Source organism: Pleurodeles waltl, chromosome 1_1 (genome assembly GCF_031143425.1).
Source record: "Pleurodeles waltl isolate 20211129_DDA chromosome 1_1, aPleWal1.hap1.20221129, whole genome shotgun sequence".
Taxonomy (NCBI): Eukaryota; Metazoa; Chordata; class Amphibia; order Caudata; family Salamandridae; genus Pleurodeles; species Pleurodeles waltl.
The window spans coordinates 924,142,064-924,214,152 of NC_090436.1; positions in this window are offsets into that span (position 1 = coordinate 924,142,064).

Sequence of the window (72,089 nt, forward strand, 5' to 3'; positions counted from 1 at the left end):
GTAATACATTCATCTATCACAAATATGTTGTCTGCTTGCTTAATTTCCACTAATTGCTATGTAAACTATGTAGACCATATGATGAGGACACAAGCTACTTGTGCAAGAAGGATATGTCACAGGTACACAGTGTCCAGCTCAGGACCATAATCATTACACAGCAACACATTAGCACAAATGTCTGGTCACACAAATACAATTCAGAGTAAAACTCATAGGCTGTCCACATGTCTGGACTTTTGGAAACAAGATTGTGTAACTCATACTGAGTCATTGTACAGATCCCAAGATACAGCCCCCCAGACTGCGGAGGAAAGATATTTGACAGACATCCACCCTTAGAATAGGCAAACAGCAAAGTGAATAATCTCACCAGCTTAAGCCTTATCACATTCCATACAAAAGTTTTCCATCACCACATTGTCAAAAAGATTCAGACAGATGGCAGTGCAGCAGTCCCCAGTCACAGGCCCATCATGATCCAGTTACCATGTATCTGGTGGTATGACTCACACATATGTCAGTGTTGCGACACAGGCATTGTGGCCTGCAATGATGAAACACATCGACAGTTACATATCGGTCGTGCAAATAGTGTTTAGCCAATGACAAGGAAAAATGATCTGTTTTCAATCTATGACTACATGTGTCATGCCCATATGATGACACACATGATGCAAGTGTCTCAACCAAAGCACATACTACAAGTCCAATAGGCACTTCTGACCTTCCACCAAGACACTATGAAAGCCATCTTGGCACAACTCTCCTACACCCACACTCTGTGACCTACATTACCTGGAACAATCCATGTACATTTCAGCTGTCCTAAAAGCTTCACAAACCTGCGAATGTCACAACTCTGAAATGCCCTCATGAGGATGTCATAGTGAAGGTACCTCTACAAAGACACAGCTAGGAGTATAGGCTTGGAATCATAGCCATGACACAAATCATATTTCAAGCAACTTGGAAAACAGTTGCTTCGCAGAGAAACAAACACTGACATAGCAACATCTTCAAGGTACAGATGTGTCAAACACAGATTAATCAAACGGCCTTTGGCAGTTTGAACTTCCAGTAAGACACCCCCTTACTCTTTACCACCATCATCCTTACTTGGCATTTCAGGAGTCTCACCCAGTGGCACCGCAGGCTCCCGCTCCTCTGGGATGTATTGGAGGTTCCTAACCAGGGTGAGGTTGTGAAGCATGCTTCATGCCACAGTGATCTTACACACTTTCTAGGGTGAATGGAGGAGGGCTCCACCTGTCTGACCAAGGCATCAAAATCTGGCATTCAGGATCCGAAAAGCCTGCTCCATGATCCGCCTTGTTCTTCCATGGGCCTCACTGAAGTGGACTTCTCCTGGTGTAGTTGGATTCCATAGTGGTGTCAACAACCAAGGACAGTTGGGATAGTCTAAGTCTCCTGCCAAGGAATGGGCTATATTTGCATCAATGAGTCCCACACTTCATGATTGTAACACCTGATATTGTACACACGGAGCCAGTAGAGACGTGTCTTACCAAATAGCCAGACCCTCTCTGGTGGCAGTTGTGTCATCAGCTGGGGTATGGTGCTGTTCTGCATAATGAAGGAGTCATGAACTGAACTCTTATAATGGACAAGAAAGATTTGTAGTATCAGTGTGTCCGTAGCAACATACATGATGCATGCCAAGTTTATCATGTGACATAGCATTTCAGACTGCATAGATATGGCATCCAGTACACATCCCAGCTGGCAGCTACACAAGAGTCACATGTGATTCACATGTTTTCATGCATGTGTCCACAACATGGTATTGGACCAGACTAGGACTTTGTGTGATACAATTGTCCCTCAAAATGTGACTGCCTCCCCCAAGTGCAAAAAAGACCGTTGGTAGGGGTGTAACACGCACTGCTGTTTTATGCTATCTCTGCCCTACCACATGCCAAAATGTTGTTTGATGAGAAGGACCTACTTGAAAATACAACATAAGGATGCATGTGAGCTGAAATATACATGTTTTAGAGCTGATAGTCCAGTACAGCATTTCATGCCACCAAAATGGAGGCTGCCCGACCTACTCTACTGGACATTGTGAACTGCCCACGACCGCATGGCGGTAGGTGGTTGCAATCGCGGCAGAAACCAGCCATGGGTTTATGTTATTGCCAGTGGCAGTCGCAGGCCAATGGTTGTGTCCACCATAGGCCTGGTCAGACTTTTCAAAGTCCTCCTATGCAGAACTACGCAAAGTGCAGAAAAAATACCGCCACGCTACACAGAGTTCCGCAAGCTGTGAGTTTGTCCCACGATGTGAAATCAGTGTGGGGGCAAAATGCATAGCGCAATAGGGTGCTGCTTCTTTTTGACACTCAAGTAGATGTTCTACTTGAATGGCAGCTTCTTCAAAGTGAGCAGCAGGTTTCTCAATGAGAGTGGTAGCGACCTGCCACTACCACTCATGCTGATAAATGTCACCAGGAGGTGGTCTATAATTTGAGTTTTTTCCTTTGCACTCGCCAACCTTCAGCTGGCAAGAGGTAGCAAGAAGAAAAACTATGCTCTGAGCCATTCCACTAAGTTTTGGGGAACTCTGTGCTCTGTGCCGAGTGGGCAAAACTCCACGATCTCCACCAATGGGACCGGAATTTATTGCCCACCTCTAGTCCGCCGACAGTGATGACTGCATATGTGGTGGACGTGACCATCATGTTTTGCAGATTCACTCACTTGACTCCTAACACTTCTGCCAGCAAGACCTCCAATATCGGAGCTGCTGTCTACCACCTCTGGTAGCAATCATGTCATGTCCAGCATGTGCTAGGGCCCCTGCCTTCTCTCCACAGGGGCTGGAGAGGCTAGTGGACGAGGTCCTACCCCTGTATGGACAGCTCTATTGTGCACAAGAAGAGCAGGTAAGTACCTCATGTGCACAGTTTTCTCTGTACTTCACCATCCTTTCCCTTCTCATAGGCTAGAATGTGGCCATGTGTGACAGGCTGACTACTCTTGTGCCTGTTAATGCAGTCAGTGTGGCATCAATGGGATGGAGAATGTGCAGGTAGTGGTGGCCAGTGCCATATGTAAAGTTCTTTCACATTGTGTTGTGTGGCTTTTTTGGGTTCCAAGATCCTCCTTCTGTTGGATGTACATAACTGGGTGAGAAGACATTACTACCATCCACTGACATCTCTTTCCTCATAATTGTTGTAAATGTCAGACAAAATGTATGTGCCTGATAGCATAAGCTGAGTAGGAATGTTGCATGAGTCAGTTGTGGGTAATGTGAGCAATGTGTATGGTGCCACAGAGATTCGTTAATACAGCTGCCCTTGCTAAACTGTTGTTTGGAATGCATATCATGACTTACTCTGACTGTCAGGATTCCACACACACAACATGCCAATTTGCTGTTGTAGGAAGCTGGCCCTCTATGTAGTGTGTAGAGCTAGGCACACTGTGCAGGGGGTCCAGGCAATCACACGTTGGTTAGAAACTAGATCACCTAATGCTCCAATTTTTAAGGTAGCTTTGTTGAGCATTTAGGCCAATCTTGGAGAAATGCAACACATTTGTCTTACTCACAGTATCAAACTTGCATACTCAAAGGAATTACTCAAGATCAGTTTATAAAAATACTTCAGATTATTATATAATTTTTAGGACCAAGATAATCAAAATTGGTTAAGTACTTTTTGAGATATTAATTTTTGAAGTTTAACGACACACCATAGGAATCAATGGGAAATTACCTTTAAAAATATATATAAAATTGTACAGTTGGTTTACCAAGTTCTTCTTTTGCAGTTTGGCCGAGGTCATCGGTGGGCACACTGTGCCAGCTGCAGAAGTTTGGGTGACTCCCGGTTCCCGTGGGAGTAGTGGTGAAAGGTCTCTGAAGCTGGTGCAGGGCCCCCGAGAGGGACTACTTGGGAAAGGACTGCACATGTAAATTCAGAGGTGGTTCCTTTGGGTCCCCTTGGGGTGTTGAGGTCGCAAGGGGTGATGGACCCTTAGGGCAAAGAAGGTTCTTTGTTGAAGGGCTCAGGGCAGCCAGGGGCAGAGCCAATCAGTGTGCCAGGAGCTCTGTGCAAAGATGCCCTTTGGAGCTGAAGTCAGTTCAATGGTCATTTGCAGGACAATGGGGGTACTATGGTGGGAGGGCCAGGATGTTCCTGAAGTCCCTCAATGGGGGCTTCCTCCTGGTGTACGATGTTAGCTGATTAATACCCAGGGTATTAGTACGGATTGACCACAGGAGGGTTAAGTACCACCAAACTTGGCACACTTTCAGGTTTAGTCCTTGTGGTAGTTGCTGTGTCGTTGGATCCAGCTGCAACATCTGGTTCAGAAATTAGCAGTTGGTCAGTGAACTGATCCTTACTGGGTTGCTGGTTTCTTCTTGTTGCAGAGTGGTACCTCCACTCTGGAGGTAGTTCCTGTGTGATTTTCAAATCATGAAGGTCCTCTGGAGTTCTTCTGAGTTTTTCAGTGTCCAGCAGCTCCTCAGCACCAATTGTTGGGTCCTGGGTGCAGCAGTCAGTGTTTGGCAGATTTTCCTTGTTTGCAGCAGGTCCACAGTTCTCGTGCCTTAGAGCTTCTTGTTGCTGGTCTTCTTTTGTCCATCAAATTTGATTACCTGGTCTTGGGGTGTCCACTGAATACTGAGTTTAGTGGGTGTTTTAGGGGGAACCTGGTAGTGTCCAATGGGTCACTTACCTTTGGGTGGCTACACCCAGTACAGTGACCACTTCCTGTGGGAGGAATCTCTTCACTATTCCTGATTGGCTATTTTCCTTTCATCTAAGATGGAAGAAAATGGAATGGACTGTCCGCATTGTAGGCAACACATTAGGTGTGGTGCATGTCAGGTGGTTATACTCCTCCTACTCTTTGTGTTGTTTCCCGCCTTTGCTCCAGTCAAAAGTGGGGATTCGCAAAGGGGTTGACCATCTGCTGCTAGCAGCAACTCTGGGGGGTCAAGTTTGAAAGGCGGTAAGCCCTTTGAAGCTCGCTGCACGGCCAGTGCACCCTCCCAGGGAGGCGATGTTAGCAACTCCACCACGGGAAAAGCATTGTTCTACAAACCAGAGACAAAGACCTCTTCCGCATGGTTTGTAGATTGGGTGTCTGGAGGGAGCAGGCTGGATAGGACCAGCCAGCAACCATGCCGGGGTAGTTAGCTTTTGCAGCGGGCATCTCTAAGGTGACCCCTGGATATATTTAGGCGTTATTCCAATACTGGTACCAGTTTGGATTTATCATTCTGAGTTGTTTGATACCAAACAACTCAGGGTTCAGAGTGGTCATCATGTAGCTGGGACGCTCGTGTTGACCAGTGTCCAGCACAAGTATCAAAATGACTGCTCTTTTCACTCACCATGTCCCAAGTTTGGCAAGGACACAGTGGGGGCATGTTGCTCATGCATCTATACCCTCACATATGATATGGTGCACCCTGCCTTAGGGCTGTAAGGCCTGCCAGAGGGGTGTCATACCCGTAGTATATGCAGTGTACGATGGGCAGGGCACAGAGGCAGTGTGCCATGTTGAGTTTGTGTTTTAGGTTTGCACCAGTACACCCAGCCTACAATGGCAGTGCTGGGGGCATCTATAGATATAGCCTCAGAGGGTGGCATAATCAGTGCTGCTTCCTTCAAGGGCCTTCCTATAGTACCCCATGCCCTTGGTCCCTAAGTATCTTTTACTAGGGACTTATAGTGGTAGCTAATGGTGTATCCAATTGTTCCAATACATCAACACAGTTTTAGGGAAAGAAATCTGGCCCAGGGTACCTGGTTAGCAGGGGCCCTGGGCAATACAATTTCTACGCTACATCCTACATCAGGTCAAAAGTAGGGACTAATCATATAAAAAAGAGGCCCTTTCTCACAGCTTTTGTCTACATGATGTACTACCATGTATGGAAGTGATGGAAATTGAGTGTCATGTTGATTCTGTCTGCTCAGCCTGCAGAGTGCAGGGCCTGGCAAATGTTTCACTCAGTATGGGACCCAGTGTCGTCTGGGTTATGGTCACTGTGGCTATGCAACTATGGCACTGTGCCCACTCCCTGTACCCTAGCAGATCCTGCCATGTGATCAATATGAGTCTCTGGTGGCAAATGTCTTTGATTAGATTAGGAATGGGTACAGAGGTAATTTTTTAATCTAAGCCATTTGTGCACTTGGCATCATTGTCAATGTGTGTCCTTGGCTCTTTACAGGTTCCCTACTGCCACAGCTTTGTTATCATCCTCACCCAGGTCACACTTATCCTGCGCAGGCTTATTGCATGAATGACAAACTCACAGTGCAGACAGTGCATTGGTTCCAGGGAGGCCATGATATGTGACTCAGTAGCTTTGTCACACAACAGAAACTGTACAGCACATGCCTTTGTTGAATGCAATTTTTGTGGGATGGATACATATATTCAAAGGACTTTGTTATGGTACATGTCCACACATGGATGGTAAAGTCATTTTCTGTACCCACCATGTCAGTCCCTTCATTGTTACCCATGTGTAATGATTGAGTCCGTACTCTGGCAGTTAACTATAGAGACTGTATACCGAGAGTCAATCTCACATACTGTAAATCTGTTGGTCCATTCATGCCTAAGGAGTTTACCCTTCAGAGACCCCATAGGTGTGATGCATTTCATAGTGGCTTATATCTCAGTCAGGTTGCTAGAGCGTGGGCTACATGATGTTAGTAGGCTTGCTTAGTCATTGTAGGCCCTGAGCAGGGTTGTGTGTTACTCTGCAAATGGAGAATTGTGTGTCTGTAGTCATGTCCCTGTACTTATTGGCTTGTATGTGTCACACTTGGGAGTACTGACAAATCCTAGTTTGATGTTCCTTTCATGTATGTGACTCAACCTTTTGTGAGGAAAATTGTGATAATTATCTGTCGTTTACATCCATGCAGGTCAATGCTCATCAAAAGAAGGGATTATGGAGAGACATTGCCAAGAGGGTGTGGGCCCTGGGAGTCCACAGCCTGCGGAGGTCCCACTACAGTTAAAGGTGGGAGGACCTGAGACACTGCGCCCGGAATATCTCAGAGGCCAGGCTGGGGCTGTCCTCCCAAAATGGGCGGGGTGCCCATCTGACCATGACCCCCTTAATGGCCCACATTCTGGTGATGGCTTATGCGGAGCTTGATGGGCATTTGAGGCAGTACAGCAGCCACGAGGGGGTGAGTACAAGGCATATTTCTGCCTTTCACATTGTCAAGTGAATGAGTTTGGTTCTGACAGCTCCCCTTGACTATTAGGGATGAGCCATGTGTCACACAGTAGATAAGTGATGGTTTGTGTAGACATGTCATGTGGTGCCTACTGATGTGTCTTGCATATTGGCCAAGAGACCTAGGGCACAACTGGGTAGAATTCACAAACCATTTGCTCTCCAGGGACGACATATGGCTGGGTACATTGATCATACAACTACTTTTTGTTGTAGTGTGTGCAGTTTCTATTCAACAAACCACTACTCCTAAATGTTACAGTCCAAAGGTAAGTAAGTGATGGATCACTGTCCTCTGCTATGTGTCTGGGTAAATGTGTATGTAGGCATCTGCCAGCCAGAGGCCAGTTGTCTACATGGCATGATGGGTGCTGCTGCCTCACCGCAGTCTGTAATGTGAAGATGTCCAATATGCATGTGACAGAGCCTACATTGCTCTTTGGATGCAGCTTTAGGTCACTACTTTCCCTTGGTAAGTGGGGAATGTTCATTGACACGATTTATGTGCCATTACTTTTGCCAACACTCCTTGTGCCTACATGTCAGCATGTGTCTCATTCTCTTTTGTAAAGCATTTGTATGCTGCTGTCTCATGCATGGTCTACCTATGTTGGTGGGATGAAGTCAGTATTCCCTCACACATATGTGCATTGCAAAGTGTTTGTGAAATAGTACATTTACAATGGGGGTAGATTTCATGTTGTGCACAGACAGGAGTGGGTCACAAATGTTTTTTGTCTGACACATACCCTCATCCATCATAGCATATCATTTGTCATGTACAACTGCAGGGGGAATGAGGGACATGAAAGGTAGGCCAAGATTTAGAGCCACAATCTGAATACCTTTGGCCTTGATGTGACATAATGTGGAAAAGTGCACTGCACATGTGTAATGGGTAACGTATGTGCCCTGACTGTTGGCCAGCATCATGGAGTGACTTGCAGTTATGTTGGAATCACATGTGGTTGGGTATAACCATTCAATCACAGGCATCTGGGTCTACATGATCATAGTGGAGACAATGATGTAGCTTCCAATTGGGCAACATTTTGAGTGCCTTTAACAAGTGCGTGCAAATCGTAGGGCCTCTCCAACATCCAAGTGACTAGTGGCATCTACTAAAGCACTCAGAATATGGAACTGTAAGGGGTGCCAAAAGTTAGTGGTGATTAGACTGGGGCTTGCTGCTTCATTGTGTTGTGGATTTTGGGGACTTCTCTCCTGACATATTGAACATGATGTCTACAGTGTCCATTTCAATGAGCAACATTTATACTACCTCTATGACCCTGTTGGTATAAATGTCACTTGGTGAAGTGTGCACTGTTGATGTTTCTGATGTGACATTGGAACTTCCATGTCTTGTTCCCCAGGTTATTGTGCTTTTGTCATCTCCATGGCAGGATTTTGTATCTTCATTTATCAGCGTAGGTTCATTAAATATGTGACAAATGAATGTGTGCATTACCTTGTGTGGGTTCTGTGGGAATGCATTTGGCATTAGCCTACTATTGTATGCCAACAGGCAACTGGGGTCTGCTCCATGGGGCAAAGGCTTGAGGGTGATGGTGCCTCCTATTAGTTGAAAGGTTATTATGATTGCACAACTTCAGCCATGCAATTGTAGTCGTCTGAGATCCTGATTTACCTGTGGGCAACTGTTGGTATTTCAGATGGCATGCATGCATATGGTGTGGTACATGTGTAGACCACGTAGGTGGAGTTTATTTCTCAGTCCTACTTGATAGCCTGATAATGTTTTCTGATCAGAGCTGTTGTTCATGTTTGATCATGGACATGTGATGACCCTATTTCTCTCTGTATTTGCAGCATCAGCACCGGCAAGTGAAGGAGACGGGGCACAGCCGAGTGGGTAAGCATCTAGCCATGGGATCTTAGGTCAAGACACCACTGACACAGAGGGACCCAGTCACCTGGAGGGCAAGGGAGGTGCCACCAGGGAGACTGGAACATCTACTTCATCATAAGATTCTTCCTCTATTGGACACTCCCTAGTGGTAGCAGACCCATAGGCCATCCCCCGTTCCATCCTTGCCCATCACACCCTGTTCTATCACCACCCTCCCTGTTGCTCCCCACCCAGTTGGCCATGCCCAATCCAAGAGGGTGGGTGTCTTCTTTGCCTCCGGCACCTGTTACCCCTGCTGCCCTGAGTGATGAGGCTGCAGACCTCCTGAGAAATATCTCTGTGGGTCAGACTGCCATTGTAAATGTCATCTAGAGATTGATAAGTCAGCTACAACAGACCAATGCATTTCTGGAAGGCATTCATGGTGCAATGTCTGGCCTTTCAGGCTCTGACCTCCACACTGACTGCAGCCAGTCACACCCCTCCTTCGATCCACCCTCCACGTCCCTCTTCCCACTCCAAACCCCCTTCCTCTATCTTTCCAAAGCACACAGATAGATATGCTTACATTCACATCAACACATAATAGCAGCACACGCAAACACAAGCACCACAAAACACACCTGCACGTACACAAACAACATCCACCCACAGACACAACAACAGTCACCACTTCACCCTATCACCCCCAGTATTGCACACACCACATTCAGCATACCCACAGGTACCACACCAACAGTCAATGATACACCTACCACACCCATCATACCCACAGACACCACCCCAACAGGCCCTCAGCCATCAACCACAAGCACCGTACCCGCAGATAGCACAACAATAGACAGGGACTGGCACACATAAATCACCCACATCCATCATACCCGCAGACACCATCCCAACAGCCACACACACATGTACCACTCCATTCCCCAGCCGCTCCACCTCCCAGCCCCCCAAGACATACAAACACACTCACTCACTCACCCAACAGGCATCCACTAAACATAAGCATACCTCCCAGAAGCACGCACCCACAACATCCACACCTGCACAGCAGACAACCGCTCTCTCAACCTCCAAATACCGACCCCTTTCTGCTCACCATCTCCATGTCCCTAAGAAAGTTTTATGTTTGACCTTGGCCTTTCCCCTGTTCCTTCTACCCCGTTCCAGACTGAAGACGCATCCACCCATCTCCCAGCCCCTCCTTTCCACCTCCACGGCCTCCCCTGCCCCCCTGCAAGTACCCATACCCGTTCCCCAAGAAAAAGCCCACCCCTCCCAAAAAGCTGACCATCCTTCCTAAACCCAAGACAAAACCCCCTCCAAAATCCGATCCCCCAAAGGATAATCACTGAGGTGCCTGCCTGCCCACTTGATGCCCCTTCCTGTGGAGGTTCCATGGCAGTTAGGAGTCAAGATGTGGCACAATCCTGGGCTTTTATGGGGGGGAAAATGGACTGGCCAATGGCTTTTATTCTGATTTATTTAGTTTAAATAAACCCAAACAGTTGTTGTTTTATTTGGTACATATTTGTCCTGCAACTTCTTTGTTACCATAATGTTTTTCCTGAGTATTTTGAGTTGTCTGACAACTGTTGTGTATGTTTTAGCCTGCTTGCTGTTCCTTTTGCTGTTGATTACAATATGTAACTTCGTGGTCAGTGCTGGTGTCCCCCAAGTCAAGGGTGTATGTTGACTCTCTGGATATGTGGGTGTAAATGCAATTGTGATATCGTAGCATTGAGTACAGTTGTTAATGGTAAGTATTTAAACGTGTGTTGTCCAATGTGAGCATGTATGGTGTTAGACTTGTCCCCCTGATATGGATCATGCATTCATCTGATATGTGTCAGCTTGAGTTTTGTTTGTGCACACATGGAATGTGTTGAGTTGTGCTACCTTTGTTTGCAATTGACTGTGCATGTGTCCATTTTGCTGTGTTTACCTTGCAGCCAGTTCCTGTAGGTGTATGTCCCATGCAGTTTGAGTTGTATGTGCTTTGTTGACTTGCCCTTTCATATTGTGCAGATAGGCGTGCCATTTGGCTCTAGTATTGTCTGTCCCTGACATGCAGGGACATATCCTGTGAAGATGTTGTTTAAGGGGCATGTCCACAGTGATATGTCCCATTGCAGCCTCCTTCACTGAGTGCTCCAGATGGCCCCATCCCAATTGAACAGGTATGGCTTGCATAGTGATCTTGGGACATTTCTGTCTCTGATTATTGAGCATGCCAGGGTCCTTCCATTGTGCTGTAATGTGTGTGATGTGTGTGCCATTCCAGGGCTGTTTAATGGGAGTGTTGTTTGTATTCCATGTCATATCCATACATATGTTTGTTGGATGTGATGACATACCATGGCATGTGTGCAATGTGAGTGTGGGAGGTCTATTTGTATATGTAATGTCGGTGTGCTGTTAGCGTTTTGTGAGACATTTTTGTATACCCTTCACTGTCACTGTGCCTGAGATGGTCAGATGTGTGTTTTTGTGTAGTGTTGCAGTGCAGTGTGAGTGACCTCCCAAAAGGGGACATGGTGTGCCTGTGAATGTGTCCATCATTAATTATGATTCTGACTGTATACACAATGAGAGGTGTACTAGATGTCTGTAGCGTGAGCCCCATTCATCTGGACGAGAGAGCAACAATCTGTTGTAATGATTGATTAGACAAATAGGTGTGTCTTACTTTCAGTTGTGCCCATGAAAGTGTGGATTTTGGTCTCCTTTAAGGATCATTAGCAACGTCAGGTTATGTGTGATAGGCTCCATGGCAGCAGAGGACGTGTAAGGCTGCCTGTAGATGAGTGTCTCCCTTTATAGGCCATGTTTCCACCTGCTGGGACATGGTGGTTGGACCGCCATGGTCACAATGGTTGTGTGAACCTTGTAATGTGTCCAGCGACAACACAAACTCTGCCGGCCTGTTTGTGCTGCCTCATGACTGTGGTGGTCTGTGCTGCCTGGTGGTGGCATCAGAACCATGGCAGTCTTTCCTCCATAGGCCTGCATGACATGTAATACGGTGGTCGGACTGCTAACACAACGACATTCAGACTGCCACCACAGCCTTGGCAGTCAATGGACCACCAAACTTGTAATGAGGCTGTAAATCTTAAATTAGAGATGTATTAGAATTGCCCAAAATGATTTTTTATAAATGAATATTAATTACAATAAACAAAATTCCTTAAATACCCCAACATAGCACACAGCCATAAAAGAAAAATAATAAAAAAAAAAATTTTAAATACAACTTTTTATTTAGGTGGTACAATAGTCAAACAATTGCTTCTCCACAACAGATTACAAATAGGCAATGCAAAAAGTATTTAGCACAGATAAATATTTCATAAAGACAGAAAAACACAGCATAGAGAAAATGAATCTGTCATAATCCCCCAATAATACAATAAAAAGACATGCAAATGGATTTTATTTGCAATCCAGAGTGACAATGACTAGGACTAAACATCATGCAAAAAAGAATGTTAGCACTCTAACCATATTATTTAAAAAAAACATCATACAAAGCTAATACCCCTACCCCAATCTACTATTTTAATAAAATCCACAAAAAGGTTCAATCCATGTGCAAACATGCATTTCAAAACATAAAGGCCTATATTTCTACTTTTTTTGCGCTGCATTTGCATCATTTTTTGACACAAAAATGGCGCAAACTTTCAAAATTCGATTATACTTTGTAAGTTTGCACTGCTTTTGTGTCAAAAAGTGAGACAAATGAGGTGGTGAAAAAGTATAAATATGGGCCAAAGTGTGATAAAAAAATAGTGCATAAAGTAAATAAAGTGCAATGATTCCTGTGTAATTTAGCAATACTTAAAGTGCAGGAAGTCAAAAGTAAAAGTGCATAGCCCCACATCTTTCCTAAACTATTTCATGTTACCTTAAGAAGCAGGAAAGAAGCACCACAACTGCGTAATCTTTTCAGTTGGTTATTACTTTTGATGTAAGCATACTCCTGCTGTCTTACCCTTGACATTTCAGCTTGTCATTGACAAAAGATGGACACCTAGAAATGTAAAAACATTGTAGAATGAGTGATCATGCTGTTGAAACAACTAAAAATTGCTGCACAGCAATCCAAAAAGGACTACTAATTAATTTAGTAACAGCCTTTTTCAATATATATAATATCTAATTAGATATTTGATCCCACAATGGCTGCTGAATTGGGGAAGTAAAAACATATGGACCCAATCACTCTGTGCAATTTAAAACATTTATCAGGAACATTAGGAAAGCATCTGTTCAACAATTGAGAAGTATAAGTGTTGTTCTATCAAACAATTATTTTAAAATGTGCTGCTCTGAACAGTTTATGCCCAAAAGAAAAGACATCTAGCCACTGTTGCAGGAAAATAGCACACCCTCTTACTGATCGTACCTTATGAATATGTTTTGGGAAAATGTGTTCCTGAATTTTCTGACGTAACACCTTATAAAAACTACTGAGCCTTCTACCATGTTCTTAAAGAGTAGTTTTAAAAATTACAAAATGAAATGCCATGGGGAAACATCCCTAAAAATGCTAAACTTTTGTGCAAGACTAAGGCATAAAACTGAGGTGTTCACATGATCCTGGTAGATTTAGCTGTTGCCAGGTCTTCTACCTATTGTTTATTCTAAAATCTGATAATATACACAACCCAATTTATATTCCAGAATTTAATTTGGTATTCCATAACTTTTAACCCCAATATAACTACAATTCTGCAAGGGAAAAAATGCATGGCAATCAAGTGTAATATATTTAGACCAATTTCCTTCTTGTGCAGAATCATTTCCTTTAGGATTTTGTGTCTAGGTTTCTTGGGACATTCACTGCAACCCTAACTCTTTAACCAGTGCCCTAAAAAAATTGTGAGTGTGCAGATTGGCATACAAATGAGAATAAGAATCAATAAAGGCAGCCTGACAACATAAATAAAAATCGGGTAGGGGCAACCCCTCTGCTCTTTGCTTAGTTTGATGGTGGTCATATTTACACTCCGATGCCAATGTTTCTATATACACTTTCTAACTAAGCAATTAGAGCCCTGATTAATACTTTTTGGTGCAAAACTGCACTAACACAGTTTTCCACCAAAACGTTTAGCACCGGCTTGCACCATTTCTGAGCACCAGCCAGGCACCATATTTATGGAATGATGCAAGCCGGTGCAAAAAAAATATGACATTAGCCAGGTGGGGCTGGCAGTATGGAAGAATGGGGTTTTGCACCAAAAAATTACGTTAGGCAGGTTAGAGTAAAAAAAATGACTCTAACCAGCCTAGCGTCATTTTCTGACGCAAAAACATCCATACCACATGACTACTGTCTTAGAAAAGACAGGATTCATGCCCACCAACCCAATGGCCAGCACAGGGGACCAGGGTCCCTTGGGCATGACTTTTGCACCCACTGCCATGTAGGGGGCCCCACTTCAGGGCCTCCAATGGCACTTAAAAAAAAAAGACTTGCATGTACTTACCTATACTTACCTGGGTTGGTATCCCCCATCCTCGGCTGTCCTTCTAGTGTGGGTGGGGGTGTCCCTGGGACCCGGGGAGGGCACCTGTGGGTTTATTCCATGGTGTTCCATCATGGAAATAGGCCCACAGGTCCCCTAATGCCTGCCCTGACCCTGGTGTTAAATAATGGTGCAAAGCAAGCTTTGCACCATTATTTTACACCTCCTCCCCCTTGCGTGATTTCAGCACAGGGATAAATATGGCGCTAAGGCCATAGAGTCATTTTTTGCATGGGACCACCTACTTTGCATCTCATTGATGCAAAGTAGGTTTCCACGTCCAAACAAATCACTTAAACTCTATAAATTTGGCACTAGACAGGTCTAGCACCAAAATATAAATATGGAGTTAGTTTTACACTGAATTTGCATTAAAAAAATGATGCAAATTCGGTGCAAAACAAGAATAAATATGCCCCTAATATTCTTACTGAGATTAATGGAAACATTAGAGAATAAAAATTGGAATAGTGGTTGAGTAAACATTTTTATTAAGGCAACTGATCCTATAATTAATAAAGTTGAAAGATGCCAACTTCTTAAACTTTAGTTAGTGTTACACAATAGTTTAGCTCATAGAGATATAAAATATTAAAAGTAACAAATACTCAAATATGTATATTAGGATGAGTGAGAAGACCCTGGCCCCTAATTTGCTCCATACCTGCCCTCCGTTTTCCATGTGCACTTCCCTATCCCCTCTCTCCTGCCTTGTTTGCTCTGTTGGTGTGCCCCTCCCCCTCCTTCCTTCCTTTATGGTCTGTGATGCTGCAACTGTCCCTCCTATCTGCCCTTGCCTCTTTCCCCTCTGCTCTCTGATATCCATGTGTATAGCCCTGTCCATCCTGCTTGCCCTCTGTGATGTATTGTGCTGCTACAACCACTGATGCCTGCCCTGTAAGGTCAGTTTGGTGCACCTGCCCATCTCCCTCCTGCCCTCTGTTATCTGAGTCCATGTCCCTACACCACCCCATTCCTCCTGCCCTCCATGATCCAATGTACTATACTTGCCAACATTTTGAACTTGGTAAGAAGGAGATTTTGAAAACAAAAACTGGGGGATTGATTCCCCATTGACATTGAAAAAGAGGAGATTGCAGGCAGAAGACAGATAAAATAAAGCCTATTTAGACTTAAAAACACAGTGCATCTCCTGCCGGAATCAGGTCTGTTGGCTTGTATTGTTGTATCATCACTGCATCTTCCTTCTGCCCTCAATGATCTACTGTATGATATTTCCACAGCTTCCCTTGCCTGTGCTGCATGGTTTGTTTGTTGCCCCTACCCCCCTTTACTCTCCCTCCATGGTCCGATGTGCTGGCCACTGCCCCTCATGCCTGCCCAGTGTGGTCAACATGTAATTTGAGATGTCATCAGTGATGTCACTGACCATGTCATCAGTGATGTAATATGTGAGGTCATAAGCAGTGCATTGCGACGGTGTCAGTTATAGTTAACTGCTGAATTTCACTGGTTTGGTACATGTGAAATGTGTACCTAACTATAATGTCCCTGTAATATTTGTTTTTTTTTCAGTTTATTTTTAAGGTTTTCCTAATTCTATTTCTTAACTATAATGTCCCTGTAACCTTTGTTTTTTTTAGAGAATTTCTATGGTTTGTTTACGTAAAATAATTTTAATTACAATATGTTAATCTAACCACCGCTATGCATGGCCTTTGGCTGTGCATGATGGGGGTTGGCTGTACAGCCTAGCTTTCGTCTGGTCCCTGGGGCCATCCCCTCTAGCCACTCTTGGTTGGATGTGTTGTGGCAGGAATTGGCTGCTGCACCTGTCTCTCTGGGCGTGACAATAGGTGTGAGAAGGTGTCTCTGGGTGTGACAGTAGGTGTGAGAGTGTCTGTCTGGGTACGAGAGTGGGTATGAGAGGGTCTATGTGGGTGTGAGAGTGGGAGTAAGAAGTAGCACTTTCTACTTGTTAGTTAACTTTTTGGGTAAATGCCCAGTGTGAGGGCGGAGGGCCCACGTGATCTCCCTCCCCACACTGATCTCGGCCATGGGGTTCCCATCCTCCAAGGCCCTTCACTAAATGGAGTAGGTGTCCATATTGACCCCCAACCCTGGCTGATTTTGGCCCTGAGGACACCATCCCCAGGGGCCCAACCTTTCAAGTTTGTTTTGGGTTGGGACCTGCAACCCTCCTTCCTGGGTCGACCTCAATGTGCAATGGGACCGTGGGGGAGCCTGAAGGTACCTGCGCTCCCAGTCAGCTTCTCGCCTCCTCTAGCATTGATGCTAAAGATGCAGGTTCCTCTCTGTGAAAGCAATTGTTTCCTGTTTCCCTGCTCGAATCTCTGTTCAACAGCTCTCACTTGCTGTGAGAGGAGTGTTTGCTCTGACTTGGTGGGAGCTGTCAAAGGTCCCGCCAAGTCAGAGCAACAGCTATGTCCCTGAGACATAGCAGAAGCCAGCCCTGAGGGAGGTGGCGACCCTCAAACATTGTATTTGCCCACCTATAACTCAAACTTTGCCCTGGGGAGGCTGCAATTATTTGTGGCAGTTCCCAAGGATGCTGGGGGGGGTGTGTGGCCCCCTCATATATTTCAATATTTGTCATGGGGAGGTGATGGGCCCCAGCACTGCAGAGTGGCTGCGTGCCCCCGCATGCAATTCAATATTTGCTCTAGGGAGATGGATGTCCCTGGGTAGGTGGGGGGCTGCATACCCCTGCATGTAATTAAATGGTTGCCCCTGGGAGATGGAAGTCCCTGGGGCTGCCGTGGGGCCATGCATTCCCCCCTGTATTCATTCTTTTTTATACCCCGGGCAGGAAGTGGTATCCCAGGGCTGCGGGGGGGAGCGACCCTCCTGAATATATTCACAACAGCCTCAGGGAGGTATCTGTAGATATAGCTATAGATATATAGCATATATAACATAATAAATAATGTTACTTGCGATAACTCTAACTATAGCAGTGGAAATACTGAACCTAAATATTGTATCTAAGGTATTTTTAAAATTCTATGTCCTAACCATAATGTCCCTGTAACCTTTGTTTTTTTCTGTGAATTTCTACAGTTTTTTAATGTTATGTAATATTTAATTACCATATCTTAATTTAACTGCCACCACACACTGCCTTTGGCTAGTGATGTTGTTTGTGTTGTTTCTGCTGGTGCTGCAGGTGTTGATTGCTGTGAAACAACAGCACTGTCCCCTCTGAAGGTTGAAGGCTGAACCTCTGCCTGGGGATCCACCTTCCTGAGATTCTTCTTCCAGGTTTCTCACTTGCTCAACAATCCATGTCTTGTATAGGGAAACACCCCCTTCTGAAAAAGGAATGAAAGTGGTATTTTTTTATTTTGTTACCATGGATCAAGTATTGTTGCACAGATGCACTCTTTGGAGGACACGACCTCTCTTTGTATCGTCTGGAATAACAGCCAAGTGAAGGATTAAGCTCTGAACCAGCTCATACGCTTCTTCGTTTACACAGTCAAACCTTTGTGACACCTTTTTTACTGTTCTTGTATCAAATGCAACAATGGTATTGCTAAGCTCATCATACTGTCCTCCTTGATGGCTTCACATGTAAAAACCTCAAAAGAAAGTAGCATTTGCTTTAGGCATTTGACTAGGCCTCATTTGTCCATCTCCATGGCCATGCTTCTCTTACTTGCATCCCCTCCTCTTTGAATAACATAGCCAGTGATCGGTCTGTACTTCTCAAACAGATGTTGCACCATGTAGTAGGTCGAGGTCCAACATGTTGGCACCTCCTGTATGAGGGCTACAACTGGTACTCTGTCAGCTCGCTGAATGATCCTCAACTGCTACCGGGCTTTAAAATGATTGCAGATTCTTGTGCAGGTGGCCAGTATGGTGCTGACAATGTCTTCTTTTTTTAGAAAGCCCTTCACAATCAGGTTGATGCAGTACACCAAACGTAGGACACTGATATATCCACCATTTGCCATGGCCTTGCCTCTATTACTGCCATTTATCCATGGCAACAAGTCTAATTTTGAGACCTCTGGGTCACAGCCATTCAAACACCTTGCTGTTAAAGTCTTTCAAGAGCTGTATGAGATTTCTTCATGGCAACCATCTCTAATGTTGCATGCTGCAAATTCTGTAAAAAGGTTCTTCAGCACTGAGCTGTTGCCTAACCTCCACAAAGGAGACACTGAGTGCAGTGATACACATGTAATCAGTTGCTTGACAACTGGTCCACATGTCTGTCGCCCGGTGGATAGTGTGAACAGAACTCTGCTACAAAGCTTGTCCAACAAATTGCAGCACATTGTGATTGAGCGCTGGAACAGCAACTTTGGAAAAATAGGTCCAGCTGGGAACCTTCTATTTTGGGCAGATGGAGGCCACAAATTCTAAAAACCCTACTCCTTTCACAAAAGTAAAAAGGAGGAGGCCCAGCTCTAACATTTTAGCCAGCTTCCCGTTGTGTAAAAGTGGCATTGAGTGGTTGTGCTTATAGGGCCCCTCCTTCTTAAACATGCATGTAGTAGTAGCTCAGATTGTTTTCTTTTGTAGTGCCACTGATACAAGTAACTTCCGTAGAGAACCAGGAGATGGTAAATTCAGTGAGCTCCTCAGGGGAAATCATCACTCTATGTGGCGGTGTCTGCATTTGAGTCTTGCGCCATTTAGAGGTCTCTGATGTAGGTGATGCTGGTACACTGCTGAAGACAAGGCTGCTTTGTGTAAAACTGTCACCCTTTTCTTCCTCATCACCTCCAATCACTGTGTTCAGGGCTGATTCCCCTCTCTTATCATCACACAGCTATTTTTTTAAGGTGCTCCTCCCACCAAATTGCATGATTTTTTTTTCGTTCTGGGGCTTTTGGCCTCTGGTACCACAGTGTGATCCAAGCTTACCCCGATGAACACTAGCGTGGCAAATGAAGCATATTGCAACGTTATGTTCCTGCTTTCAACTCATAATGAAGACCTAAACTAAGGAGGAGAACTTTTTTGATGTGCCACTGCTGCCTACACAAAATTTTCAAACACCAACAAGCAAGGAGGCATGGGCAAGATAGAACACATTCAGGCCTATGGCAAAAGCACCCTGACTGTCCACACAAAATGGCCACCCCTCCACATGGTCACACAGTAACAATCAAGGAGGCATGTACAACAAAGAACACATGCAGGCCTATGGCAAAAGCACACTAGCTGACTACACAAAATGGCTGCCAGGCACATGGCCACACAAAAAGAAGCAAGAAGGCATGGACAGTAAAGAACACATCAAGGCCAATTGCAAAAGCACAATAGCTGACTACAAAAAATGGCCAATGGCTACATCGTCAAACAGCAACAAGTATGGAGTCATGGACAACAAAGAACACATGAAGGTCTTGGGACACTGACTACACAAAATGTCTGCTGGTCCGTTGGCAGGGAGAAGACAAAATGATGGCCTATGGCAGACACACATGCGCACACACATACACACACTTTCACTGGGCAGACAATAATAATAATGCACTGTCGTATAGTTTGCAGTAAGGAAAACATGATGTTCTACAAGGGGTTGTGGTTTTCCTTTGCATCTACCAGATATTATTAGTGCAGTTCAGTTTGATCTGTATAAATCCATCTTTCTTTTAGAAATATACTTTTGGTAATAGATGTGAGGCATGCCAAATAAGAGAAGATGCCTTCTTATTGTATAGAGTCTAGGAAAAGTAAGAGTTAAGGGGGTGATGTCAAGATTACTTTCCTGTAACCTTCACAACTTGGATTACCCTTCCTTTTCCCTCTACCCACATTTCCACCCTTTTGCTCCTTTATTCAATTTTGATACCTGGTGCTTGGAGACAAAATACTACTAAAGGGATCAAAGACTATTATGAGCGTGCCCAGAGGACTCTTCTGAGGAAGAGGGGCCATTTTTGTATTTTGCTAGGTCACTTGGTGTCTATGAGGATGTCTCACAACTCATTCTATAAGTAGTAGTGAGGCAGGAAAGGGCAGTTAGAGTAATGAAGATTACTGGTGAGCAATTAAGGCTTCCCACGGCTGAGTGGTTCTTTGAAAGAGCGTGAGGTTTGACACATGTTAACACTCAAGGCTATGTATCTCAGATGAACTTTAGTCATTGCTCTAAACGTATGCGTTTACCCTTATAGTTTTGTAACATATTCCTTTTTTGGACTTTCTTGGGAATTACATGTAGTGGAATTAATACGACGTATTGAATGCTCTATAGTCTTTCGAGAACCTGAACTAGATTTATGTTTTTAAACTCCGCTGGCCTTAGAAGGTTATTTAGGAAAACCTTATTGTAGGCTTATTGCACACTACCGTTGGCTCACAATTTACTTGTATCTAAGTTTGCATATTATTGGTAAGTAATGAAACATAACACTTTCACTGGAAGGGATTCTTTGAAGGTTTAGAAGTTATACAGTCAGAACAATGGGGTCTCTGAAAAGACACGGGGTTTCACTATGACCAGATTACACATACTGGAAGCAGCAGAACTGAAATGAAAAATTGCACCAAAAGAAGGATTCTATATGCCAATATGACTTATTGGAATAGAGAAGCTTTGTGTCACAGCTTGATCTTCTGGAATTGCTGTGAAAAACTGAGGAGAAAACAAGCTGCGAGTTGAGGAAAGAACCATGCAATCGAAAGGAGGAGAGGAATGTTCATCTTTTCTGGACAGGTTGTACACCGGAAAACATATTTTCATGTAGAAAGAATACCGCCTCAGAAAAGAGGAAGGAAACATGGACACTTCTGCCCAGATGTCCTAAGGCTATACAACGGTGTGACCGCAACACAAGGTAGCAGCTACCATTTACTGTTCCAGCGAAAACGGTGTTTTGAAACAACGCCCAGTCTACTGTGTTACCTGTTGTAATCTTAATATATGATTTATACTCTATATGAAACTATATTTTATTTATAGCATTTCTTTCATTTCATATGGCTGCAGATGGTACAATTCATTTCATGTTCTCCCCCTAATCTTCCCACAGTAGAAAGTTCTATGTCTGACAGTTTTTTAACGATCGTGAAGTTTTTTCTTTCATATGTGGGGAGAGCTGATGGAAAAATAAAAAAGAACTTCTAAGCATTCTATTATTTATTCCATTTTAAGGTTTTAAGAAGGCATGACAAAATATTGCGCGAGAATTTTCGAGGCCCATAAATATTGTGTCAAAGATGGTGTTAACCTTAATATTCTTTTATTATACTTCTGAAAGGAATGCTAAAATTAGCCTGTCAAGCTATCCCGGAAGAGAATATCGTCCAAAACAAGGTAAGAATATTATTTTTTAAATTAAATGTAGACTGTAAAATAACATATTTAAAATATTATTATACTTACATTTAATATAATGTAAACTACATAATTGTATTCAATTATTTTGGTATTCATACATGTAATATATATAGTGTAGCGCTATTGTACTTGGACACGGATATGAAGATATATTAGATATGGGTAGTTCAGCTAGGGCTGTGACTGCATTTCTCCTAGTGACATTAAAGATTAGATACATCCAATCCAATCCAAAATACTTTATTCGATTGTTTAACACAAAAATATACACGTAGCATCATAGATACATGATACTAATCCATAGAGTAAATGCATACAACATTGGACATTATTGAGGGCATTTTAAATGTTGGTTTAAACATATTTATAAGAGTAGGTGGTATCAAGTAGAGAGATGTAGGGGCAGATTTAAGAAACGTGGCGCTGCACTGGGTGCAGCTCCACGTTTCTTGCACCCATTAGGGCCCCCTACTGCCCCCATGTGTGTGCCATATTTAATATACAGTACACCATGGCGCAGGGTAGGGGGCAATAGCATCAACATTTTTGACACTACTGATGTACTGTTCAGGGTTATCACCAAAAGTTTTCTTAAATCTGGGCCGTTGTCATTGAGGTCATAGTTCTCTCTCGTGTGCATGGGTCAGTGACAGAAGGAAGCTCTGAGAATAGTCATAGTGTGTCATTTTTTGCTCACACCTTGGTGATGATACAAGTGAAGCGTGATCATGGGTACTATATCCATGGGCTCAGTCAATGTGTGAGGTCTCAGTTAATACACCAGTACAAGGCTACAGCCGACAATAAATGGGGTCAGACCCATGCCGTATGGGGACAAGAGGCATTACCACACCCTGATTAAAAGCCTGCAATGCTGGAGTAAGCTGGGTTGGCGAGCCAGTCCTTGTGAAACAGTATGTGGAACAGGTCTGGAATTGAGTGATAATATATCAAAGAGAATAGGTACAGACATTCCAGTCATTCTCTGCCAACTGATATGTGGCGTACAGAGTATACGGCATACATTAGCATTTATGCATGAAAATGTAAATCAGATGATCTAAGTAGGGTATTATACCCGACATGACCACGAAAGATAGTTGAGTTTTGTAACACTGACCAGCATGCATGTTTATACATATGTATAACAGAATCACACAGATCACAACAACATTGTGGGGTAGCATGTGTGTGATGTGAGGCCATATTTGTACAATTGAACATATGTGAGATAACCAACTATTCTTACAGCATTATGTGCTATTAGTTATAATGTTGAGAATTATGAATCCCAAATGTATTGTCTGCAAACTTACATTAGCCTTTTGATGTGCTTTGCATCAAATTGTAAAGTTGGTTACACAGTTGTTTTTAAGCAGTTTCAAGTGCTTACTCTTAAGTGGTAGCAAGGTGACACTATAAATAGTGGAGATACTAGATGCTCTCATTAACTGTGAACAAGACATGTTAGTCAAAACATGTCGGTGGTGGATGTGGAGTGAACAAATGCAAAAATCTAATCTCCTGGAGTAGAGTGTGATGTATAGCATTGTGGGAATTGTAGTAGCACTTGAAACAGCTTAATGGCAACTATACATATATATCTATACATATATATATGACCTACTGGCGGTCCCATGTAGGTAGTTATAGTTAGGTCCATTTTTCCATAGACAGAGGTTTTTTTTGTTTTGCCAATAACTTTGGAGGCACTTGACAAACCGTCATGAAATTTTCAAAACTTTTACTTTGGTCAACTCAGCTGCTGTGTTGTAAGTTTAGAGATGATCCATCAAGTGGGGGGGTGAGAAAAATGGGGAGTCCAAGTCACTTTTTGCCAATTCTACTTCAATGGGATTTTTAATGTTTTTGAACACAGCTACTGCCCGAACCGCTGAACGGAATTGCACCAAATTTGGCAGAAATCTAGCTCTTGGTCCAGAAAGCATGCTTTCTGTGATTTGTTGTGAATCACTTTAGTAGTTTTTTTGAGAAATTAAAAAATATAGATATCTAGGAATGTGGATCCTCAATGGATTCAACTGTCCCTTTGATGATATCTGATAGGCTGACAACACTTCAAACAGGAAGTATTGGCAGCCATTTTGGAACTCGGCTTCAGCAGAGTCCCACATGAAAAGTGAAAAAAAAGAAAAGGGACCAGTGTATGGACTCGCTGAGCCACTAGCATTGGTCTAGGGGTCCCCCAGGGCCCTGTCCAATGCTAAAAAGCATGTTTTTAAAACGTTTGGCTAAATCTACGGATCTGAATTTACAGATTTTTCCAACATTCGAAAGAAAAAATGTAATGACCCCCCGGATGCATTGGGACCCTTAGAAAGGAGGGGGCACATGGGGCCCCCCTCCTAGAGCTGCTATAAGCCCCAGGGACCGGCACCTCCCGGGGCAATCATAATGTAAAATTCAGAGGGGACACGCAGCCCCCCGCATTCCCAGGACACCACCTCCCAAAGGCAAAATAATTATTTAGTGTGAGAGTCCTGAGGACTACCACCTCCCAAGGGAAAATATTCCATTGTGTGCAGGGGGGCACCACCTCCCTGGGGCTCCAAACTAAATTACTGCCACATCCCCAAGGCACCACCACAGGACTAAGTAATGATTTAATGCGGGAGAGGCCCTATGGCCTCCCCCAGAGCCCCAGGGAGCGCAACCTCCCCAGGGCAAATATTCAATTGTGCGCAGGGGCTCGCAGCCCCCCTGCAGCCCTAGGGACCACTACCTATCCTGGGCTTTAAACAAAATGAGTGCAAGGGGCTGCATGGGCTGTCAGCTCCCCAGGGCTAAATAGTTTATGAATGCGAGGTGCATGGGGACCCCCACAGCCCCAGGGACCTCCACCTCCTGAGAGCTATAATAAAAGAATGAAAGGAGTCTGTTGCAGACCCCAGGACCCAGGGACCACAACCTCCTGAGGGATATTTTACATTTGAGGGGAGGCCATGCGACCCCCCTCAAGCAGCCTTAGATGTCCCTGGGGACTGTCACGTTCTCGCTATGTCCCAGGGTGCCAAACTCCAGAACATAGCTGTTTTCTCTGACCTGGTGGAAGCTTTGACAGCTCCCACCAAGTTAGAGCAAACACTACTTTCTACAAGTGAATGCTGTCAAACAGCTCTCACTTGAAGAAAGCAGAGTTTTCATCTTTTTCTTGGCCTGCTAATATGCGTGCAGGGAAACAGATGAAAAATTTCTCCCACAAGCAGGGAGCTCCTACTTAAAGCAGTTTCTTGCTTGTTGGAGTAATGCCAGCTCCTGCAGGATGTGGGGAGTTGGCTATGAGATTGAGGACCTTAAGGCTCCTCCTGTGGTCCTGTCCATGCAAGGACTTCAAGGCATCACTCTAGCACAATGTTTTGCTAGAATGACATATTTATGCTTTGAGGTACAGACGAACATGGTCACTTCTGGCCTAATGGTGAAACACTTGGACTGTCAGTAGGCCGAAGGTTCACATCATTGTATTTCATGGCAGTGTGTCTGTTTATTTTCCAATGTTTGACTATTAAACATTTTTAGTGATGTAACATTTTTCGTGTTGTAACATTTAAGTCTTTGTGTTCAATGTCCTAGCTAAGTCTGGACACATGCTTAGGAGTCACTTTTGGCACAGTGGTTGAGGTCTCTGGCCCATGCACTGAAGGTTGAGAGTTCACCTGTATGTGTGTTTGTGGTCATTTCCCTGGGTCCCTGGGGCTGAAATCAGCTGGGCTAGGTGGTCCATACAAGTGGTTGGGGGGTTGGACGCAGGGTCTGGTTGGAGGCCAGGCATGGTGGTAGCTGGATTAATGTTTAGTAATTAAAATTACTTTACATAAAAAAGAGAAATTCACTGAAAAAAAACAAAGGTTACAGGGACCTTGTAGTTAGGAAATAGCGTTTTGAAAAACATTATAATTCACTTAAAAAAACAAAGGTTACAGGGATGTCATAGTTCTGAATTTACTAGCACAAAACCATAGAAAATCAGCAGTTATAGTTCTAGTTATAGGTAAAAACGGGGCCAAATAAAGTGTGTCTCCCATGTCAATACCCACAGACCAATTAGACATGAATACAGCCCAAAGTGCTGGACGGAATTACACCAAATTTGGCAGAAAGGTAGCTTTTGGTCGTCAGATTGCCCTTTTTGTTATTCAGTGTAAATCCGTTCAGTAGTTTTTCAGATATTAAAGTGAAAATACATTTGTTTATCTAGGGCTGCAAACCAAGGGAGATCTTGTGCTGAGATCTCATTGGCTAGTAACACTTCAATCAGGAAGAGTTGGCAGCCATTTTGGGACCTGGCTTCTGACAGGCAGCAGATGTGGACAAAACTGGGCTGAGCACAAGGAGAAAACAGTGAGAAGGAGGGAAAGGATGGCAGCAGGTATGCACAAAACTGGGCTGAGCGCACGTAGAAAGCAGTGTGAAGAAAATAGAGGCAGGCAGAAGGCAAGCAAAGACCTGGGCTCAATGCAAGGAGAAAGCAGTGAGAAGGAGTGAGAGGTGGGCAGCAGGCATGCCCAAAACCAGTCTGAGAGTAAGTAGAAAGCAGTGAGAAGGAGGGAAAGGCAGGCAGTAGTCACACATGACAGAGGGCTGAGCGTACAGAGAAAGCAATGAGAAGAAGAAAAAGGTAGACAGGAGGCACAGACAAAACTGGGCTGGGTGAAAAGAGAAAACAGTGAGAAGGGGGAAGTCAATGAGAAGACACGTAAAAAACCAGAGCGGGGCAAGGAGGAAGCAGTGAGAATGGGAGAAAGGCAAGCAACAGCCTGCACAATGGGCTGAGAGCAAGAAGTAAGCAATGGGAAGGAAGGAAAGTCATAGAGCAGGCGGGCAAAAAAAATGGGTGCGGGGAGCAAGGAGAGGGCAGTGAGAGTAAGGGAAAGACAAGCAACAGGCAGCACAAAACGGGTCTGAGAGCAAGATCAAAGCAATAAGGAGGAATAATCAAGGAGCAGGCATGCCCAAAACGGGGCTAAGAGCATGGAGAAAGCAATGAGGAGGGAAAGGCAAGCAGTAGGCATGGAAGAAACCAGGCTGAGAGCAAGGAGAAAGCAGTGAGAAGGAGGGAGAGGTGGCTTCAGGCATGCACAAAACCAGGCTCAGTGCAAGGAGAAAGCTGTGAGAAGAAGGGGAAGTGAGCAGCAAGCATGCACAAAACTAAGCTGAACAAAAGGAGAAAGCAGTGAGAAGGAGGGAAAGATGGGCAGCAGGCACGCACAAAACTGTGCTGAGTACAAGGAGAAGGCAATAAGAAGGAGGAAAAGGCAGGCAGCAGGCATGCAGAAAAACAGTCTGAGAGTGAGGAGAAAGCATTGCGAGGGAAAGAAAGGAGGACAGCAAACATGCACAAAACCAGGTTGAGCACAAGGAGAAACCAGTGAGAAGGAGAGTAAGGCAAGCAGCATCCCTGTAGAAAACCAGGCTGAGTGCAAAAAGAAAGCTGAGAGAAGGAGGGAAAGTCAAAGAGCAGGCACGCCTAAAATTGGGCGATTTGCAAGGAGAAAGCAGTGAGAAGGAAGGAGAGGTGGGCAGCAGGCATGCACAAAACTGGGCTAGGCGCAAGGAGAAAGTAGTGAGAAGGAGGGAAAGTTGGGCTGCAGGCATGCACAAAACGGAGTTAAGTGCGCGGGGAAAGCAGTGAGAAGAAGAGAGAGGCAGGCAACAGTCATGTGCAAATCAGGGTTGAGCGCACGGAGAAAGCAGTGAGAAGGAGGGACAGGCAGGGAGTAGACATGCACAAATCCAGGCTGAGAGCATGGTCAAAACAATAAGCAGAGGGGAAAGGCAAGCGGTAAGCACAGACAAAACGGTACTGAGTGAACAGCACAAACAATGAGAAGGAGGGAAAGTCAAGAAGCAGGCACGTACAAAAATGGGGGGGACAAGGAGTAAGCAGTGAGAATGAGAGAAAGGCAAACATCAGGCAGCACAGTGGGACTGAGAGCAAGCAGTAAGCAGTGAGAAGGAAGGAAATTCATAGAGCAGGTATGAAAAAAACAGGCGGGGACAAGGACAAAGCAGTGAAAACAAGAGAAAGGCAAGCAACAGGCAACACAAAATGGGGTTGAGAGTACGAAGAATGCAAGGAGAAAGAGAAAAAATCAAGGAGCAGTTATGCACAAAATGGAACTGAGAGCAAGGAGAAAGCAGCGAGAAGATGGGAAAGGTAAGCAGCAGGCACGGACAAAACTGGGCTGAGAGCAAGGAAAAAGGAGTGAGAAGGAGGGAGAGGCGGCCAGCAGACACACACAAAACCAGTCTAAGCGCACAGAGAAGGCAGTGAAAAAGAGGGAGAGGCAGGCAACTGTATGCACAAAATTAGGCAAAGCACAAGGAGAAAGCAGTGTGAAGGAGGCAGAAGCAGGCAGCAGGCATGCACAAAACCGGGTTGAGTGCAAGGAGAAAGCAGTGAGAAAGAGGCAGAGGTGGGCAGAAAGCACTCACAAAAATTGGGCTGAGCACAAGGAAACAGCAGTGAAGGAGGGAGAAGAGGGTAGCAGGCATGCACAAAACCAGATTGAGCACAAGGAGAAACCAATGAGAAGTAGAGAAAGGTAGGCAGGATGCACAGACAAAACCAGACTGAATTCAAGGAGAAAGCAATGTGAAGGAGGCAGAGGGAGGCAACAGGCACATAGAAAACTTAGCTAGTGCAATGAGAAAGCAGTAAGAAGGAGGGAAAGGCAGAAAGCAGGCTCACACAAAAACAAAGTGAGTGCAGGGAAAAAACAGTCCGAAAGAGGGAAAGGCAGGCATTCAGAAAACCAGACTGAGCAAAAAGAAAGCAGTGAGAAGGGTGAAAGTCAAGGAGCAGGCATGCAAAACAAGAGGATGGGGAGGCAAGGAAAAAGCAGCAAGAGAAAGGTAAGCAGCAGGCACCACAAAACAGGGGTGAGAGTAAGAAGAAAGCAGTGAGGAGAAGGGAACATCAAGGAGCAGGCATGCACAAAGCAGGGCTGAGAGCATAAAGGAAAGCATTGAGAAGGAAGGAAAGGCGGTAAGCAGGCATGCACAAAACTAGACAGAGTGCAAGGAGAAAGCAGTGAGAAGGAGGCAAAGGCAGGCAGCAGGCAGCAGGCAAACATAAAACTGGACTAAGAGCAAGGAGAAAGCAGTGAAAGAGGGAAAGTCAAGGAGGAGGCATGTAAAAACCAGGGGGAAGTCATGGAAAAAGCAGTGAGAACGAGAGAAAGGCAAGCAACATGCACCACAACATGGGGGTAAGAGTAAGAAGAAAGCAGCGAGAAGGAGGAAAAGTCAAGGAGCATGCACGCACACAATGGTGGCTGAGAGCAAGGAGAAAGTAGTGAGAAGAAGGAAAAGACAGGCAAGCGCAAAAGACAGGCAGTCTGAGAGCAAGGAAAAAGAAGTGAGAATTAGAGAAAGGCAGTCAGCAGGCATGCATAAAACCAGATTGAGAGAAAGCATTGAAAAGGAGAACAAGGCAGGCAGCAGGGAGGCATAAAACCTGGCTGAGTTCACATAAAAAGCAAAGAGGAGGGAGAGGGAGGCACCAGGCATGCACAACACCAGCTTGAGAGCATGGTGAAAGCAGTGAGAAGGAGGGAAAAGTTGCTGCAAGCATGCACAAAAGCGGGTGAGCCCAAGGAGAAAGCAATGAGAAGGAGGGAAAGGCGGGCAGGAGGCATGGACAAAACAGGACTGAGTGCAAGGAGAAAGCAATGAGAAGGAGGGAGAGGCAGGCAAACACAAAAACAGGCTGAGTACAAGGAAAAAGCAGTGAAAAGAAGGAGAAGGCAGGCAGCAGGTATGCAGAAAACTGGGCTGTCATCAAGGAGAAAACAGTGAGAAAGAAGGAAAGTCAAGGAGCAGCCATGCAAAAACCAAGAGGGGGGCAAGGAAAAAGCGGTGAGAATGAGGGAAAGGCAAGCTACAGGCACTACAAAACGGAAGTGAGAGTAAGAAGAAAACAGTGAGAAGGAGGGATAGTCAAGGAGCAGGCATGCACAAAGCGGGGCAGAGAGCAAGGAGAAAGCAATGAGAAGAAGGGGAAGGAGGCAAAAGGCACGCACAAAAGTGCACTGAGCACAAGGAGAAAGCAGTGAGAAGAAGGGAAAGGTGGGTACGAGGCACGCACAAAACCAGCCTGAGCACAAGGAGAAAGCAGTGAGAAGGAGTAAAAGATGGGCACCAGGCATGCACAAATTGGGCCGAGTGCAAGGAGAAAGCAATGACAATGAGGGAAAGGCAGGCAGGAGGCACAGATAAAACCAGGCTGAACAAAAGGAGGAAGTAGTGAGAAGGAGGGGGCAGTCAACAGGCATGTAGAAAAATTTCTGACAGCAAGGAAAAAGCAGGGATAAGGAGCGAAAGGCACAAAACTGGGTGCATTAAAGGGACCTTAGAAATTCAGTGGAAAAAACAAAGACTACAGGGATGTTATTGTTAAGAAATAGAATAATCAAACCCTTAGCAATTCACTGAAAACCCAAAGGTTACAGGGACGTTACAGTTAGAAAAAGAATTTTAAAAAACTTTGAAATTCATTGAAAAAAAGGATTACACAGAAAAAAGAATATAAAAAATCCTTAGAAATTCACTAAAAAAACAAAGGCTGCAGGGACGTTTTAGTTAGAAAATAGAATTTAAAAAATAGAAATTCACTAAAAAAACAAAGGGTACAGGGATGTTATAGTTAGCAAATAGAATAAATAAAAACCTTTGAAATTCACTGAAAATACCAAAGGCTTCAGGACGTTTTAGTTAAGTACTGAATTCACTCGCTCGAGCCATAGAAATTAAGCAGTCCTATCTACAACTTATGCCCCACAATGCACTGCTCATGACCTCATATATTACATCACTCATGACATGGTCAGTGACATCACTGATGAACCACTCTCATGTCCAGTGTCTCATGCACACAAACACTCACACTCCCAGTGACACAGCCACATGTTCACTTGCACAACCGCATACACACTCATACACCTGCTTACAAACCTGCGGACAACCCCCTATAAGCAACCAATCCTGAGCCATGCAGGGCCTTTGGCCATACGCAGGGATGGTTGGCCATAGGGCTTGGCCTGTGTCCGGACACTGCGACCAACCCCCTATAACCACCCAACCCCTTGCCATGCACTGCCTTCAGCCTTGTGCAGCAAGGATTTGGACCCAAGACTGGCCACTAATGAAGTGTTTTTAGTTTGGTGGAGATGTGATCATATTCCTGTGCATCAAGATTGCATTTCCAAACTCAGTGGGAAACACACTCATGGGGTCCTTTTAGTAAGCTTTCCATCATCCTGGGAAAATATGCGGAAATAAGTTGCATACTATTAGTTTGTATGGGGTGGGGATAAAAGGGCGAGGCTTTTAGGCCATTTCACATACTTGTATATTTTAAAAGGGATAACACAATCTCTGGTCTCAGCAGCAGATTACAAGAAAGAATCCATTCATCACAGTCACTACATGAGATATTGCAGTTCACATAAACAAGGATACAAAACACCTACATCAAGGTTTACAGATAATATTTTCAAGATGGAAATACAGAGAAAAAACACTTGCTTTGCCTTGACCATGTGCCAGAACTTGGGTTGATTAGTACTTCACAGAAGTTAAGCTACAACTTGGGAACCTGCTTTGCTTATATCTGTAAGTGTTTTCCATTCAGGTTTATTTTTCTGTAAAATCATTATTGTTCCTCAATGAATCCTGCCCTCCATATTTATCTTGAATAAATACTCAGGACAAGATTTTTTTTTAAAAAAATAACTATGTATAGATATCAATATATATATATATAACCTACTGGCAGTTGCCAGTAGGTGCTTATAGTTAGGACCTATAGTCTATAGAAAAAGCTGTTTTTTGCTTGCCTATGTCTTTGGTGCTGCTTTGACGAATCTTCATTAAATTTTCCCCACAAATTTGACAATCACATGAGCTGCTGCATGGAAATGTTTTGGGGTGATTCAGCCCAGCTAACGGAGGAATGTCCCCTTGCATATATTATGCCTGGCTCAGTCATAATGTGACACAAGGGGTTACAAAGTAGCACAATGCATGCATTATGCCACTTTGTAAACATTGGGCTGCATTTTTGGCTATCTAATACTACATTAGTATAAAAAATTATGCTAATGTGTCGTTAGATGGCTCTAGGCCCTTTTAAATCTGGGCCGTAGTTTTCTCTACACTATGGTTTACCCAAATATCTAAAGGCTAATCATGCGTTTCCGGAAATGTAAAATGAAATGAAGTCTAAATTAATGTTCCTGTAACTAAACTCAACATACAAAACACAAGACCAAAAAGAAAAACTTCAGATTGTTGTGACTTCATTCTGGAAAAACGGTCTTATTTGTCAGTAATGTAAAACCAAGGAGTTGCCTTTATTGCTGATGAAATGGTGGAATTTTAACACCAACTGGGAGCTGGACCTAAACCAGACGAGAAGTAGTTTTGCAGCCCCAAATCCCTTAATGCAGAGCATGTGCTCAACAGTCATGGCCATTTGTGTGACGGCTGCAACAACATTATCAGCTCTGACCAAAAGTAGGTGAGCACCTATCTCAATTAATTAGCATAATTCTAAACTTGGGGACAGATTTAAGAAAAGTGGCGCAACACCGATTGCAGCGCCACTTTTCTTGCGCCCCTTAGCGCTACCCTTTCGCCACCATGTGTGCGTCATATTTATAATACGATGCACTATGGTGCAGGGTAGGGGTCAATTGCATCAACATTATTTACGCTATTGATGTACTGTTCAGGGCTAGTGGCAAGACTTTGGTGCTAACCCTGAACAATATGTAGGGGCCCATTTTAACAAAAGGTGGGCCCCCTTTTAATGCCGGCTTTGAGGAGGAGTTAAAAGTAGCCAGAAAAAATGACACAGTGGAATCTCTTAGGTTCCACTGAACCATGTTTGCGGTCCCCCTAACGGGGTATGCAAATCACCCTTTGCATACATTATGGCACATGCATAATGTGGTGCAAACGGTTGCAAAGTGGCACAATGCATGCATTGTGCCACGTTGTAAATATTGTGTGGCGATTTTTGAAGCCTAACGCCACATGAGCATAAAAAGATGACCCTAATGTGGCGTTAGTGCTTCTTAAATCTGAGCCATGGTGTGTGAGGATGATGTCAGCTGCCACCCTCTCCTATAAGCTAAAGGAGTCTCATGACATTCCTTTAGCTCAGTGGAAAGTGGGATGGCTGTCATCCAACATCCACCCAAAGGCACATTGCTAATGTCTAGGATTTCTTTCACATAGATGTAGAAACATCATCAGACCAAAGGGGAACCTTGCGTCATTTTTACCTGGTATTCTGATATAATGTCCCTGACAAGGAAATCACAGGGATTTCCAATGTCCTCCTTGTTCTGGGATTGCTTGTGCATCCCAAGGAAGGTCAATCTTTTCCAATCTCCTTATTTTGGTTCATTGCCCTTCTATACCACAAGTGTCTCTTAACTACCTATCCCTTTACATTTTCCACTCTCTTTATCATCTCCTTACACAGTTACTTTTAGCCCTGCACACTCTTCCCGATCTGCTATCATATAACAAACAAAATCCAGCAGATCCTCATACATGCCTGCTTTTGCATGCACAAATCTGTTTGTATCACTCTGTTTGACATGGCCGTTTCCTCAGGGTTATCCCCAAACGTTTTGCCCTGCTCCACCTATTTTTCTGACCCTCTTTTTGTTGGCTTTGGGAGTCTGAGCACTTTACCACTGCTAATCAGTGCTAAAGTGCATTTCCTCTGTCCTCTACAACTTAGTGAAATTGATTTACACCGGTTTGATTTATTTAATTCACCTGTACGTCACTTGTAAAATAGTATACCATATACCTAGGGCCTGTAAATTAAATGCTACAATTGGGCCTGCGGTACAGATTGCACCTCCCACAGGAGTAATCTTTCAAACTTGTCTCTGGCCTGCCACTGCAGGGCCAACGTGCACAGTTTACTGCCACATTGACTTGGCAAGTTAAACTAATTGCCAAGGCCTAAACTCCCCTTCTACTACACCTAGGTACCCCTAAGGTAAGACTTAGATAGCCCGATGGGCAGGGTGATGTGTATGTAAATGGTAGGACATATATTTTTATGTACTACATGTCCTAGTAGTGACAAACAGCCTATTTCATTATTCACAGCTCTGGGTGCTTATAAGTTTGCACTGGGAATTCCATTATATATGTTTAAGTGCTAATTTCTGATCTATATGAAGTAGCGTGGGCATGTTTAGTATGTTTGGGATCGAAGTGAGATATTCTACTTAATGGTGTAGGGAGATTTTTTTCTTACTAGTTTAGAAAGCCACTGTTAGAAAGTGGACATTTCTCTGCGGTTATAACTCTAGTGCTTTTTTAAACTGACTCCAATCAATGTCTGAGTCAGAGTATCAGCTCTACTTGGTGTTTACTTTCCAGGCAGCCATAACACATTAAGCGCTGGGTGTGATAGAAGAGGCATCTGTATATTGATAGTCATCCTGGGCTCGGGAGAGGGGGGGTTCAGTCACACCTTACATGTCAATAGGCAGTGTTCTGCCCTCACACAATCGAATGATTACCCCCTACTGATGTCTGGAGAAAGGGCTGGGTTGAAAGGGAATTGTGCATCACTTCAAAGGGTCCGTTTGAAACTACCCGATGAACAAACGCATTTTTTAAGTATAAGTAGAAGGGCTGTTGCCCCCTGATTTTAGAGCAGTTTTGGCACTGCGGCTGTAACTTGGTCAGAAGGACTGCTGAATTGCACATAGGACTCACCTGTACTGCTCTTCTTTTGCTGTCCTGCTGCCTGGTGTCTGCTAGGTGACATAAAGGACTCTTCTGGATTGCTTTTCTGCTTGTTGCCTTGTTGCCAGCTGCTCCCTGACTCCGCACTGCCCAGACACTGCACAGACCTGGAACCAGAGGTCACTGGAGGGGTCTGCTATGTTCAGAGGAACCACCATTAGGACTGATCTGCGGCCTGCTGAGTCATAGGAGGGACTGCCACTTTAGTCAAGGTCCCTGATGTGCTGGCCTGCTGCTGACCCACTGTTTCTGTGGTCCCCAGTTGTTCTCCAAGGGCGGATTGGTTTCTCTCCTTCCCCCCACCCCTGTTTCCGTTGGGGAAACCTACAGTCCTTCATGGCCCCCAAACCCACAGTTTCTCTTCACTTAAGAACATGTCCTCCAGTTCAGCTCATGCAGAGCACTTCATGTTTCCCCTCCCTATTGCCTTACCAGAGAGGAGGTTGTGTGGGTTGACTTGGTCCTTATGAGCAGGACTGATCGTGGGGTATGCTTGGAGGACAGTGGGGGGAAAAGTGTTCTGTGTTCCCTTAAGTGCATGGTGAGGGCCGAGATCCTGTGTGCCCCCCCACAAGTAAGGAGAGGCCTGAGATTAAAACAGAGAGCAACAAAAACTACACTGTGATACGCAGACGAAGCACCCACTGACTAGTGCCCCTGGGCAGGCACCCATACCTGGAATGGAGATGCACTGCCCTGTACAATGACTTTGCAGTAGAAGAGAAGTCCCCCACCATTGAGGATGTGCCCAGGAATGAATCAGGAGCAGGAGGACGGGTTGGAGTCCCCTGCGCGGCCCTGTGTTGTATGCTCCCCCCCTCAGAGCAGGAGGAGGCACTCACTGGGGGAGACGAGAATTGTCATGTTCAACCTGCAGTGGCTGGACCATGCACTCATTGGTAGCCACACTACTTACGCTGTACACAGTGAGATCAGGAAAGGTCTCCCTACCAGTACTGGTGAGAGGGGGTAGCCCCCTTATTACCAACTACAGGGTCATTCTTCTGTTCAGTGGGATGGGACAAAGACATTGATGGAGGCTGCCTCCCCTCTAAAAGAGAAAGTACCACATTTATCACTAGGGGAGAGCAGTAGCTCCTGCCCCTCCAGTGATGGGTGTGTATCTACTGTACATTCTAGGAAAGGAGCACCACACACAGTTCCCATCATATAGAAATCATTGGGGTTGATATTGGTGCTTTTGGAAGATTCCCCATATCGTGTAATTCATAATAGGAAGCACAGACATGTGGCCACCTCCGTGTGGAAGATGTTGTTGGTGAATCCTGTAGTAGTTACGTTGTACCATATGAGTTTTGTCCTCATTGTGTATGCTGCATTTCTCATAACCTGACTACCTTATATGTTGTACTTGCCATGTCGGGTGACATACATACTTACAGGATCTGCCCTGTATGCAATGGGTGTGTTTTCTGACATATACACTATGGGAAACTTTCTTGTATTTTGCATACATGATGATGATGGCTTGACCAGAGCCTGTTTGGCACAGTATTACTGATTCATGTCATTTTGGTTTATGATGTTCATGCATTACAGTGTATTTTATATAACTTGTTATGGAGTCTCTTTTGTAGTGTATTTATTGTGTCACTGGTGTGAGTGTGTTGCACAAACGCTTTACACATTACCCCTGGGGGTAAGCCTGACTGCTCTGTGCCAAGCTACTGGGGGTTAGCACAGGTTATCTTTGGTGTGTAACGTATGCGCCCAGACTACAGTGGTGGGTTATGCCTGGCTTAAGTGAACATTCTAGCCAACTGGAAACCCCATTTCTAACACACTCATATACAGAGGAATGTACAAAGATGGGCGAATACTGTTCTTTACTATGGGAGTCCTGCCCTGGTCCAGAAATCAGTATAATGCCTGCTGGACATCAACAACACATATATAAAATATCTTACAAGCTGTCTGTGCTTATGATCAGCTTGGAATGTAAAACATTACGGGGCATATTCATGAAAAGTGGCGCCCCTCTAATGCCGCTATGTGTGTACCGTATTTAATATACGGTGCACCATGACAGTAGTTAGGGAACTAGAATCAAATGTTTTTACACTAGTTCCGCGCTTTGCAGGATTAGCATTAAAAAATGTAGACGCTAATCCTGCAAAGCACCCAGAGGACCATTGCAACCAATGGAAGCCTCCGTTTAATGTCTGCTCAGAGCAGGAGTTAAAATGCTGGAAAAAATTACCCAAAGAAATCTCTTAGGTTTCTTTGCATCATTTTTTTTGGCTCCCATACTGGGGGAACACCCCCTTTCCATACATTATGCACGGCACAGGCATAATATAGTGCAAAGGGTTACAAAGTGGTGCAATCCATGCACTTTGTAAATATGGCACAGCAATTTTGGCTTCATTGGGCCACATTAGCGTTAAAAAAAATGAGGCTAATGTGACGCAATGGGTGCTAGAGGCTCTTAAACATGCCCTTACATTTCCTCACATTGGCTCATTAACATCTATCTGGGGATACAAGCTCATGACCAATTTGGGTGGCAAGGAAAATGCCATTCTCATGTCAGTAAGTCGCTGTCTGTCCACCCAAGGGAGATTATGACTACATAGAAGAAGAGCATCATACCAATTACACTATCAGTATGGACTTCTTTGACGTGCAGTCCCATTTGTGAATAAGGAAATGCAGTTAGAGGAAATGAATCCAGATATCTTCAATGAGTAAAATACACCGAGTAAAATATTCATTGATTTTTGTGAATCTTTTCATAGTTTTTTGGATTCCTATACCTTGCTGAATGATCAAGGCCAATGCTCTGTCTGTCTACCAGAGGTAGAGCCAAGTTCAATTTAAAGAAAATTGATGAAACACTGTCTTTGATTAGGTTGGCAGGGTGCTACAGTATTTGGGTCTGTTAGGCCCTGTCCTACATCAAGGCCCTACGCCCAACTCACCAGGATTAGACAACAACCACGCACCCTATCTTCAGCTGTGCATGGCAGGCGTTGGGTGTTCAATCTCTGCTGTGAATAAGGGTGGTCTATAGTGCTTGGCCTTTAGCCAAGCAATTTTTTTTTTCAGATTCACAAACATTAAATAGGATCTGTGAATCTAACACAGGTGTCATGCCCTGATGCTTTGCTAGCCAGTCCCTTGCCACCATTTTCGTCTTTGCGATTCGAGAGCCAGAAAACAGATTCTCAAATCTTCCATTGTTTTAAATATAAGTTACGAGGGCCCTTAACTATGGCCTGGGGATCAAAGTATGCCTGCATTGCCTGTTATAGACCCTTTTTGCAATACTCAGGACACAGGCAATGTGCCTTGTATCCTGTAGTAGCTGATGCCAGAGAAAAATCCGCTCCAAAAGGGGTGCAGAAGAAAAAGCTTTTTCATCCAATCAGATCACATTTTTTTGAATTCCTAGACTCACAAACAACCTATGAATTTCAAACCGAGAGATATATGTAGAAGTCTAGCCCCCTATGTAGTGTGAAAAAATAGGTACGTTGGTTTACAGGGGTAAAACTAGATCACCTAATGCCCTAATTTTTAAAGTAGCTTGGTGGAGCATTTAGGCCTGTCTTGGAGACGTGCAAAGCATTTGTTGTACTCACAGCATCAATTTTGCAACTCACACACTAAAAGAAAAAAAACTTGAGACCAATTTATAAAAATACTTCAGAATTTTATGTAATTTTTAAGACAAAGTTTATCAAAATTGGTTAAATACTTTTTGACATACACATTTTTGAAGTTTATTTGAAATAGTCTTTTTGTGCATAATTTCGCACCATAGAAATCAGTGGAAGATCACCTTTAAAAATACATATAAAATAGCACAGTTGGTTTACCAAGTTCTTCTTTTCAAGGTTTGTCACAGTCATTGGGGGGCACACTGTGCCAGCTGGAGAAGTTCAGGCGGCTCCTGGTTCTGGCAGGAGCAGCGATGAAAGGTCTCTGGAGCTGGGTCAGGGCCACTGCAGGAGACCACTTAGAAAAGCACTGCACAGGTAAGTTTAAAGATGGTTCCATGGGGTACCCTTGGAGTGTTGAGGTTGCAAGGAGTAGTATACCCTTAGGGCACAGCAGAATCTTTGTTGCAGGGCACAAAGAGGCCAGGTGCAGAGCGAATCGGTGAGCCAGGAGCTGCGCACAAGGATGCCCTCTGGAGCACAAGGCTCAAGGGTTGTTTGCAGGACAATGGAGGCACTCTGGGAGGGGTCGAGGGTATTCCTGAAGTCCCTCAACTGCGACTTCCTCCTGGTCCTTATTCAGCCCCAGGCAAGCTGGTTCTCTTGCTGCCCGATGTTAGCTGACCAATACCCAGGCCAGATTATTAGTACGGTTTGACCACTGGACGGCACAGTGCCACCAAGCTTGGCACACTTGCAGGGTTTGTCCTTGTGGTTGTCAGTGTGTCTTTGGGTCCAGCTGCGACTTCTGGTTCGGGAGTTAGTAGCTGGTCAGTAAAGTGACCCTTACTGGTTTGCTGGTTTCATGCTGTTGCAAAGTGGTACCTCCACTCTGGAGGGAGTTCTGTGGTTGTTTTGAATCCTAGAGGTCCTCTGGGGTTCTTTAAAGTTTTCCCAGTTGTCCAGCAGTTCCTCAGAAGCGATTGTCGGGTGTTGGGTGCAGGAAGCATGGTTTGGCACCTTTTCTGTGTTGCAGCAGGTCCACCGTTCTCGTACCTTGGATCTTCTTATACCTGACCTTCTTTTGTTCTTTGAATCTGAATTCCTGGTGTAGGGGTGCACACTAAATACTGTATTTAGTGGGCATCTTAAGGGGAACCTGGTAGTGACCAATGGCTCACCTACCTGTGGGTGGCTACACCCACTAAAGTGAGCACTTTGTGTGGGAAAGGTCACTTCTCTATCCCTGATTGGCTAATTTTCTTCCATCCAAGATGGAGGAAAATGAAATGGAGTGCCCACCTTTCAGGCAACACCTTAGTGGTGGTGCATGCCAGTTGAGGCTACTCCTTCTACCAAAAGTGCGGGTTTGCATGGGGTTGCCATCTTCTGCTAGCAGTAGGCCTAGGGGTCCAGTTTCCAAGGCAGTTAGCCCTTTGAAGCTCGCCACCAGGGCAGTGCACATTCCTGAGGGGGGTTGGCACCTCCACCCAGGAAGGGCTTTGTTCCACAAACCAGAGAGACGGATCTCTCCCTCAAGGTTTGTAGATTGGGTGTCTGGATTTGGCAGGCTGGATAGAATCAGTCAGCAACCATGCCAAAGTAGTTAGCCTTTGCAAGGGGGACCTCTAAAGTGATTCCTGGGTACATTTAGGGATAAATCCAATACTGGTACCAGTTTGGATTTATCATTCTGAGTTGTTTAATACCAAACGACCCAGGGTTCAGATTGGCCATCATGTAGCTGGGAAACTCCTATTGACCAGTGTCCAGCACATGTAATAAAATGGCTGCTCTGTTCACTCACTATATCCTAAGTTTGGCAAGGACACTGTTGGGCATATTGTTCATGCAGCTATGCCCTCACATATAAAATTATGCACCCTGCCGTAGGGCTGGGAGGCCTGCAAGCGGGGTGTCTTATCCATAGGGTATGCAGTGTATGGTGGACATGGTACACAGGCAGTGTGCCATGCCGAGTTTGTGTTTTAGGCTTTCACCAGGACACCCAGCCTATAGTGGCAGTTCTCAGTGCATCTGGATGCATGGCCCTAGAGGGTGGTACAATAAATGCTGCTGCCCTCGGGGGCCTACCCTTAGTACCCCATGCCCTGGGTACCTACCTACCTTTTACTAGGGACTTACAGTAGTAGCTAAAGGGGTATCCAATTGTGCCAATGCATCCAAATAGTTTTAGTTAAAGTGCTCTGGCCCAGGGAACCTGGTTAGAAGGGCCCTGGGCACTACAATTTTTAGGTTACATCATACATCAGGCAAAAAGTGGGGGGCTAAGCATGTCAAAAAGAGGCCTTTTCTCACAGTATACAAAACTAATAAACCTGTAAAGTCCACTCTGCACTATGTTAACTGCTTATAGTTCAAAAACTCCTAGAGATCTTTTCTGCATGCTTCTTTCAGTGTGTCTTCATTTCAGCTGCCATCAATAGAAGGCCCCAAAAGACAGCCTGTGACCAGTTATAATCTGCATCATGGGTGTTTAAAAAGAAGGTTTGGTAACAAATACAGTGGCCTTGAGTGGGATACTGCATGAGAGCTCAGATGTCAAGATGGTTCTAACAAAGCAATGCAGATTCAGTATTCACTTCCCAGAAACTACTGTCAACCACATATGGGATATTATGATGGTAAGTAGTAAAACAGAGGAAATGGGAATGATACAATTAAGAGAAACAGAGAAGAGGGATAGCTTCACTCTGCTGGGCTGGGCTGGACAGATACTCTGCAGAAGCATTGATGTTTAAAGACAAGACACAGTTCTTTACAATTTCATGATTCTTTTGTGCAGTTCAGTATTCTTAAAATGATATATTATACCTATAGTGGGATGACGATTTGTGACTTCTTAGGGCTATATAATCTCTGTAATATGCACATCTATACTGTAGAACACGTTTTGCCATCATTAACTACATTTTTCCATTCTTCAATCATAATGAGTTTGTAAGATACACCATATTGAATCCACATTAGATTTACTTTCTTCTGACAGTAGATACCTGTAGATAGCAATACTTTAATACCATTCATGACTCAAAATAAAAGAAAACCAAACCTGTGTAAGAGGAGGATATTTTTTATTCCTATCAAGGAATGAAACATGCAAAGTTAGAGTTCATATTCAGTGGACAAATTACTTCAGAAATAGTGTGTAAATACCAAGTCTAAATCTATGATCTAGAATATCATCCTAGATCCCTTTCTCCACAAAATCTTTTTTACCTCCAGGTGATTATTTTGTGAGTTCCAGTCTTTGACAAGAAGGGTATGACTGCATCAGCTAAGTAGGTTGCTTTCCTAACATGGAAACATCCGAAACACAAGGAACTTAGGGGGTCATTACAAGCTTGGCGGGCGGCATGCGGCCGTCAATGCGGCCGCACTCCCACGGACCCCATTCCGACATCCCCGCTGGGCCGGCGGGCGCAAACCAAGTTTACGCCCGCCGGGCCAGCGGGGATGAGGGCGCAACATAGGAGCCGGCTCCTAATGGAGCCGGCGGTGTTGCGGTCGTGCGACGGGTGCAGTAGCACCCGTCGCGCTTTTCACTGTCTGCTATGCAGACAGTGAAAAGCTGCCCGGGGCCCTGTTAGGGAGCCCCTGGACACCCCTTACCACTAGCCTCTTCCTGGCGGTGCAAACCGCCAGAAACAGGCTGGCGGTAGGGGGGTCCTAATCCCCAGGGCAGCGCTGCTTGCAGAGCTGCCCTGGCGGATTATCACCGCCGGGGCTAAAAAGGCGGGAAACCACCGGCCCCGGCGGTGCGACCGCGCCGCTACCGCTGCGGTCGTAATACGGGTCTCCGTACCGCCAGCCTGTTGGCGGTATGGCCGCCACATTACCTCTGGCGGTCTCTGACCGCCAGTGTCGTAATGACCCCCATATTCTCTATGAATCTAAGATGGCTGCAACTGTTTTAAGACTCTTGAGAGCCCTATGATCTTCATGGACATTTAGTCTGCCTGTAATATCCCCTCTGCAAGCTGCTAGCTTGTTCACCTGTACAAGCAAATGTTTTGGAGCAAATGTGTTTTGGCAGAACAAGGTTTTGACAAACATATGTAAAACACTGGATGCATTTTCATAGATTGTTACAATTTTTATCACACAGTTACAGGAGCCAGAAATTATGCAACGGATTCGACCAACAAACTTGGGGTGCAGACTGGAAGCCTTTTTCAAATATAAATTATTTGTGAGTAACCAGGCTGTTTCATCTACATTATACTTAGGCACTGAGATTCCCTTTCTATCAGCATATAACTTGCAGCTGTCATTGCCTTTTCTAAAGCCAGAGTTCTGAAATCTCTGAATTTCATTTAAATGTTTCTGTACTTCAGGAACTGATGCAGATGAATATTAATCTAATTGCATTACTCTTGAGTGATGTCCATGCATACAAATGAAGGTGTTCAGTTTTATTGTAGGATAAATATGCTATACATACTACTCTAGTATTTTTCTTGACATATTGTTTGATACCTTGCATATTGTTCAACATATGCTATTGTTCTCTCTGTCTGTCTGAGGGTGATGACGGATGATAACTAGTAATACAAACTAGAATTTTGATATAAACTAAGAAAAAGGTGCTATCTCTTTAAAATAAGACAACCAATGTAATACATAGATGCCCCTTGTTAGTCAAAATATCAACATGAACAAGAATACTCATGAATAAATGTACAATAAAGGTGTTGTGTATTGTGTCCCATGATGTGGGATGAACTCTTATTAGTCTTTAAAGGCCAATGGGTTTCATGTCAATGCTTAATTTGGGCACAGACAGCACATGTGTGTTCATGTTGCTTTACAGACTGAGAGCCACTGTAGGTCAGTAAAAACATAACATAACTGCTGATTTTGTGTTAGTTATTCCAAGAGTCCCAGCTAACCTTAGACTTATGAAGCCAGCTCCAAATAGATTATCTTAGTGGATCTGAAGGTAAATACAAAACTTTTATTTCATATAACAACACTTTTTTCGCACTTCTGTCTTCCTTGTGACTGTGCCACATTACTTTATCAATAGCTGTAACTATGTACAATCTTTTGTTTAAAAGACATCAAAATTGTTTAGAGCTACAGCATGATTCCTCAGATACTCATCTATCAAAAGCAATTGTGGTTCGATAATTATGCTATACTAATTTTCAAAATACATTATGTCAGAATAAAGCATTCCTCACTATTGTGTGGACTAGGCTTATAAGTAATCATAATGTCATCATCAGAAAATAACAATGTCAATCTCAACTGTTTTTTTCCATTTGAGCATTTTTTGAATTATGCAGAAAGTCTTGGACTAATTAACAACAAATACCTTAAGTAGTAATTATGAGTAAAAAATCCCAAGTAAGCAGAATGACATACCTTTAGTGGCCCTAGAGAACAAGGACCATTTTGTGACTCACTATACAAATATGTGTTTGCAAGGATTTTTACAATTAATGTGTGTGTCTTCTTTCCTTACACCATCCTGATGTAATCATCAGAGTCCAGGAGGTGGGGGAAGACCATCATCCACAGGCCCTAAAGAAGCTAACTGTTTGGCCGCAGGTGAAGAAGGTCCAGGCCATTGCAGCAGCCTTACATTAGCTTGGGAATTTGGAGGAGAAGGAGAAACCAGAGGTAGCTGTTCCCTCAGCATTCAACTAACAGCAAATCCTCCAATGTGCCACAGGCAACTGAACCACATCTCTCATCTCGGCTACAACTATCCTCCATGTACACCCATGGAGGTCCTCCTCCAGTGGGCATGTCCTAGCTGCTGATGATGGTACATGTCTTCCAGCACAGCTCTGCTAAACTGATGGCACAACCCACCAGAATCCCACTATGTACACTGCATTTGCTGTCCTGTCGTTAGCTGAACGATGTTGGGAACACCATCATGAGCGAAGGGACCAGTAAGACAATCAGGGTGTGTTGGGAGTACCAGCAGGGGTGGCCAAGCCATCTCCCCTAAAGCAGCATAACAAGCCCCATAAGGCCTGCCACCCCGGACAATGTGCCAGGAGAGACTGGCATCAGCTTACGATTGACATGCAGAAAAATGTACTGCCCGGCCCACACAGCAGCATCAATAAAACACTGATGAGCACAACAGAGCCCACACACCAAGGATGCAGAAAGAAGGCAGCTCAGACCCTTAGGCCTATACTCATGGCACAGCAACACCATATAATACACAATCACCTGGGTGATAAATTCTGAACAAACTGCCTGTGCCTTCACAACATATGTCACCAAACTTCACAGGGGCTCTCTCTTACCCTGGAGCACATCATCAGTGAGGCTGGACAACCCAAACGCATTGAGGCCTGGCACAAGATATGACCAGGGCATATGAAGGGGATGCCCAAGGCATAGCAAGGGGACGCTCACCCCTGACAGGTGCGAGGACCTGCAGGCTGTTGCTGCGGTGACTTGTTTACGGTGACCTGAGTGTTGACTTCACCCATGGTCACAACTACATGCTGCCAAGGAGAGAACTAAGCTCCCCAGTCCCAGGCAAAAGCCCATATCAGTGTGAAGTTGATACAAGGGCCATTCTGGTCTCCTCAGGGGTGCAGATATTCCAGACATGCACAAACCTCAGGGCCCATTACCAGCATAGCCCAGACAAATTCCCTCAGCAGTGGCCACAGAGGGGCCCATATCAGTATGCAGCCAGCAGTGATGATGTGACTGCCAGAGAAAGTGGTAGGATTCACCATTCCCACAGTGGCCACCACAATCATCTGAAGACTCACACAATGTTCCACCAACTCCTGGCCCGGAACATTAATGAAGTGCCTACTACCCAGGCTGGTGGCGTGGTGGGCAGAACCCTTGGCCCTCATCAGGGTGAAGTTGACATGTGCCCTCCTGCAACACCTGGCAGCCTTTGAGGCAGTCTGGGCTCAGTAGTGAAGCCCGTTTGCTCATGACAGATGGGTGATCTTCCTTATGTGGGGGTCCTGCCAACAGTGGTGGGGAGTTAGGGTGCACCCCTGGGACATCAGCTTCTGCCCCTCCAGTGCACACCACCCCTGGGAAGCTTGGCACCCACTGCACTGCCACCCCACTGGCAACACACCCCACAGAGCTGGGCTCTCCTTTATTACCCACAACCTCTGGGGCCTGCCGTGGGGGATAACTCTTTTCTGACGAACACTGTAATCCTCGGGCCCACTCTGATGGGCTTTCTTCGTCACCCCACCAAGACTCCCTTAAGAGCATCTTCCAGTGAGGGGGTGTCAATTTCAACCTGACAGAGCTCAGAGTGGTACTTTTGTGCCTACTACATCAGACAAAATGGGCAGACAAAAAAACACTAAAGGCCATTCTCATCCACCCTAGCTGGCACCTCATTCACTGAACTACTATGAACATGGAGACCTGACACCCTTGCAACCCCAGGACTTTCCTGCTAAATTGAACGCCAACCTACAGGTTATTGCGACATCATGCACATCTCTCAAATTGTGCATCAAGGGAATCTGGGTGGAGTTCAGACTCCTACAGGGAAATCAGAGGAAGCTGGCCGCTAGAGTCACTGAAACTGAGCAGAACCTCACAGCCATGGAACTGAAACTGGCAGATCAGGAGAAGACCACACAAGACCTTCTCAAATGGGTGAAGTGGCTGAAGCACTGTAAAGAGGACACCGAGGGGAGGGCCTGCCACAACAACATATGTGTAGTAGGTCTGCTGGAGGATTCCGAGGGGTCCTGACCAATGATGGAATTCCTGGAGGAGTGGTCAAAATTCTTCATGCCAGCTCAATCTCTCTCCCCTTATTTCTCAATGGAGAGGGTACACCGAGTGGTCACCTGCCGGCCACCGCCAGGGATGCCTCCTATCCACTTGTTGCAAAACCGCTTCATTACAAAGGCAGAAACACTATCCTGCAAGCGGCAAAATGGTGAGCCCCACTCGAACATGAAAACAGATCTCAGTAGTTCCTGACTACTCAATTCTGACCCAGCACCAACATTTCTTCTTTTTCGCTGTTAAATGTCACCTTCTGGACCTGATTGTCCAATACGCCCTATTGTTTCTGGAAAAGCTGAAAATCAGCCATGACCAGCAGACTCACTTCTTCCCTGAGCCAGACTCCACTGGGACTTGGTGGAATGGAAACCCATTTGGAGTGCATCTGCCAACCCCCGGTGGCTAACAATAATGTGTCCCATTCTGGAAAGTGAAGGTGCTGATGAGGCCGGCAGAGAGGAAGAGGTAGGGAGGTTGCTAGTGCACCCTTCCGACATGAACTGTGTCAAAGCCAACAGTCAGTCATAGAAGCAGTATTTACCGTTTGATAATCCTCAACCCCCTGGACACTGACTCCAGCACCACCGCAAGTGAGGATTACCTGACCTGACCGATCTGAGACACAAGCGGCTCCTCTCTGGTCCTCTGAATACACCACAGTCAACAGACGACCTGCTGCAATACCCTCAATACCAACATGAGCAGTGTTTTATTGAGGAAGCAGACCCTGATGGTCACCCACTAACCCACCCTAGATGTTCAACCAGTGGTCATGGACTGCCCATCCCCAAAAGGTCCTTGTGACTTCCTTTCTTCCCCCTACTTAGCTACTGGGAATCTTCTCTAGCATCCCAGCCACCTGATGACCCATGGAGGAACTATTTGCCTCTGGACAACATAACTAAGATAGCAAACTTGCAAACCTTTGTCCCTCGTTCTCCACTCGAGAGCAGCACCACCATCCCTGCCCCATGAACTGGCTCTTTGAGCATCAGTTTGAGTGTGTGGCCTCCAGCTGCAGGCTCTGGCTCTTGTTTAGGTATTATTTATTACTTGTTGTTTATACTCCCACAACACCAGTAATGCGCGACCCTCCTCCCCATGGAACGATGTGGGTGGGCGCCTGTCATATATTTCTCCCTCCTCCCACATGCACACCGACATCACCACAAGGCTACCAGATGAACCACATGATTCCTCACATCAAGGACCAGATTTAGAAGTCCCTAGCACTTCCCTGTGCCACACTAGCATCATTTATTTTTCACGCTAATGTGGCTCAAGGAGACAATTTTTGCCACGCCATATTTACAAAGTGGCACAAGGCATGCATTGATGGGCGTTCCCGCTTTAGGAGGCCCACAAAACAGCCACAGTGAAATCTACAGGATTTCACTGTGCCATTGTTAATATTATTCTAAATGCCTGCTCAGAGCAGGGGTTAAAATGATGCACCCATGTTAACCTATGGGCCTCCTTGCACTTTGTTCCCTAGTGTCAAAATTTTTGATGCAAGTGGAGCAAAGCGCCACAATAACAACAAAAAATCTGACGCTATTGACCTAACATCAGCCATGGCAGAGAAGCCTCCGTTGTTACAACTTCACTGAATAAACAGCCCACCTCCACACCACAGGAGACAAACATGGCTGCCTGCTCACATGTTTATACTGTCACAAGATGCACACCCCTCAATCACGGAAATTGCTCTAGACACAGACCCAATCTTGCGGTTGCAACACGCCATACTACAGGCCGTTAGCTCCTATTATGCCAAGCTGTGCAGAGCGCCCCCTGTTCCATCCCCAGATACCATCAGGTGCTTTTTGGCCCACTTCCGTTACCCGGAATCAATCTTCTGGAATGCGAGGAACTCGACTAGCTAATCACAGTGATGAGGTCAAAAAAGAGATGCATGACTTGGCCCATAATAAAACACCAAGGCTAGATGGGCTCCCAATAGAATACTATGACTGATTCTTGATTTCTCTCGCTCATAGATTAGTCAAGGTATACAATGAGGCCATTACCACTGGCACACTCCCTGCCTCCCTGCATGAGTCTCGCCATGTGTCCCTGCTGAATCTGGATAGGAACTCCACTCATCTCTCTTCATATCAGTCCATAGGTATACTGGGTGCGGATTATAAGATACTTGGCAAGGTCTTCGCAGACCAGTACCTGAAAGTAATCCCTGCTCTAGTCCATCTAGATCAGAATGGATTTGTGCTGGGCAGAAACACATCTATTAATGCCAGGCACCTCTTCTATGTAATGGATCAGGCCTCACTATGTTTCTCCCAGGCTGAATATCTCATACTAGACATCCAGAAGGCTTTTGATTACCTATACTGGGACTAACTCTTTGGCATCCCGTGAGCAGCAGGTCTCAACCACTGCATGTTCACATACACAAAGCTATTCTACACAAACCTGTCAACCCGGGTACTCATAGGCCACTTGATCTTGACCCTTTTTCCTATTGACTGAGGACAAATCAGGGATAACCCCTCTCCCCTATCCTATTTGCAATTGTCATGGAGCCCTTGGCCTACTGCCTCCACCAGAAGGGTCAGCAATGGGATATAACCCTGGATGGGATCATACACACTATGGGGGTCATTCTGACCCTGGCGGTCTGAGACCGCCAGGGCAAAAATGACTAAAGCACCGCCAACAGGCTGGCGGTGCTTTATTTCCTATTCTGACCGCGGCGGTACCGCCGCGGTCGCACCGCCGGGGCCGGCGGTTTCCCGCTGTTTATGCCCCGGCGGTGATAATCCGCCAGGGCAGCGCTGCAAGCAGCGCTGCCCTGGGGATTATGACCCCCTTACCGCCAGCGTGTTTCTGGCGGTTTGCACCGCCAGGAAGAGGCTGGCGGTAAGGGGTGTCCTGGGGCCCCTGGGGGCCCCTGCACTGCCCATGCTCCCGGGTGGGGTTGGGGGGGAATTTATTTTAGGCCATTTCTGCCCCCCCTGGGGGCAGATCGCCTATTGTTATTAGGCCGATCTGCCCCCAGGGGGGGCAGAAACCTCTAGGCGCCAGGGCAAATTTTGTTTTGTGTTTTTTTTTGTTTGTTTGTTTTTTTAGAGATGGGGAGCGACCCATTAGGCAAGGGTCGCTCCCCTGGGGGGCAAATTGTATTTAGACCATTTCTTCCCTCCTTGGGGGCAGATTGGCCGATTTCAGGTCAATCTGCCCCCAGGGGGGCAGAAACCACTAGGCACCGGGGATTTTTTTTCCCGCCAATGTCACGCAGGGGGAGCGACCCCGTAGGCAAGAGTCGCACCCGGAGGGAGCTTGGGGGGGCAAATTTAATTTAGGCCATTACTGCCCCCCCAGGGGCAGAAACCTCTAGGCGCCAGGGCACATTTTTGTTTTGTGTTTTTTTTTTTTTTTTTTTTTTTTTAGAGATGGGGAGCGACCCATTAGGCAAGGGTCGCTCCCCTGGGGGGCAAATTGTATTTAGACCATTTCTGCCCCCCTTGGGGGCAGATTGGACGATTTGAGGTCAATCTGCCTCCAAGGGGGCAGAAACCACTAGGCACTGGGAATTTATTTTGGGCACCAATGTCACGAAGGGGGAGCGACCCCGTAGGCAAGGGTCGCTCCGGGGGGGGGTTGTGGGGGCAGGGGACAAATTTATTTTAGGCCATTTCTGCCCCCCCTGGGGCTGACTGAGCTAGAGGCCAAAATCCTCAGGTAGGCACTGTTTTCTATGAAAAAATGTTATGTGTCCACGTTGTGTTTTGGGACATTTCCTGTTGCGGGTGCTAGGCCTACCCACACAAGTGAGGTATCATTTATATCGGGAGACTTGGGGGAACGCTGCGTGGAAGGACATTTGTGGCTCCTCTCAGATTCCAGAACTTTCTGTCACCGAAATGTGAGGAAAATGTGTTTTTTTAGCCAAATTTTGAGGTTTGCAAAGGATTCTGGGTAACAGAACCTGGTCAGAGCCCAACAAGTCACCCCATCTTGGATTCCCCTAGGTCTCTAGTTTTCACAAATGCACAGGTTTGGTAGGTTTCCCTAGGTGCCGGCTGAGCTATAGGCCAAAATCTACAGGTAGGCACTTTGCAAAAAACACCTCTGTTTTCTTTAAAAAAATGGGATGTGTCCACATTGTGTTTTGGGGCATTTCCTGTCACGGGCGCTAGGCCTACCCACACAAGTGAGGTATCATTTTTATCAGGAGACTTGGGGGAACACTGGGTGGAAGAAAATTTGTGGCTCCTCTCAGATTGCAGAACTTTCTGTCACCGAAATGTGAGGAAAACGTGTTTTTTTAGCCAAATTTTGAGGTTTGCAAAGGATTCTGGGTAACCGAACCTGATCAGAGCCCCACAAGTCACCCCATCTTGGATTCCCTTAGGTCTCTAGTTTTAAAAAATGTACAGGTTTGGTAGGTTTCCCTAGGTGCCGGCTGAGCTAGAGGCCAAAATCTACAGGTAGGCACTTTGCAAAAAACACCTCTGTTTTCTTTAAAAAAATGTGATGTGTCCACGTTGTGTTTTGGGGCATTTCCTGTCGCGGGCGCTAGGCCTACCCACTCAAGTGAGGTATCATTTTTATCGGGAGACTTGGGGGAACGCTGGGTGGAAGGAAATTTGTGGCTCCTCTCGGATTCCAGAACTTTCTGTCACCAAAATGTGAGGAAAATGTGTTTTTTTAGCCACATTTTGAGGTTTGAAAAGGATTCTGGGTAACAGAACCTGGTCAGAGCCCCACAAGTCACCCCATCTTGGATTCCCATAGATCTCTAGTTTTCAAAAATGCACAGGTTTGTTAGGTTTCCCTAGGTGCCGGCTGAGCTAGAGGCCAAAATCTACAGGTAGGCACTTTGCAAAAAACACCTCTGTTTTCTTTAAAAAAAATGTGATGTATCCACGTTGTGTTTTGGGGCATTTCATGTCACGGGCGCTAGGCCTACCCACACAAGTGAGGTATTATTTTTATCGGGAGACTTGGGGGAACACTGGGTGGAAGGAAATGTGTGGCTCCTCTCAGATTCCAGAACTTTCTGTCACCAAAATGTGAGGAAAATGTGTTTTTTTTAATCCAAATTTTGAGGTTTGCAAAGGATTCTGGGTAACAGAACCTGGTCAGAGCCCCACAAGTCACCCCATCTTGGATTCCCCTAGGTCTCTAGTTTTTAAAAATGCACAGGTTTGGTAGGTTTCCCCAGGTGCCGGCTGAGCTACAGGCCAAAATCTACAGGTAGGCACTTTGCAAAAAACACCTCTGTTTTCTTTAAAAAAATGTGATGTGCCACGTTGCGTTTTGGGGCGTTTCCTGTCCCGGGCGCTAGGCCTACCCACATGGCGCCAAGGTCGGAATGACCCCCTATGTCCCTCTATGCAGACGTCATGTCGCTATGTGTTCGGGACTCGTTGACTGTCATGACCTCAACCTCAGCAACCTTTCAGGTCTTTGAGAAAGTGGCAGCCCCCAAGTGAACAGGGCGAAAACACACGCCTTCCTGTTTCACATCAATGCACCTTTGCAAGAAATCTACATGGGCAATGCAACACTAACTTGAACAATGGCAATGGTCCGCTATCTGGGGGTCAGATTATATCATTCTCAAAGGGACCTGTTCGAAGGCAACCTATAGCAGGTTCTTACAGCCCTCACATCCCAAATGCAATGTTGGTGACGCCTGCCACTAATCCTAATGGGTAGATTCTCTAAAATGATCATCCTTCCCCAACTGTTGTATTGTTATTTCAACGTACCGGTCCTTCCCTGCTGGTGTTTGTTCTTTAGCGGATTCTGTTAATTTTATTGGGACTCAGGAGGTCAGCATAGCCTTTTGGCTTGCAGGCCTGTGTCCCCGTCACCTAGTGACATTTAACCTACTTAGGGGGTCATTCCTACATTCGCCCGCCAAGTGGGAACCGCCGAATGACCGCACCGCAGTCAAAAGACCGTGGCGGCCATTCTGGCTTTCCCGCTGGGCCGGCGGGCGACCGCCAGAAGGCCACCCGCCGGCCCAGCGGGAAACCCCCTTCTACGAGGATGCCGGCTCCGAATGGAGCCGGCGGAGTCGAAGGGGTGCGACGGGTGCAGTGGCACCCGTCGCGATTTTCAGTGTCTGCTTTGCAGACACTGAAAATCTTAGTGGGGCCCTGTTAGGGGGCCCCTTCAGTGCCCATGCCAGTGGCATGGGCACTGCAGGGGCCCCCAGGGGCCCCACAACACCCGTTACCGCCATCCTGTTCCTGGCGGTGAAGACCGCCAGGAACAGGATGGCGGTAAGGGGGTCGGAATCCCCATGGCGGCGCTGCAAGCAGCACCGCCATGGAGGATTCCCTGGGCTAGGGGTAAACCGGCGGGAAACCGCTGGTTGCCCTTTTCTGACCGCGGCTTTACCGCAGCGGTCAGAGTGGCCAAGGAAGCACCGCCAGCCTGTTGGCGGTGCTTCCGTCATTTTAGCCCTGGCGGTCGCCGACCTCCAGGGTTAGAATGCCCCCTTAGTTTCCTCTGTTTTAGCCCATTTATTTTATAAGTTCTTTTACAATGGCTGCCATGTTTATAGTTAGAGAAATGTTTTGATTTTGCATTATCACTGCCACTCTGTGAAGGCGTCACTATCAGCGTCATAATCAAGTGATGTACATAGGTAAGCACATCATGTCCCCTTCTCACTCTTAAGGGTCACAGAAAAATAATCTACACTTTTTGATTGTTTATATACTTGCTGCCACAAGTATGCCTCCTTATCTATTATTTTGGAACTTACCTGCGTTAGGGGTCCTACATGGTCTACATAAATGAACCTCACACAGACAGGGCTATCAAGGGGATTCCTAACATATACTATTGACGCCATCTATGCTGCACATCGCCTTGATGCAGATTCAGCCTTCTTGTCCACACAGAGTCTGGCCTAGACCTCATTCAAAGGTAAGGAGGGTTTGAGGGAGCTTTTCGTGGACATGGTCCTGGCAGATTATGTTTATCACACCTACGTCTCATAAGGTTAGAAATCAGCTTCTCCATGCTAGGAATTTTACATTTCATAATATTAAAAGATGAGGGTCTTCATATTCATGATTCTCATCTTTACAATCATGCTTCTTTTATTATTCATTATCATAATCATTGCAGCTCAGGCATTTTATCAAACATTGCAGTCTTTTCTATAATCATATTAAAAACACTCCTGCATCTCCTTTATTGCCTGTGTGTGACTGAGACTTGTTGCTAACATGAGAAAAGGGTAACTTCAGTTCCACCACTACTCCCCTGAAATGTTGCAATCTAGAGTCCATGTGTAAGGCTGTCAGAAATCACCTTTTACTGTTTTGGTTTTTGGTGGCGTACTGCTTCTGAGCCAGGAGGGTTGATCCAACAGTTGCAACCTGTTGTAGGAGTGACTCAGTTGCCTACAAACAAAAGTGCACTCATCCCTAAACAAGCAGTCTCGCCTAGGAGTGAGAATCCAACTACGACATGGCGCCACCAGCGAAGGCGTTGTGGAACTAATTTACGGATATCCTAAGTATCTCTGTCTCTCACACAACAGGTACCCTAAGTACCATTATACGGAGATGTCCATGGTCTTGCAGATAATCCTCTTAAGCTGAATAGGGAGCACATAACTAGGTTGTGGGTTGCTCAAGCTTCGACTCTTAAAAGTACTTTCTCCCCATTTGGTGCTCCACCTCTGCACGCATTACTCAACATGGCTAACCCCATAGGCATTTCAGAAAATGTCAGACATGCTTTAAAACAAGATGTAGTAGCCCATGGCTTAACAGATGAGGGCGGGGATGTCACATTTATCGTGTAAGCTTACCCAACAGACACATTCTATTCCTGGGTTATCTTTCCTGAGGAAGACACTACAACATACACATTTCACACATACCGAATTGGGAACACACAGCAGCAGTTCCAAGCATATTAGTATCTAGGAATAACCCCTTTCCTGTCAAGAACATAAAAATTGGTTCAATGGCACCCCCCACATGTAATACAACCAATGAGATTAAGGGGGTTATTACAACTTTGGAGGAGGTGTTAATCCGTCCCAAATGTGACGGATATACCACCAGCCGTATTACGAGTTCCATAGGATATAATGGACTCGTAATATGGCTGGTGGTGTATCCGTCACTTTACTGTCACTTTTGGGACGGATTAACACCTACTCCAAAGTTGTAATAACCCCCTAGGTCCTTTAAGTAATATTGGACCAAAGTGGCCTTTGATTCTCACATACACACCACATCCTGGCACACAGGCTGTGCAAGTAGCAGATGTACACATACTTTGTAATGAGCTAGTAAAACTTTACAGACGATTAGTAAAATTTCGTATGCAGATCTTGAACACCGCCCCGGCAAGGGCTGCACCAACTGATCACCAGTTGGTTGCTACTGGGATTAAGCCACACACAATACATTCTATTGTGGGCAAAGCGCCATCAGAACATCGAAAGATTTGGTTCTGGATAGCACAAAAAACTAACCAGCTGGAAGCAGTGTTTCCCCATGCAGGAGCCCAAGAGAAACATATAGGGCCATATTTATACTCCGTTTGCGCCGAAATTGCGTCGTTTTTTTTGACGCAATTTCGACGCAAAACTAACGCCAACTAACGCCATATTTATACTATGGCGTTAGAGGCGAATAGCGCCAAAGTTCCCGGAATGTGCGTCATTTTTTAGCGTGAACCCCTTCCTTGCGTTAATGATATGCAAGGGAGGCGTTCCCGTCTAAAAAATGACTCCCAGGCCTTTACGTGGTATTTATACTCCCGGGCAAAAGAGACGCCCGGGAGTTGGCGTGGCTAAAAACGGCGCATTTGCGCCACTTTTTAACGCCTGCTCAGGGCAGGCGTTAAGGGGCCTGTGGGCTCAAAATGAGCCCACAGGTGCCCTCCCATGCCCCCAGGGACCCCCCCTGCCACCCTTGCCCACCCCAGGAGGACCCCCAAGGATGGAGGGACCCACCCCAGGGACATTCAGGTAAGTTCAGGTAAGTTTTATTTTTTATTTGTTATATTTTATTTTGGTGGCATAGGGGGGCCTTATTTGTGCCCCCCTACATGCCACTATGCCCAATGACCATGCCCAGGGGACAGAAGTCCCCTGGGCATGGCCATTGGGCAAGGGGGCATGACTCCTATCTTTACAATGATAGGAGTCATGTTGATGGGGGATGGGCGTCGTTAAAAAATGGCGCAAGTCGGGTTAAGACGATTTTTTCGACGTAACCTGACTTGCCCCATTTTAAGACGCCCATGCGCCATTTTCCCCCTACGCCGGCGCTGTCTGGTCTACGTGGTTTCTTCCCACGCAAACCAGGCAGCGCCGGTCTGATTGCGCCGTCTAACGCCATTCCATAAATACGGCGCCCGCATGGCGCTTCAGAATGGCGTTAGACGGCGCAAAACTTTTTGACGCTAAACTGCGTTAGCGCAGTTTAGCGTCAAAAAGTATAAATATGGGCCATAATTCTCACAATGTGCTGCGATTCTGAATGGTTCCCTCAGTGGATGACCATACCACATGGGGTAAAGTCTTTGCTGCAATTTATACTATCATGCATGGTTCCCCGATCCTTGCCAGTTTAATGGATTGTTAAAACAGATGCAAAATGAGCATGGGCCTGCCCCAGCCCTGGATTTGAGGATGAACCTGATGTGTAACTTCGACACAGTCTCCACAGTAATACTAAGTAACAATAAAGAGCAAGCATTAGCATTGGTCATCCACAAATGGCACAGGGGATTCCTCAGCTAGAACAGGAGCGTCAACTACCAAAAATCATTTCAGACACCTATACTAGTATAAGACAGGATAGTTTGGAAGTCAAGCTGAAAAGTCGGAAATTCAGAGGACCACTCCTAAGGAGGGTACTAAACAAGCATAAGAGGGTTCTACAAAATGCTGGCATAAACAAAAACAAAATAAAGACAGAAGAAGTCAGAAAGCAGACTCTCCGCATCCGGAGAACTTCGAAAGTAGATATAATCCCAGAGCTAGAGAACATATAAAGGCTCCTGACAGATATACTGATTCACATCCCTCTCGTTCCATTCAGGAGATACCATATAGACGTAGTGAGAGAGTGGGTCGGTCAGAGTAACGTCTTGACTACGAGAAACAGAAGAAAGACTTACAGCGGTCTTCAGACAAGAAAGAAGACAAATCCCACAACAAAAAACACAATTTAAAAAGAAAAAAGTGGCAGCAATTTCAATTGAACATGCCAGCAAACTTGAGAACATTCCTGAAGAACAAGATGAGGGCAGTGACCCTGCTTGACAGTGCAGCAAAAGTCACGAAAGATCATCTGAATGCACAGCAACTCATGACACTCCTGCAGTCGACACTGTGGACGGGCGCGTTCTCCCACCAGACAGGGTTTATGAGTTCATTATCCAGATTGAGGTAGACATAGAGCGCACCATTAGTGTAATTTTTTGGGATTAACTTAATTGTAATATCCTATTAGCTGAAAGAGATTGGCCACCCGATCAGGTCCATAAGCTCCCACATGCGGAAGATTTTCTTTTACCTTCTTTCTCAGATCTTGTTCCCGGAAGCAGTAAAAGAAGCCTATGCTGTCGACTGGGCTTTGGTGCAGGCACCTGTGCTATACCGGAACCAGGTAGGGTAGGATAGAGATTCCTCCTACCATGTAATACTTATCAGGTCTACACCCCAGCCCCAATAACCTATTAAACATGAGGCCAAAGCTCCAGTGAAGGAGATCCTCACTTAGCTTGAGTGTAATAGAGCACTGTGGCCCATATTTATACTTTTTGACGCTAAACTGCGCTAACGCAGTTTAGCGTCAAAAAGTTTTGCGCCGTCTAACGCCATTCTGAAGCGCCATGCGGGCGCCGTATTTATGGAATGGCGTTAGACGGCGCAATCAGACCGGCGCTGCCTGGTTTGCGTGGGAAAAAACCACGTAGACCAGACAGCGCCGGCGTAGGGGGAAAATGGCGCATGGGCGTCTTAAAATGGGGCAAGTCAGGTTACGTCGAAAAAATCGTCTTAACCCGACTTGCGCCATTTTTTAACGACGCCCATCCCCCATCAACATGACTCCTATCATTGTAAAGATAGGAGTCATGCCCCCTTGCCCAATGGCCATGCCCAGGGGACTTCTGTCCCCTGGGCATGGTCATTGGGCATAGTGGCATGTAGGGGGGCACAAATAAGGCCCCCCTATGCCACCAAAAAAAAATATAAAAAATAAAAAATTATACTTACCTGAACTTACCTGAATGTCCCTGGGGTGGGTCCCTCCATCCTTGGGGGTCCTCCTGGGGTGGGCAAGGGTGGCAGGGGGGGTCCCTGGGGGCATGGGAGGGCACCTGTGGGCTCATTTTGAGCCCACAGGCCCCTTAACGCCTGCCCTTAGCAGGCGTTAAAAAGTGGCGCAAATGCGCCGTTTTTTGCCACGCCAACTCCCGGGCGTCTCTTTTGCCCGGGAGTATAAATACCACGTAAAGGCCTGGGAGTCATTTTTTAGACGGGAACGCCTCCCTTGCATATCATTAACGCAAGGAAGGGGTTCACGCTAAAAAATGACGCACATTCCGGGAACTTTGGCGCTATTCGCCTCTAACGCCATAGTATAAATATGGCGTTAGTTGGCGTTAGATTTGCGTCGAAATTGCGTCAAAAAAAACGACGCAATTTCGGCGTAAACGGAGTATAAATATGGCCCTGTGTCTCTACAATGAATAACCCGTTATTCCTTGTTGCAAAACCAGACCATTCATATAGAATAGTCTTAGATACCAGACACCTAAACAATTACACCTGCACATATGAAATTCAAAATGCACACAGCACTGCACAATTTTAACAACATAGTCCGCCAAAAATATAAATAAACGTTGGATATTTCCAACGGTTTTTCCTGCCAAAATTTTGCACATGAATGTCGGGACCTGAGTGCATTCTCATTTGGCTCACAACAACACTTCTATTGTTTGCCCCAAGGCTATAAGAACAGCCCAGGTTAGTCGTCAGCTCGTCTAACATCAATATTGCATGATATTGTTTCCAAGGCTTTGTCCTATGTGGATGACATCTATCTCACAAATGACAACCTCAACATTCATCCTGCGATGGTCGATGGGATCATTCTAGAATTCGCAGCCCTTGGATAAATTTAATTTTATGAAAACTAAAATAGCCTTTCTCAGTCTATTGTTCCTGGGATTTGAACTATCAAACGAGGGCAAGAGCTTGGCACCACACTTTTTACAAAAATGTGCTCAACTCCAATCATCAAACATTATCAAGAAACAACAGTCTTTACTTGATTTCTTTAACTTTGGCAGAAGTTACATTCCAGATTATGCACAGCGCATCAAGCCACTCTATGGTGTAATTCACCTAGATTTCTCAAACAGACATTGGACAGTTGAATACACGTACATCCTCAGAGGATTGAAGTTGGACCTGCTAGAAGCAACACACACACATGTGACAGCAAAACATATTTGGTCCGCAGAATAATTGTTGGTGCCTTTAGGTTCACCTGTATCACATTTAATGAGGGTGACACGGTGCCCTTAGCATATAAATCACATTTATATGCCAATGCAGAACAAAGCTTTGCACCAACAGAAAAAATATAGACTGCTGGACAGATGGCTATCACCAAGGAGAGGTCACTTGCCCAAGGGAAACGCATTATTGTTGTTATCCCGGTGCCAGCTTTAGAGGCTGTCACCAAAGCAAGCGTTCCTAATGCTAAAGCATTACATCCACATTGGATTTAGTGGCAACCTCCCTGACTGCCAGTGATGCTGATTACCTCTTTGACTCAAAAATTCCAGCACAAGAATTTCTCAAGTACAAACAGGAGTACCCTGCAACTCTTAACATCTTGCCACTTGACAGATACCACACTGTCATTTACACTGATGGTTCAGCACAACCAGCTGTAGGTACAAAACATCAATACTCAGCTGCTTGCTGAGCTGAGTGATGACGGATGGTGTATTCCATCCTCAGAATACCTACACACAGACCATAGGGTACTTATTCTGTCACCGGAACATACAGATCCAGAAAAACTCACATTGATTGTGTGTGATTGTCCAGTCCTATAATCGATATCTTAATCAATGGAGGTTGAAAGGTTTCAGAGACTCAAATGGAACACCATAAAACACAGAACTCTGTGGGGAAGGGTGGCTGATCTTAAGGATAAACTATCCTAGGTTCATATAGTCCATACAACGGGCCACCAACATTTAGGAGTACATGTTATTGGAAGCACCTTGGCTGATGAAGTGGCCAAATCCGCAGTAGCTACGGCTTCTGTTGCAGCAGTGACTCATTCTCATATGAGATTGGATAAAGGTATCCTGGCTGCTGTGAAAGCTTCAGCTGAAGGAAAGCCTCTTCCAAAAGCATGTGCATGTCCTACTAAGTATTTTTACAATACTGGTGCACAGAATGTTACCTTTGTGACAATTCCTGGGGTTAAAGATCAAGTGATCCCCAGCAAAGACCTGAGATTAGATCTCATCAAAGCAGTGCATGAGGGTGTTCCATCTGCTCATGTTGATGTTGCAGCCACAATAACACTCCTAAAGAAACACTTCTGGTGGAATGGTCTATACAAAAAGACCAAGCAATCTGTTCTTTGCTGTAATATTTGCCAGCAAATCAAGGACTCAAAAATTCAAACCTCACCGCAGACATCTCTCTTGGTGTCCAATAGGCCACTACAATGTGTGTACCTGTACCACTGCGGTGCCTTGAAGCCTGACAGTGCATATAAATACATCTTAGTTCACTGTAGATTCTTGTTCGAGATTCCTGTGGGTATGGTCACATCAACCGGCTGATGCTAGAACTGTTATAAAATAAAAAAAACTTGCTGGTCTTTATCGGTACATATGCGTTTGCAGCATTCCACTCAGACCAGTGCCCTGCTTTTGCCTCTAGGGCTTTCAGGAACACCATGAAGATGATGGGTGTTGAACTCCATTACTCTTCCTCATATTATCCTGAGGGAAATTCTGTTGTGTAGAGGAGGAATCGTGACCTAAAGCAGTCCTTAACAGATAGATTATTAGCTTCAGGCCGCAGTTGGCTTCATCACCTATATGGAGTCAAGAAAGCACTGAATAATCTGCCAAGATGGTCCTTGGGAGGACGCACTCCTTACGAGGTCCTCTTTGGGCTACCTCTGTATGTCCCAGATCTCGATGGCCCTGGTATGGTGGCAGCAAACATACCTTTTGACATAAATGAACGTCTCACTGTCTTACAGGAGCTTCAGTAATTTTGTGATGATAATTTATCCTCAGTTCTGCCCCTTAGAAATAAGGGATTTGCCAACAACTTCTACAGGCTAGATTCCTAAAGTTGGGGGTCTGTTTTGTGCAAACTTTGCTGTGAAGAAGGAATTCAGCCCATCCTACAGAGCACCAGTTCCAGTCCTGGGAATACAAGGCACCAGAACTATCATTCTACCACCGCTGCTTGGATAGTTCCCAGTCCCCTCTCAATTCCTAACAGGCTATACCTCTTCAAAGAAGAAACAACAACTCTTCTGAATATAGTAGCATGTATAATGGTGCTATGAATGCCTCCTCGAGCACGGAGAGGGTGGAAAATGAGCTTCTGCTGATTCCTGTTACCACTTCACTGACATGAACTGTTTTCTACTCCAATGCAACGCAAATGGATGACACCATCTACTTTGAACCTCCACACAAAGTAGATCCATCCACCAGTATGGCACCAGCTCCTGAGTTTGCAGAAATTGCTTCTGGTTACTTCATCAACATTGATGACTTTTCATCAACTTCATCCACACCTGCAACTGAAACTGTTTTAAAGACATGTAAGCTGTACATAAGGATTAAAAATAACTATTTGGTTTATCTATGGTATTATCTGTGGGTATCTCTGACATTGCTTGCTTTCCATTATGGATTGGTTTTGTGACTGTTTTCTTTCTCTTGATAAATGATCATTATCTTCCTGAATGCTCTTTTGTCAAGCCAGTGGATGAAGTCTTAACACTCTATCTTTCCTTACATAAGGTCCGAAGTGACATGTCCCTTGTCAACAGTTCAGCAGTACCAATTCCAGATGGGAATGTTTGGGATAAAGTTCCTTTTGATATATACCGGTCTACTGAGGTTATACAAATTTCATATGTGTTCAAAATTTCAATGAATGGTGTAATTACACCTGGTGTTGTTTCTGATGACTGGGATGTTCAAATGGTTGATGCAATGCTTGCTGAGCTGCAGGATTACACTGTATTTGAATGTGATGTGTACATGAACACAGCAAATTATGGTGAAATCTTCTGTTACAATCATTGGGGGCATTACTAGTGACTAGACATAGATCAGTATTTAATTATACACAGTGGGAACATTGTTCTACTCCACCTGTGGATGCCCCAAAATTATGTAGACAAATTTGCATCGTTTTCTGGGCATGACACTACAAATGCAGTCATATTTCCTCAAATTACCACCATCCAAAATGTAGAAAATGTTACCAACTGACATCCACTTAATCTATTCAGATTGCTTTGTTTCCCGACTTGCTGTAGAAGGTTATTAATTCTGGAAGAGCACTATTGATGTGAAAAGTGTGGGGGGAACACAAGATTGGTAAATTCAGGGTATGAAGCTGTTTTTAGGGTATACCCTATTCTAGTACAAATTATATTTATAAATGACACATTCAACAAACATCCTGCCTAGGGTTCGCAAAACAAATGAAATGAATGTGCCCCGTATCCCCACACCAGCCAAATTCTCCATTTTGCAATAATTCCTAAATGTCACAGAGAAAGAATGAAATGCTTGGGTTGAGGATGGTACCTATAATTCTACACTTTCAAGTCCCAGGGTGTGGTTATTGTGGCCAATAGACACAAATGGGTGTCAGGCACGTTTTGTGAATTCCTCAGGTGGTTTTAAGATTAGCCGGCCGGACCATCGCTATGTCTCTGGTCAACACTCGGGTATAGTCACCACATACAGCGTGGGTAATCTGTGCCAAAAATGGTTACATACTAACACCTTAGCAGCAGTTAGGGTGTTCCTTAGTCTCTTATCAGAGGCAGTAGACTTGCAAGATTTATTACTGGGTCCAAGAAAGCCCCGCTCCAATTGATTACTGTAAGCCACCTACAATAAAATATGGAAGCTTTTTCAAATGGAAGCAGCTGCATGTTTCACCGGTTCTGTGCCCAGGACGTAATGGTTACGTCCTGAGGCACAGTGCTGCTGTGCCCAGGACGTAACCATTACGTCCTGGTCACAGAGCCCAGAGGGAGCGCTAGCGCTCCCTCTGTGGGGTTCCCCTCCACCCCCCCAAGTCAGGGATGGAAGGGGAAGCCCTTCCCCTTCCACCCCGAACACACCCACCCCCCCTTCACGCTGATTTGTCACAGGGTCTCCCCCATCGCGCTGGAAGCTCAGCATTTCTCTTTCAATCACGTGGGGGAGGCCCGGAGAGGCTTCAAAGGGAAGGAAATGTATTTCCTTCCCTTTGAAGTCTATCCCAGCATTTCAAAAGCCGGATTGCTTGCAATCCGGCTTTTGAAACCCCACTAGACACCAGGGATGTTTTTTTTTTTTAATGGACATAAGGGAGCGACCCCTTGGGTAAGGGTCGCTCCCAGGTGGGGAATTTTTTTTCTGAAGGCCTTTTCTGCCCCCCATGGGGGCAGAAACCTCTAGGCACCAGGGATCTTTTTTTTTTTTTCTTTTTTTTTTGGTTCTTTTTTAGGTGGGGAGCGACCTCTTAGGCAAGGGTCGCTCCCCTAGGGGGCAAATTATATTTAGGCCATTTCTGCCCCCCTTGGGGGCAGATTGGCCTATCTTGATGAGGCCAATCTGCCCCCAAGGGGGGCAGAAACCGCTAGACACCAGGGATTTTGTTTTTGTTTTCGTGAATTTCACGCAAGGGGAGCGACCCCTTAGGCAAGGGTCGCTCCCCTGGGGGGGGATTATTTTAGGCCATTTCTGCCCCCCGGGGGGTAGATCAGCCTATTTTGATTAGGCCGATCTGCCCCCAAGGGGGGCAGAAACCACTAGGCACTGGGGATTTTTTTGTTTTACAGATGGGGAGCGACCCCTTGGACAAGGGTCGCTCCCCTGGGGGGCAAATTGTATTTAGACCATTTCTTCCCTCCTTGGGGGCAGATTGGCCGATTTTAGGTCAATCTGCCCCCAGGGGGGCAGAAACCACTAGGCACCGGGGATTTTTTTTTTCCGCCAATGTCATGCAGGGGGAGCGACCCCGTAGGCAAGAGTCGCACCCGGGGGAAGCTTGGGGGGGCAAATTTTATTTAGGCCATTACTGCCCCCCCGGGGGCAGAAACCTCTAGGCGCCAGGGCACATTTTTGTTTTGTGTTTTTTTTTGTTTGTTTGTTTTTTTAGAGATGGGGAGCGACCCATTAGGCAAGGGTCGCTCCCCTGGGGGGCAAATTGTATTTAGACCATTTCTGCCCCCCTTGGGGGCAGATTGGGCGATTTGAGGCAGAAACCACTAGGCACTGGGAATTTATTTTGGGCACCAATGTCACGCAGGGGGAGCGACCCCGTAGGCAAGGGTCGCTCGGGGGGGGGTTGTGGGGGCAGGGGACAAATTTATTTTAGGCCATTTCTGCCCCCCCTGGGGCCGGCTGAGCTAGAGGCCAAAATCCTCAGGTAGGCACTGTTTTCTATGAAAAAATGTTATGTGTCCACGTTGTGTTTTGGGACATTTCCTGTTGCGGGTGCTAGGCCTACCCACACAAGTGAGGTATCATTTATATCGGGAGACTTGGGGGAACGCTGGGTGGAAGGACATTTGTGGCTCCTCTCAGATTCCAGAACTTTCTGTCACCGAAATGTGAGGAAAATGTGTTTTTTTAGCCACATTTTGAGGTTTGCAAAGGATTCTGAGTAACAGAACCTGTTCAGAGCCCCACAAGTCACCCCATCTTGGATTCCCCTAGGTCTCTAGTTTTCAAAAATGCACAGGTTTGGTAGGTTTCCCTAGGTGCCGGCTGAGCTAGAGGCCAAAATCTACAGGTAGGCACTTTGCAAAAAACACCTCTGTTTTCTTAAAAAAAATGTGATGTGTCCACGTTGTGTTTTGGGGCATTTCCTGTCGCGGGCGCTAGGCCTACCCACACAAGTGAGGTATCATTTTTATCGCGAGACTTGGGGGAACGCTGGGTTGAAGGAAATTTGTGGCTCCTCTCGGATTCCAGAACTTTCTGTCACCAAAATGTGAGGAAAATGTGTTTTTTTAGCCACATTTTGAGGTTTGCAAAGGATTCCGGGTAACAGAACCTGGTCAGAGCCCCACAAGTCACCCCATCTTGGATTCCCCTAGGTATCTAGTTTTTAAAAATGCACAGGTTTGGTAGGTTTCCACAGGTGCCGGCTGAGCTACAGGCCAAAATCTACAGGTAGGCACTTTGCAAAAAACACCTCTGTTTTCTTTAAAAAAATGTGATGTGCCACGTTGCATTTTGGGGCGTTTCCTGTCCCGGGCGCTAGGCCTACCCACATGGCGCCAAGGTCGGAATGACCCCCTATGTCCCTCTATGCAGACATCATGTCGCTATGTGTTCGGGACTCGTTGACTGTCATGACCTCAACCTCAGCAACCTTTCAGGTCTTTGAGAAAGTGGCAGCCCCCAAGTGAACAGGGCGAAAACACACGCCTTCCTGTTTCACATCAATGCACCTTTGCAAGAAATCTACATGGGCAATGCAACACTAACTTGAACAATGGCAATGGTCCGCTATCTGGGGGTCAGATTATATCATTCTCAAAGGGACCTGTTCGAAGGCAACCTATAGCAGGTTCTTACAGCCCTCACATCCCAAATGCAATGTTGGTGACGCCTGCCACTAATCCTAATGGGCAGATTCTCTAAAATGATCATCCTTCCCCAACTGTTGTATTGTTATTTCAACGTACCGGTCCTTCCCTGCTGGTGTTTGTTCTTTAGCGGATTCTGTTAATTTTATTGGGACTCAGGAGGTCAGCATAGCCTTTTGGCTTGCAGGCCTGTGTCCCCGTCACCTAGTGACATTTAACCTACTTAGGGGGTCATTCCTACATTGGCGGGTGGCGGGAGCCGCCGAATGACCGCACCGCGGTCAAAAGACCGCGGCGGCCATTCTGGCTTTCCCGCTGGTCCGGCGGGCGACCGCCAGAAGGCCGCCCGCCGGTCCAGCGGGAAACCCCCTTCTACGAGGATGCCGGCTCCGAATGGAGCCGGTGGAGTCGAAGGGGTGCAACGGGTGCAGTGGCACCCGTCGCGATTTTCAGTGTCTGCTTTGCAGACACTGAAAATCTTAGTGGGGCCCTGTTAGGGGGCCCCTGCAGTGCCCATGCCAGTGGCATGGGCACTGCAAGGGCCCCCAGGGGCCCCACGACACCCGTTACCGCCATCCTGTTCCTGGCGGTGAAAACCGCCAGGAACAGGATGGCGGTAAGGGGGTCGGAATCCCCATGGCGGCGCTGCAAGCAGCACCGCCATGGAGGATTCCCTGGGCCAGGGGTAAACCGGCGGGAAACCGCCGGTTGCCCTTTTCTGACCGCGGCTTTACCGCCGCGGTCAGAGTGGCCAAAAAAGCACCGCCAGCCTGTTGGCGGTGCTTCCGTCATTTTAGCCCTGGCGGTCGCCGACCGCCAGGGTTAGAATGACCCCCTTAGTTTCCTCTGTTTTAGCCCATTTATTTTATAAGTTCTTTTACAATGGCTGCCATGTTTATAGTTAGAGAAATGTTTTGATTTTGCATTATCACTGCCACTCTGTGAAGGCATCACTATCAGCGTCATAATCAAGTGATGTATATAGGTAAGCACATCGTGTCCCCTTCTCACTCTTAAGGGTCACAGAAAAATAATGTACACTTTTTGATTGTTTATATACTTGCTGCCACAAGTATGCCTCCTTATCTATTATTTTGGAACTTACCTGCGTTAGGGGTCCTACATGGTCTACATAAATGAACCTCACACAGACAGGGCTATCAAGGGGATTCCTAACATATACTATTGATGCCATCTATGCTGCACATCGCCTTGATGCAGATTCAGCCTTCTTGTCCCCACAGAGTCTGGCCTAGACCTCATTCCAAGGTAAGGAGGGTTTGAGGGAGCTTCTCGTGGACATGGTCCTGGCAGATTATGTTTATCACACCTACGTCTCATAAGGTTAGAAATCAGCTTCTCCATGCTAGGAATTTTACATTTCATAATATTAAAAGATGAGGGTCTTCATATTCATGATTCTCATCTTTACAATCATGCTTCTTTTATTATTCATTATCATAATCATTGCAGCTCAGGCATTTTATCAAACATTGCAGTCTTTTCTATAATCATATTAAAAACACTCCTGCATCTCCTTTATTGCCTGTGTGTGACTGAGACTTGTTGCTAACATGAGAAAAGGGTAACTTCAGTTCCACCACTACTCCCCTGAAATGTTGCAATCTAGAGTCCATGTGTAAGGCTGTCAGAAATCACCTTTTACTGTTTTGGTTTTTGGTGGCGTACTGCTTGTGAGCCAGGAGGGTTGATCCAACAGTTGCAACCTGTTGTAGGAGTGACTCAGTTGCCTACAAACAAAAGTGCACTCATCCCTAAACAAGCAGTCTCGCCTAGGAGTGAGAATCCAACTACGACATGGCGCCACCAGCGAAGGCGTTGTGGAACTAATTTACGGATATCCTAAGTATCTCTGTCTCTCACACAACAGGTACCCTAAGTACCATTATACGGAGATGTCCATGGTCTTGCAGATAATCCTCTTAAGCTGAATAGGGAGCACATAACTAGGTTGTGGGTTGCTCAAGCTTCGACTCTTAAAAGTACTTTCTCCCCATTTGGTGCTCCACCTCTGCACGCATTACTCAACATGGCTAACCCCATAGGCATTTCAGAAAATGTCAGACATGCTTTAAAACAAGATTTAGTAGCCCATGACTTAACAGATGAGGGCGGGGATGTCACATTTATCGTGTAAGCTTACCCAACAGACACATTCTATTCCTGGGTTATCTTTCCTGAGGAAGACACTACAACATACACATTTCACACATACCGAATTGGGAACATACAGCAGCAGTTCCAAGCATATTAGTATCTAGGAATAACCCCTTTCCTGTCAAGAACATAAAAATTGGTTCAATGGCACCCCCCACATGTAATACAACCAATGAGATTAAGGGGGTTATTACAACTTTGGAGGAGGTGTTAATCCGTCCCAAATGTGACGGATATACCACCAGCCGTATTACGAGTTCCATAGGATATAATGGACTCGTAATATGGCTGGTGGTGTATCCGTCACTTTACCGTCACTTTTGGGACGGATTAACACCTCCTCCAAAGTTGTAAAAAAACCCTAGGTCCTTTAAGTAATGTTGGACCAAAGTGGCCTTTGATTCTCACATACACACCACATCCTGGCACACAGGCTGTGCAAGTAGCAGATGTACACATACTTTATAATGAGCTAGTAAAACTTTACAGACGATTAGTAAAATTTCATATGCAGATCTTGAACACCGCCCCGGCAAGGGCTGCACCAACTGATCACCAGTTGGTTGCTACTGGGATTAAGCCACACACAATACATTCTATTGTGGGCAAAGCGCCCTCAGAACATCGAAAGATTTGTTTCTGGATAGCACAAAAAACTAACCAGCTGGAAGCAGTGTTTCCCCATACAGGAGCCCAAGAGAAACATAGAATTCTCACAATGTGCTGCGATTCTGAATGGTTCCCTCAGTGGATGACCATACCACATGGGGTAAAGTCTTTGCTGCAATTTATACTATCATGCATGGTTCCCCGACCCTTGCCAGTTTAATGGATTGTTAAAACAGATGCAAAATGAGCATGGGCCTGCCCCAGCCCTGGATTTGAGGATGAACCTGATGTGTAACTTCGACACTGTCTCCACAGTAATACTAAGTAACAATAAAGAGCAAGCATTAGCATTGGCCATCCACAAATGGCACAGGGGATTCCTCAGCTGGAACAGGAGCGTCAACTACCAAAAATAATTTCAGACACCTATACTAGTATAAGACAGGATAGTTTGGAAGTCAAGCTGAAAAGTCGGAAATTCAGAGGACCACTCCTAAGGAGGGTACTAAACAAGCATAAGAGGGTTCTACAAAATGCTGGCATAAACAAAAACAAAATAAAGACAGAAGAAGTCAGAAAGCAGACTCTCCGCATCCGGAGAACTTCGAAAGTAGATATAATCCCAGAGCTAGAGAACATATAAAGGCTCCTGACAGATATACTGATTCACATCCCTCTCGTTCCATTCAGGAGATACCATATAGACGTAGTGAGAGAGTGGGTCGGTCAGAGTAACGTCTTGACTACGAGAAACAGAAGAAAGACTTACAGCGCTCTTCAGACAAGAAAGAAGACAAATCCCACAACAAAAAACACAATTTAAAAAGAAAAAAGTGGCAGCAATTTCAATTGAACATGCCAGCAAACTTGAGAACATTCCTGAAGAACAAGATGAGGGCAGTGACCCTGCTTGACAGTGCAGCAAAAGTCACGAAAGATCATCTGAATGCCCAGCAACTCATGACACTCCTGCAGTCGACACTGTGGACGGGCGCGTTCTCCCACCAGACAGGGTTTATGAGTTCATTATCCAGATTGAGGTACACATAGAGCGCACCATTAGTGTAATTTTTTGGGATTAACTTAATTGTAATATCCTATTAGCTGAAAGAGATTGGCCACCCGATCAGGTCCATAAGCTCCCACATGCGGAAGATTTTCTTTTACCTTCTTTCTCAGATCTTGTTCCCGGAAGCAGTAAAAGAAGCCTATGCTGTCGACTGGGCTTTGGTGCAGGCACCTGTGCTATACCGGAACCAGGTAGGGTAGGATAGAGATTCCTCCTACCATGTAATACTTATCAGGTCTACACCCCAGCCCCAATAACCTATTAAACATGAGGCCAAAGCTCCAGTGAAGGAGATCCTCACTTAGCTTGAGTGTAATAGAGCACTGTGTCTCTACAATGAATAACCCGTTATTCCTTGTTGCAAAACCAGACCATTCATATAGAATAGTCTTAGATACCAGACACCTAAACAATTACACCTGCACATATGAAATTCAAAATGCACACAGCACTGCACAATTTTAACAACATAGTCCGCCAAAAATATAAATAAACGTTGGATATTTCCAACGGTTCTTCCTGCCAAAATTTTGCACATGAATGTCGGGACCTGAGTGCATTCTCATTTGGCTCACAACAACACTTCTATTGTTTGCCCCAAGGCTATAAGAACAGCCCAGGTTAGTCGTCAGCTCGTCTAACATCAATATTGCATGATATTGTTTCCAAGGCTTTGTCCTATGTGGATGACATCTATCTCACAAATGACAACCTCAACATTCATCCTGCGATGGTCGATGGGATCATTCTAGAATTCGCAGCCCTTGGATATAAATTTAATTTTATGAAAACTAAAATAGCCTTTCTCAGTCTATTGTTCCTGGGATTTGAACTATCAAACGAGGGCAAGAGCTTGGCACCACACTTTTTACAAAAATGTGCTCAACTCCAATCATCAAACATTATCAAGAAACAACAATCTTTACTTGATTTCTTTAACTTTGACAGAAGTTACATTCCAGATTATGCACAGCGCATCAAGCCACTCTATGGTTTAATTCACCTAGATTTCTCAAACAGACATTGGACAGTTGAATACACGTACATCCTCAGAGGATTGAAGTTGGACCTGCTAGAAGCAACACACACACATGTGACAGCAAAACAAATTTGGTCCGCAGAATAATTGTTGGTGCCTTTAGGTTCACCTGTATCACATTTAATGAGGGTGACACAGTGCCCTTAGCATATAAATCACATTTATATGCCAATGCAGAACAAAGCTTTGCACCAACAGAAAAAATTTAGACTGCTGGACAGATGGCTATCACCAAGGAGAGGTCACTTGCCCAAGGGAAACGCATTATTGTTGTTATCCCGGTGCCAGCTTTAGAGGCTGTCACCAAAGCAAGCGTTCCTAATGCTAAAGCATTACATCCACATTGGATTTAGTGGCAACCTCCCTGACTGCCACTGATGCTGATTACCTCTTTGACTCAAAAATTCCAGCACAAGAATTTCTCAAGTACAAACAGGAGTACCGTGCAACTCTTAACATCTTGCCACTTGACAGATACCACACTGTCATTTACACTGATGGTTCAGCACAACCAGCTGTAGGTACAAAACATCAATACTCAGCTGCTTGCTGAGCTGAGTGATGACGGATGGTGTATTCCATCCTCAGAATACCTACACACAGACCATAGGGTACTTATTCTGTCACCGGAACATACGGATCCAGAAAAACTCACATTGATTGTGTGTGATTGTCCAGTCCTATAATCGATATCTTAATCAATGGAGGTTGAAAGGTTTCAGAGACTCAAATGGAACACCATAAAACACAGAACTCTGTCGGGAAGGGTGGCTGATCTTAAGGATAAACTATCCTAGGTTCATATAGTCCATACAATGGGCCACCAACATTTAGGAGTACATGTTATTGGAAGCACCTTGGCTGATGAAGTGGCCAAATCCGCAGTAGCAACGGCTTCTGTTGCAGCAGTGACTCATTCTCATATGAGATTGGATAAAGGTATCCTGGCTGCTGTGAAAGCTTCAGCTGAAGGAAAGCCTCTTCCAAAAGCATGTGCATGTCCTACTAAGTATTTTTACAATACTGGTGCACAGAATGTTACCTTTGTGACAATTCCTGGGGTTAAAGATCAAGTGATCCCCAGCAAAGACCTGAGATTAGATCTCATCAAAGCAGTGCATGAGGGTGTTCCATCTGCTCATGTTGATGTTGCAGCCACAATAACACTCCTAAAGAAACACTTCTGGTGGCATGGTCTATACAAAAAGACCAAGCAATCTGTTCTTTGCTGTAATATTTGCCAGCAAATCAAGGACTCAAAAATTCAAACCTCACCGCAGACATCTCTCTTGGTGTCCAATAGGCCACTACAATGTATGTACCTGTACCACTGCGGTGCCTTGAAGCCTGACAGTGCATATAAATACATCTTAGTTCACTGTAGATTCTTGTTCGAGATTCCTGTGGGTATTGTCACATCAACCGGCTGATGCTAGAACTGTTATAAAATAAAAAAAACTTGCTGGTCTTTATCGGTACATATGCGTTTGCAGCATTCCACTCAGACCAGTGCCCTGCTTTTGCCACTAGGGCTTTCAGGAACACCATGAAGATGATGGGTGTTGAACTCCATTACTCTTCCTCATATTATCCTGAGGGAAATTCTGTTGTGTAGAGGAGGAATCGTGACCTAAAGCAGTCCTTAACAGATAGATTATTAGCTTCAGGCCGCAGTTGGATTCATCACCTATATGGAGTCAAGAAAGCACTGAATAATCTGACAAGATGGTCCTTGGGAGGACGCACTCCTTACGAGGTCCTCTTTGGGCTACCTCTGTATGTCCCAGATCTCGATGGCCCTGGTATGGTGGCAGCAAACATACCTTTTGACATAAATGAACGTCTCACTGTCTTACAGGAGCTTCAGTAATTTTGTGATGATAATTTATCCTCAGTTCTGCCCCTTAGAAATAAGGGATTTGCCAACAACTTCTACAGGCTAGATTCCTAAAGTTGGGGGTCTGTTTTGTGCAAACTTTGCTGTGAAGAAGGAATTCAGCCCATCCTACAGAGCACCAGTTCCAGTCCTGGGAATACAAGGCACCAGAACTATCATTCTACCACCGCTGCTTGGATAGTTCCCAGTCCCCTCTCAATTCCTAACAGGCTATACCTCTTCAAAGAAGAAACAACAACTCTTCTGAATATAGTAGCATGTATAATGGTGCTATGAATGCCTCCTCGAGCACGGAGAGG